The sequence below is a fragment of the Beta vulgaris genome, chromosome 5 (genome assembly GCF_026745355.1).
Source record: "Beta vulgaris subsp. vulgaris cultivar EL10 chromosome 5, EL10.2, whole genome shotgun sequence".
NCBI lineage: Eukaryota > Viridiplantae > Streptophyta > Magnoliopsida > Caryophyllales > Amaranthaceae > Beta > Beta vulgaris.
In genome coordinates, this window is record NC_079206.1 from 30,992,890 (window position 1) to 31,064,978 (window position 72,089).

A 72,089-nucleotide genomic window follows, 5' to 3' on the forward strand; every position below is an offset into this window, starting at 1 on the left:
AAGAAAAACTAGCATGTCCAAGACGCATATGCCATAAAAGAGAATCATCATCAATAACACTAAGGCATGTAAACTTATTTTTGGGAACAAGGTTAAGATCCACAATATATGTGTTCCCCTTTCTTGTTCCTTCTAAAACAACATCCTTTGTGCTTTTGTTGACAATTAGACATTTTTCACTATTAAATTATACAAAGTTCCCTTTATCACAGATTGGGAAATACTCAACAAATTATGCTTCAAACCATCAACTAGAAAAACGTTATTTATGGAATGTGACGATGACTTACCAACTTTGCCCATGGCAACTATGTTATCTTTTATGTTGTCACCAGAAGGCACGCTTCCACCATTATTGGCTGAGAGTGAGAGAAATCTCGATCTATCTCCAGTCATATGCTTAGAACAACCACTGTCTAGGTACCATGTATTGTTCCCCCTCACTCCAACCTGCAAGAAAACTAATTATTAGAGTTAGGAACCCAATCTTTCTTGGGTTCCTTTCTTTCAGGAACAACATATTTCTTTTTCCAAGTTAATTTACTTGTTTTCAAGTTCTCGTTAAAGCGACCAAGTCTAATAGGGCATGAGTTCCTATAGTGACTAGTGTTCCCACAAAACATACAAACTTTATCACTTGGTAAATCAACTCTCTTTTTAAGTTTTTCAAATTTCTTTTTGTGATTAAATTCAAGACATTCGGTTCGTTTTGTTTGAAGCTCTTAATTCAATTTGGGATAGGTAGGATTTTTTTTCTTGTTCCTACTTAAGTGAAGTTCCCCTTCAAGCTCCTTGTTTTCTTTTTCCAAAAACGAAACATGATTTTTCAACTCGTTTATTTCAGATTTGAAACTTTGTAAGGGAACTGACTTAATATCAAAGGAACTCACTTCAGGAACAAACTCTTTTAATTGCGATAACTTAATGCTTAACAAGTAGTTCTCATTTTTAAAATTTTTTAAATCCTCTTTTAAGTTTTGATTTTTGTCAAACAACTCAAAAAATCTTTGTTCAATATCAGTTCGAATACTTTTAAGCCAAGAGGTATGTTCCTTCGCAACTATTAAAGCATATTGACATTGTTTCAGTTTAATGGACTCATCTTTGCAATCATTCACGGCATCAACAATAAACTTAAATATTTTTTCTTTACTCAAGGAATTAAGACGAGTTTAGATAGTGTCTAAACTTGCCTCAAGAGATTCAATCTCTTCATCAGATTCGGAATTGTCAAGAGACATGAGACAAAAGTTTGCCATCTCCTCATTTAGTTGAGGATCATCTTCTTCTTCGGAGTCAGAATCTCCCCATGCAGCAACCATAGGCTTTCTTCATATCAGATCTAGTGTAGGAACTTTTGTATTCCTTGTTCCTATCTTTGCTTCGTTTCCTTCCTTTGCCTTTGTCTTGTTCCCATTGGGGACAATCCTTGATAAAGTGATCGGAACTGCCACACATATGACAAACAAGTTTGTTAGAATATTTCTTATTCTTACCTTTCTAGTCTCCATTCCTCATGTTCCTAAACATCCTTTTGAATTTTCGGACCATGAGAGCGGATTCTTCTTCGTCAGTTTCCGAGTCATCACTTTCATCAGCTTTCAATGCAATCGATTTTTGATTGGACATATCTCCATTCTCATTGTCCATTTGCGGCTCGTGAGTCATAAGGGAACTAGCAAGTTGTTCCACATTGAACTTCGTAAAGTCCTTAGTTTCTTGTAAGGCAGTTACCTTAGCCGTCCATCGATTCCTAGGAAGGCTCCTTAGGACCTTTCGTACCTGTTCCTCAGAAGTAAGCACTTTTCCAAGAGATGTTAGCTCATTAATAATATTAGTAAAACGTGTAAGCAAGTCTTGTATTGATTCTTTTGGTTTCATTTGAAAGAGTTCATATTGATTCATCAAAAGATCTATTTTTGATCTCTTAACTTCACTCGTACCTTCATGAGTGACTTCAAGGAGATCCCAAATTTGTTTTGCGGTTTTGCATCCCATGACACGATTGTGTTCATGAGGTCCAAGACCACAATGAAGCAGTTTTATAGCAAGAGCATTAATTTCCATTTTTTGAAATCTTCTTTATCGAAATCAGACATGGATTTAGGAATTACCTCGTTCTTGTCATTAGTGGTAGTGACTTCAAAATCACCTACCTCTATGACTCTCCATACCTGGTAATTGTCGGCTTTGATGAAGATCTCCATTCTGTTCTTCCAGTAGGTGTAGAACTTACCATTGAACATTGGTGGCCTCTGTGTAGAGTACCCTTCTTCCAGTTTCTCTCTAGTATTCATATTTTCTAAGATCTCGAACTCAACAGGGTTTCCTGAGTTTTAGAGTTCCCCTTGATACCAATTGTTGTATAATATGAGCACTATAAGAGGGGGGTGAATTATAGTGAGAGAATAAGCTATACTTTTTGCGGAATTAAAGTTAACTTGGGAACACAACAATGGGAACACGAGAGATTTTAGTGAGGAAAAACTTCCTAGGCTCAATAGGAAGAAACAACCTCGACCACAAGATTTTAACTCAAACTTTCCACTATAATAGGCCAAAACAACTCTGTTTACAACCTATTACTTTTCTCTCGAGCCACAACTTAAGTTACTAAACTCAAGTTCCCAACGACAGTTCCACAACTGCGTTTCCTCTCAAACTTCACTGAAGTTACTTTTCTCTTTCTCTTGTTCACTCAAAGCTTCTCACACTTACAAGAGTCACTCAAACCCTTACTCAAAAATACAATTTGTAAGACAATGAAGAGTAATAACTCGAATAAAGTAAGTATGAATTCTCTTAGGAAGGCACTGACCTTTAGACAACTAAGAATATTTAGCTAGCCAGACACAATTTGTCTAAGGTTTAGGCGCCTATTTATAGACATTTAGACAAGACATAAACTTATCCACTACTAATCCATTATCCCATGGTGTCCATGATTCTAATTAATTAATTAGTTTATTTTATATATTCCTTGAGAAGTAATTAATCCACTTCCTCCACTACTTAACTTAAAACTAAGAAGCAATATGTATTACGTGGTTTTAGATACTTGGGTAATAATTAAACTATTTAAATTAATTAAGACTTGGGAAATAATTAAACTAAGCCACTACCCTAACTACAAACTACAAACTGTAGCAAGTAGTTTAGGCGTGATAACTTTTTGGGGAGTAAATAAATATTTACTTAAATAGTTTTTAGGAAAATATATTAAAAATAAGTTTGATTAAAAGAAAATTATTTTTATTTAAAAAGAAATCTTTTTAAAACGGAAACTATATTTAATTTGAAAACAAAATCTTTTAGTTTAATTAATATAAAAGATAAGATTAAAAACCGTTTGATATTTATCTTACTAAAATCAGAAAATCAATTTAAATCTTTTCCTAACAAACTAATTAAATAACAAACTCCCTAAAATAGTGGATCTTCAGTTCAGGTCAGTTCAGTTGCAATCAGTTCTATTCAGTTCAGTTCAAGTTAATCATTTAATTCTCTAATAATAAAACAATGATAATTATTATTATTATCATTATTATTATTACTATTATTACAATTATAAATATTAATATCATGATTATAATTATTATTATATTACTATTATTGTTATCATTACTCCTGTTACTATTGCTTTTGATATTATTTTTATTACTAATAATAATAATAATAATAATAATATTATTATTATTTAGATATTGCTAATTATTATTTTGCTAATACTTTCTTTCCTATACGATTTGGCTAATTATATTGAAATGATAATTCAAGCCTAAGAAGTACTCATTTCAATAATATTTGTCATTGTTCAAAATACAAACTTTTTAATAGATGACAACACTAATACTATTAATAATAACAACAATAATACTTGTCATTGTTGAAATGACAAAGAAATACACGTTTTGATAGTTGAATTACTATGCAAAATAATAATACTATCGAACAATAACTAGTTTTCGTAATCGGTTAATTCTTCGTCTTCTTCTTGTCCAATAATTTGCCCCATTACCTCGAGATTATTCTGCATACACTCCCATATTTCTTCGGTTATTTGTTGTTACACTATCCATAGCTGTTTTTCTATTATAATTGTACATATTATGATCAGCTCTTTGTTCTATGACTTCAATTTCGTGTGTGAAAGGAATCCCTAGATCATGTAAACGAATAAAATTGTGTAGGGTAAAACAAGCTACAATAATTTTCGACTGATTAGCCTCGTCCATTTGCGGCATCGATTTTAGAACCTTCCACCTATTTAAAGAACCGCAAAAACCGTACCCTCTTAATCACATTTCGACAAGAAGAATGTCGGTAATCGAATTGCTCATACATTCCCTGTGGTCGAGCCCCTCTTCTGAAGTCAGGCAAATGGTACCTCAACCCAGGTACTAGATATGGACTCAAGTACCCAAGTGTATTAGGATACGCTGAATTGACTACATAGTATTTCCCTGTACAACAATCGTAATGTTAATTTGTTAAAGTGCCAGGAATTTCCCATATTATTCATGGCAATAGAAGTTAGCTAGTACCAGACGGTAGATGAGGTAATCCCATTCTGGCATCTACTAAGCTTCGCCTCCATACAGTTGTATCATGTGCACTCCCTTCGTAGCCCATATTGATGTGAGTAACCAACATATTGAGTGAACATACAACCATCACATTCCATGTTTTGTCCCCGTGATGATCTCTAAATGTCCACATCATCTGCAACAATTGATTGTATAAGGGTACCATCTATGGCACCAACATAATCCTAAAAACAAAAGTATATATCGTCATTATTGGGACTATACATGTTGATATTAAATTATGTTAATTAATAATAAATGTCATCGAATGTAGGATAAGAAAGGCCAGTATTTGATGTTGCTTTGAATTTCAGAAGGTGTCTCATACAAACTTTGATATGGTCGAATTATTTGACTAGACAATGCTTCCAATGCTTGTAATACCTTTTTGAAATATATACTTCGAAATAGTTGATGTTGAGTGTTGAAATCTTTCAGCAGTACCACGAACAAAAGCAGGTTTAGCCAGCATGTATAAACCTAACCCAAGATGCTCTTCAATGCTTATATATCTACCAGCTACTAAGTGTTGTTGTTCTATAAGGATATTAGCAAGACTTATAAATATTTCTCTACTTAGCCGAAGCTTTTCTTTACACAAATGGAGTGTAACGATTAGTTAACAAGTACCTTAACAAAACTCTTCAACTTTTCTCTCTCCGTATCAACAACAGGACAACCATCTTCGCTCCATCCGATACCAGTCCATTTCTTTAGTTCATTCCAAGCCTTGTGTCTTTCTTTCATATTGGTAAACCAATTCTTAATGCAAGTTGATATAATGTACTTTCCTGTTCGATTGTGTTAATGTAGTTGTAACACGGTCCTAATTAGTTCTCCCACCCGCGAGAGAGATATATTCGGGCAGGATCCTCAGAAGTATAGTAACAACATCCATAGTTAAATTTGCCCTTGAATTACTCATTGCAAACTAGATACTTCTAGAGGAGGTTAAACTATCAAAAGTTCAACTCAATTCTGTTACAATTAGTTCAATTCAATTTAATTCCGTTCCGTTGTTTTATTACGAAGAAAACATGCCTCAAATGACAAAACACAAAGAATCAATACAAACGACTCATTAATCCAAATGGCACATGAGCAATCGTTAATTGCCAAAAAATCAAGAAATCCACATTAAAAGTTGAGATTTCTTGTAAAGTGATTACGTTAAGTGTTCTCTCACACCCCATCAGGCCATTACCTACACTAGTGATCCAAACACAAATTTGGTACAAAAATATCCAAAAGAATCTACTTCATTAATGATTACGTTGAGCTTTCTTGTAAAGTGATGAACGCTGATAAGTAATTTATGGTGTAAAATGACAATTATAGACATGGGTCTATATTTAGTCACCCACCGAAATCTCACTCCTCCACTTACTTTCATCCATCACCCACGTTAACATTTCAACCCTCTCTCTCCCCTTCATCATCTCCCCCCCCCCCCCCCCCCAATCCCATCATCTTCCTCCACTACCACCATCATCCATTCCTATGACCTACCCACCACCACTTTCTCTCTCCTCACTAATACCCCCATGCATCCATCGAAATCAAACACCACCATTCGGGATTATGTACAACCAGGGTCGGGCAATAGCCTATGCAAACAGACCATCAGCACAGGGCCCCGAAATTTTGAGGGCCCAAATATTGAAGCCCAACCTTTTACCAAAAAAAAAACGTCTTCCTCTCATTTCTCAACTGGTACAGCGCACCAGTTCAGCAATTCAACATCAATTCTGTAACTTCCCGTAATTTCTTGGTTCATTTTCCAAAATTTGTTGTGTTTTGAAAATCTTCCATATTTTTAGTTTCTCAATTTAACTTCCCAAAATTCTTCATTCATTCCTTATCAGTTATCAACATTTACTCATAATATGAAAAAATCAATACTGATTTCTCCATTCAATCTTCAACCTTCAACTTTTTGTTATATTTTGATTTCTGGGAATTTGGGGAAGAAGAAACCAGAAGACTAAAGAGCGAAGAGTGAAGATACTGTTTCTCCGTAGTCAATCTCGGCGACTCGACGTGCATATTTTTGAGTGACGAAGGTTGAAGATCGAAGAAAGCAGAGAGTAAGAGATGAAGGTAAATTCTAAATATCTACACTAATACATTATCATTCACCGATTATTCAACTGGGTTTATCAATTAACCAATTTTTTTCTTTAATTTTTGGTTTGAAATTGTTGGAATGTTGGCACTTTGGCAGTAGTCTAATTGCTTCATATGGTATATGAGGAAGAAGATGATTAGATTGCAGCAGGTACTCACTAACTCACTTGCAATATGTTAATGTAATGTATGTTGTTATGTAGAAGTAATATTTTAAGGCTTAGTGACATTTGTATATTTTAATGAGATTTTTTTCTTTATTTTTTTAGGTTGAAATCATTAGTTAATTAGCAATATTGACTAATTGGGGCTCCATTTAATGTATAATACATACTTTTTTATCATGAAATTTTCATTTTTCTTAATATTAAGGGCCCAATTTTTAAGATTAGAACAGGGCCTCTAAAATTTTTAAGACGGCCCTGTGTACAACCAAATACATCAACCACCATCCACTAAACAAACAATAGTTACTTGAATTTGGATGTTTCGAAACATGAATTTTTTGTTCGAATTGGTCAAATCTCTAGCAATTTTTGGTAATTTTGATGGTGGGTTGGTGTTGCTTTCTAGTTACTGTTTTTCTGGGATTCTTGGTGGTTTTTTGGGTGGTTGTTCAATCTTTAGTAGTTTTTTGAAGTGGTGGGGTGTGCCAGTCGGCATTTAGTGGTTTCATGGCAGTTGTGGTTTTTGAGGTGGGTCTCGACGGTGCATTTCAGTAGAAGTGTTGGTGGTTGAAGTTAATTGGAATAATAATGATAATTAATAATGAGTAATATGGTCATAAAAATTTATTGTTTGTGAAACTCTATTGAAAACACTCTATTATGCAACGTTTTTGTTTTTACAATTTTTGTTTCAACTCCATCAAATTCTCAACTCCTTCATATTCATCTAAGTCACTATATGGTAAAACAATTTTCTTTTCTTTTACGAAAAAATGGATTTTTTTTTTCTGCTCAATTTACCCCTGAATTTCGTTGTTTGAGTCTTAAAGATGAATTTTTTTTGTGGGTTTTATTTTTTTCCTCAAATTGTCTGCTTCATTCCATCAAAAGAATTTGTGCCAAGAAGAACTTTGTTCAATTAAACAAAAAATAACTTACAGAAAGTCATAAACAAGAGAAAGTGAAAAAAAAGAAAAGAGCAACTTTAGCACTTACTTGGATGAGTTCGTTGTGAACAAAAGTCGATTTCGTGATTGCTGATGGTGAAAAAAATAAGAACCTGCTGATGCAGCGAGCCAAACCCTATAATAGCGGGTGATGATCAATAATTATTAAGTATATGTGTAGACAAGATGAGATATCTTTGCTGGCAAAAATATCCTATACTAGTTCATAACTTTAGGAAACAAATCTTAGCAAGTGACTAACTGACTATCACCTAATTTATTATTATTTAATAATTAGTAAAATAATTTTTTAATATTTCAATAAATTTTTATATTTAATAACTTATTATTATTATTAAATCATTATAATGAATTTATTATTAATTAAATAATATAATATTATATTATTATCACTACTATTAGTTATAATTTAATTAAGTTTAGTTGCAATCAGTTCAGTTCAGTTCAATTCAATTCAGTTATTTTATGACGAAGAGAACATGCTCTTAGTGTTTCAATTCAGTTATTTTATGACGTCATAAAATAACTGAATTGAATAACTGAATTGAATTTTACCCAGACCTGACGTCATCTAACAAGATCATACTCTGACTTGTCTACACATAACTGACCACAATGTTTTTCACAAATTATTGGGTATAATTGTTATACCATAACTTATGGTTTAACAATCCATTAACCATCACTTATTTTTTAAAAGAAACTCAAAATGACATGAATATATGATGTGACATGAGATTCATGTCGTTATTTGTATATTCCATGTCATTCTTGTTGAAATTTATGTCATATACATTAGAGGTGTCCATTCAGTTAAATGGTTTAGTTATGGTTCAAACCAAACAATTTGGTTGACTTCAGTTCAGTTAATTTCAGTTTTTTTTTTCATCTAAATTGATTCAGTTTAAATTTTTTTCACTTTCAGTTTCAATCCAATTCAGTTCATTCAATTTCCAGTTTAGTTACCTTTTGGTTTGACCTGTACAGTTTCAGTTTGAAACAATTGGGATTGACTTATTACTAACAGTTGAACGGTTATTTTCAGTTTGGTTTTAGTTCATTTCAGTTTTGTATATAAAACCACACCAGTTCGGGTAACCGCGATATCGGTTATTACCATATACATCCTTTTTGCCTTCATGCGGTGTTTTGGACCAAGTAATTTGTCGTACCGGGTGCTTTGGCCTCAGTTGGGCTTGTTATTATTTTGGTTTTTCTTGTCGGAACCAGCGATATACCATCAAGAGAAAGTGTCTACAAAAGCAATGTTGAAAATTGCCCCATTTACATTGAAATTATTGTCTTAAAGATTTAATATTTGATTGATATTAAAATTTTAAATTTAACCTTTCCTTTTTCGCATGTACAATCTTACTTCTTTAGATGTTGATTATAGAATTGTATATTGATCCATGTATTGCCTTTCGAGTAAATATTAATGCAAACACAAGCAAATACGAAGTATTAGTGTATAGATTAGGCAATGTAAGTAGGTAATCATTGCTAATCATCCTTGAGTGTAATGCATTCAATTCGAAACTTGAACAATCTACTTGTATTATTCAAAGTACTTGTTGGACTAAATGAATGTGTTCCTGGTAGTCGATAAGCTAATTCAATATAACAATACAACACTTGAGTTAATCATATTTATATGAAATGCAATTATCGAAACAAAAACATCTAATTGAACTTAAACATGCATGCTGTTATTGAAATAGATTAATGTGTCAATGTAGGTCGACAAGCTAATTCACGATAAATATACTCTAGTTAAGTTAACCATATTTAAGTTAAATTTCTTTTGAAACTAAAAGCATTTAATTGAATTGAAATAAGTTGTTATCGGATGAAATCAATGAGTATTAATATAAATTGATAAGCTAATTGAAGAAAGACTCTTAGTCAACTCTTATTTCGAATAATCAACTGCGTAAAACCACACTAATGAGTAAAGGAGTAGAACGACTCTTCATATGTTTTAATATTATGTATTCTAACCAATGACAATAATAACGAGTAAACAATCAATTTCAAACTTTATATAAATGATTTATTATTATAAGCATTATGATTGATATATAAGTTTGTAAATAGCTATGATGGTAATGAGAATAATTATACTAATAGACATAAAACGACAATTATAATAGGTAAAAATACAAATAATAACAGTAATAGTAACAAGGCTAACAATAGCAATAGTGATACAAATAAGAACAGGAATACTAACAATAATAATATAAATATTAATATGTTGAATCATTTTAATATAAGATCGATATCAAAAAAATTGTAAAACCAATCTAATACTTTATTCATTATAAATTAGTATAACTCTTAATATGTTATAATACTATAACAAATGACAATCATACATTCGTATGTTTACAACGACGGTTCATATGAGGCCTGAGTGATTATAATGAGGGTTCATATGTTGCACAATAATAATAATAAAAAATTATACCTCCAAATCATTATCCCCTATAAAAGCTAACCATAACTTATTAGAATAAGTTCACTGTTATCAAATAACAACCATAAGTTAAGTAAGATAGTTAACTAGTACTTACTAGTTACTAAATCGTAACTTGTTAACAACCATATAGTTAGTATAAGATTAACAACCATAATGCTCCCTTTTCCTTATAAGTTATAAGATTATTTAAGTTATACTATAGTTTAATACTAGTATAGAATTTATGGCCGTCTCTTAACTTTGTATATATGTGTGACTATAAAGAAAATATTTTATCACTAGTAGGCTTATATATATGTGACTATACAGAAACTATAATCAAAATCAATGTAACATTACGTATAAGTTCACTTTAATAAATATAATTATACTATTACTTAATTGAGTAAGAGACTGATGACAGTTGTATAAGTAACACCATAAGTATGGAGTCTAACTATAATTTAGAAACTCAATTCACAACTCTAATTAATTATTAATAATAATAGTAATAATAATAATATGCTAATTAGTAAATGATAGTCATGGCTTAAATACTAATCATAATAATTTTAATAAAAATAACCAAAATTTCAAATTAAGGTTAGTAAGTTACTAAACCAAGACAATAATTAGTAAGTTTATAACTGATAATTAAATAGTAATACTTAAACTCTAATCATAATAATTTCAATAAAAAAACTTAAACTCTCATCATAGTAATTTCAATAAAATTAACCAAAATTTCAGAATAATAAAATAATTAACTAATTATTAAAGTTTGAAGTTACTAAACCAAGACAAGAATTAGTAAGATTATAAAAAATATAAGATTGTCAATCATGTGCTAAGTCATCAATCCATGTGCTAGATCATTCTCTTTTCCTATTGGCCAAAGATTAATATCATGGATCATGAATTAGAACCCTTGATTTGAAAAGAATCAAAATCTAACCATCAATCTCTCAAAGACTCAAACCCATCTCCCATTTCTGATTTTCCTTCTCTCTTCCATCTCTCCTTTCTAAAACCCTAATCCACATCCCTCTCTCATCCAACTACCTCCTATTCCTTTTGTCATTCTCTCTCCTCAGCCCACCAACCCCTCAACCACCCATTCCTCTCTCTCCACACTCTCAACCACCCCATAACACTACCCCATTCCACCCCATCCCTCGCCGATCTTCGCTCGTCGTCTTCGCCGTCTTCGCTCCTCGTCTTCGCCGTTCGCTTGTTATCTTCGCCGTCTTCGCTCTTCGCTGCTCGTCTTCGCCGTCTTCGATCCTCGTCTTCGCTCATCGTCATCGGTCGTCGGTCGTTGTCGTTGTCGTCGATCGTCATTCGTGGTCGTTGGTCGTCGATCTTCGCTCGTCAATCGTGTTCGTCGAAGACTCAACCACACACCTTGTTCTTCACCTCTTCACCACCGCCAACATCCGTCGTCCCTCGCCGGCCAGATCTAGTTTTCGTTCAAGATATTATTTTCATTTTTTAGTTTAATTTGTTAATTTTTGTGTTGATTAATTTTCTAGTGATTTTTATGCAATTTGACATTTATTCTTTTTTGTGTGATTTTTATGTAATTTCACTAAATCTTGATTTTTTGTATAATATTATAATTGCAGATTTTTTATGAGCTCATATGTTGTTGTTTAGTATAGTGTTATGAGAATTTGAGATATTATTTGATAGAATATTAAAATGAGATAATTTGGTAGAAAAAATGAGGATAATTTAGTACAATATTAAAATGGGATAATAAATTTGGAGTATTAATGTTTAATAAGATGTTTTTTAATATTATTTGAAAATGGGGACATTAGGGTAATTATAGAAAATATAAACAAGTACATGATATTTAAAGTTTAACTGTTAAATTAAATATAATTTAGTTTTTTATTTAAATAATTATTAAATGTAAGAAAATTTATAAATTTATAAATATAAATGATTTTATAGATATAAAAAAATTGAATTTTAGTAATATCTAGTCGAATTTTAGTAATTTTAGTAAAAAAAAAGATGGTATTGGTAGTGTTTTGTGGAGGTCGCACGGGGTTGATATGAAATATGGACTACTTTATCTATGATGTAATGTATAAAAATGATGGTATGAGTAAAATGGTGATGTTTTGGTTTTTCTTTTGAAGTGAATAAAATGTCTTGTTCAGTTTGCTTCAATGCGAAATTGCGATTTGGATATAATTACGAATACTCGTGTTAAATGATTTAACTGTCAAAAATATTGTTCTCCTCTAGCAACCACTTCTTAAGGTTATATGCTATGTATAGAATTTCAATCATATAATATCTCACTCAATTATTCAGCTAAATTCTTTACTTGTATAATATAAAATTATCTTTTACCTATTTCATATTTTCTACTTATATTTAACAAAGACAATTTATAAATTAAGAAGGATATTCCTATTGATTATTTTAAAAGCTCAACAACTGAATTTAAAGGGATAATTTATTTATAATTAATAAAGTAACTGCTACTTAAAATCTTAGATCACTCGTATTGGATTACTCACCTTGCCACCTACAAGACGGGGTTACCTAAACATTATTCATATTTATTTATTAAGCCTCGAAAAGTGAGGGAATAAGAAGGAAATAATATTAATGGTTAAATTAAAATATGGTATTATAACATTTGGTTTAAGCATTCACATAGTAAGATTTATCAAATTAACGCGACACATAAGTTTAGCAATCATAATATTTGTCGAAAAGATTAACGCAATCATAATATCATCACAATTTATTCAAGATTCATTCAAGTTGTGTTCCTTGTAATATACAAATATTGTATATTCGGGCGTTATAATATTATTTCAGTTATGATTTAGTAATATAACCAAGAGACATTATTAATTGTTACAATTAAAAACAATCTAGAGCAGTTATCGATTTACTTTTTTTGGAATTCAGTTCAGTTTAAATCAGTTTACAACGGTTTTCAGTTAATTTCAGTTCAGTTTAAATTCAGTTTGGTTCAGTTTAAAACAGTTTTTGAAGCAGTTAGTTTCAGTTCAGTTTGTGTTTGGTTCGTGTTTCAGTTCAGTTTCAGTTAAGTTATGTTACAGTTAACTTTATACAGTTAACTTTTTATTATTGCACTTTTCAGTTATGGGTCACTTCAGTTCAGTTTATTCAGTTCAGTTGACTATCAGTTTGCAGTTCACCCAACAATTTTTAACCAAACTGACAACTCTAATATACATGTTACACAATAAGTTATGGTGTAACATGTTACACCCAAGACACACTCCGATTTTTATTTTATTTTATAATTGTCTAGTTATTTTACTTGTTGTAGTAGTAGGTGGATGTGATATAATTAGCATCTTCTTGTGGTAGAATCTATATAGTATCTATACAAATATATTAAAAGGCGTGCGAAAGAAAGCCTATATGCCACGTCGCACTCTCCTCAAATTTTTAATGCAAATGTTTTATGTTTATGTGTACTCACTTTTAAAAAATGTGTAATGAGGTATCGAACACGTGACCTTTGAAATCATGAAAAGTAAGAGCTTAACCATCAATATACTATGACTTTGTTGTCTATTGTTTCAAATAAAATATGATGAAGTCTTGTAATAATTATAATTGACTAAAAAAAACTTAAACAAGTATATCTCTAAAACTCTTATTGCGTAACTTACAAGAGAATATTGATGTCATATTCTCTTACCACAATTTCTTTTAAGGTATTGTTTCAAACTCAAACCTTTTTAATTTTTTTTACTTATCACGTTGTGACGTGAATTTTTCATTTTATAAATGGACAAAAAATAAGAAAAGTAGCAAAATAAATTATGAAATTAAAAATAATAACATATTTGTTTATTGTAATTGACCCGTGACATCACCCGGGCAAAAAAAACTAAACTAGTATCTATTTTAAAAGGCGTTTCCAACAAAGAAACGGTGCCATGTGGCACTATTCTCAAGCATCTGTTACACATACATTTAAAATCTCATTAAAAAATGACAATGTATAGTTACTAGGATTCGAACACAATACCTTTGAAACAAAATGTGACTAATAAACCACTAATCCACTACAATTCTAATACTTAATATTTCAAAGTAAAACATAATAAAGTGTTAATAATTATATGTAATTATAAAGACATAAATTGACTTTTTGATTTCTAACACTTTTATCAAGTAATAACATTCTTTTACCCTAATTCTATTGAAATTGTTATTTTAATCCGCAACTCCTTGGAAGTTTTTTTAAACAACTTATCATGCCATAATGTGCATTTTTCATTTTCACACTAGCCAAAATATTACAAAAAACTAATAAAATAAATTATGAAATTTATGTGTAATGCTATATTTAATAATTGTAAATTTATAACAGATCCGTAATATCGTCCGAACCAAAATACTAGTTATATACAAAAAGAGGGATTATCATCATTTAATTACCACCATAAATACACAAAATCAAAATTTAAACTTTTTAGAACCCTTCCCTCTCTCTACAAAAAACACCAACCTAAACCTAGAACTCGCCGGAGATCTGGCGCCGCATAGGTTTCCGGCGGGTCTCCGGCGAGTCTCATCGTTTTTTATTTGCCTTTTCCGTCGCTTTCCATCGTTTTACATACTATTTGCACTTTTGCTTCGTCACCTAGAATTTCTTCGATCTCGTCGAGTAGCTCCTCGGTCGTCTTTCTGGCGTTCGTCGGTCTCCCTTCCGGTCGCATAGTCTCCATCACGCCACCAGTAGTTTAGTTTAGTTTAGGTTTTGGTTTCCCCTCCCCCTCCCCCCTGTTTCGTGGTTAGGAGTTCGTCGTTTCCCTTACTCTGCCGCTTTGTCGTCAAGTTTACCCGCTGTGTCGAGTAGTTTCCCCTTCTCTGCGTCGAGTTGCCCACCAAGGTGTCTATAGGCCGTGAGTCCTCCGCGTTGTCATAGTTTTAGGGTCAGTTCCCTCTCCCCTTTCCCCCTAGTTCTCAGTGACTTGCAGTTAGCATTAGGTTCCCCTTCCCCGATCCCCCGTTCGGTTTTCAAAAGTGGTTAGTTCTAGGCTCCCTTCCCTGTTCCCCTGCTCTATTTTGAGCATTAGTGTTAGTTTTCCCTTCCCCGTCCCCCTCTAGTGTTCGTTGGTTCGATCAGGACTCCATCGGTGGCCCGTGAAGATATCAAGCAGTTTCTGCCATTTCTATGGTGCTGGTTTTGGTGTGGCATTATGTATTGGTTGTTGTTTTGGTTTGTGTTTCTTGTTTTTGTTCAGTCTTTCCGTTTTAATTTAGGATTCTACAGGTTTAGTTATGCACCTATAGGGGTTGAAGTATTGGGTCAGTTGAGACTTGAGAGGTAATGATCTTTTAATTCCTGTTGTGGTTAGATCTTCTAAGGTTGAGGTTGCAAACACGAATCTTCAGATTTGTCGATTGGGTGATTTTCTTCAAAATCAGTCACCCAAATTTCCAGTGATGACCTTTGGAGTCATCACACCTCAAAAATGCATCTTGTGGGAGGCCCTCCAATTTAATTTGGAGCAAGTTATGTCCTCCACGCATTTCGAGTTTCAGTCTTGCGAGACTAAACTCTGGTTACCCTTGTACAAGGGTCAGAAGTCACCAAAGGAGGTGATTTCTTGGTTAGTTTCATCAATAGAATCTCAGGAAGGTTTTTACATTCAAGAACCTTGGGATTTTATGGCTAGTAGACGTTGGGAGCTACTAGTTGAGTTGCGGCAATCTACTTTTGAAAATCGTTTTGGTGTTGTCCTTCAACAGGTTCCCTCTCATTCCAGGTCTGTTGTATCAAGACCTTTGTCCCACGATCCCTTTCCATCGCTCGAGATTAGTCCAAGTTGGTTTGAATATGTAATATGTTGTTTTTATTTCATCAAGTCTGTACGCGCCAATGACGCTCTTCTAGTTTCCTTGGCTTTGTCTTCTTTTTAGTTATACTAGTATTAGGTTGTACTTTCCATTTTACTTAATGCACAATTTCTCGATGTAAAAAAAAAAAAAACATAAATACACAAAATCAAGGAATCAGATTAGTAATGGTGATCAAGTCATCACATTTATTGCTGAAATTTCAGGCTCAAGCATTAAGAAGGTCGACTATTTAGCAAATTGGAGCTTTCATGCAAATCAATTAGGCCACTCTTATGTAGGGACAGCCACGCTTTAATTTTTACACTTAAATTTTGCTGGTCCCTCTCTCAGCACATGCATGCAGCCGTACGTAGTTAACGTTTATAGGGTCCATTACCATTAACTCAGTTGTTATCGATGTAACTTATAGATCATATGTTTATTCTTCAACTAAAACGAAATATCACAGCATTTTTACAACTTGCAAGAGATGCACTCCTATAATTGGAAGAACAATAAGAGGTACTCTAAACCCAATTGAAAGAAATCCTCATTAAGAGGATAGAAAAGAAAAACCTACTCTAATAGATAATGCTGTAACGTAACCTACATGTACATAACATGCTTATTGTTAAGCAATAGAGCTCACTTAGAACTTTCGACAGGGCCAGAGATCCCGATTTGATCTCTTAAAAAAGAACCGGTCGGTTCACTTAATAATGGGTTTGCAGTAATTAATTAGTTAATAATGATAGGTAATCACTAATCATATCTTACTTCAGAACATGGATGGTAGTCGCAAAATCTCCTCTGTTACTTGACGAGAAGTAGTAGATTCATCCAAAAGCCATTTCTCTAGAAAAGTTAATGGAGGGTTATTTTCATCATCTTCCTCCATACTATCAATATTCTCATTTACCTTATTTCCACCTTCGTTAATAATGTCCTCCTCAACGGAGTCACATGTTGTAGTAACCATGGATTCCTTGTGATCGTTAAGGTTGTCAAACGACATTAGTGTCTCAAAATGATCATCTTGTTCACCAACGCATCCACCATGATAACTAGTATTATTGTTGTTATTGTCGTCATTGTCGTGGTGCTTAGGGTTTGAAATTGGAGAGCACTTCATCCAACTTTCCAAAAGCCTTGAGATGTTCTCAGTGCTTGAGGCGTAACATGTTGAAGTTAGTTGCGGTTGTGTTGCTACGTTATCATCATTCCCAAATTTGTAATGTGGAGATGAGGATGTTGATGTTGTCCCTGGAAGTTGTGGCTCTTGCGTCTGGAAAGCTGATTGGAACCTCTTAAGTTTCTTCTTCAAGTGGGTATTCCAATAGTTCTTGATGTCATTATCTGTTCTTTGTGGAAGATACGAAGCTATTGCTGCCCATCTATGAAGACATCAAAGTAGGAAAAATAATTATTGGTTTCGTTAACAAATAAAAAAAGGTTGGATATATCTAGAGTTAAATATTTCAAAAAATATTGGTTGTGTCGTAGAATACTGTTGCATATCATATGTTATTTGATAAATTGTATCAATTTCATATACGGATTTCCAGCATAATCTTAAAAAGAGATTGTCTCATCACAAAATTAGAAGAACTTTATTTATATTCGAATAATAATAGTCAAACAACTTTTTTTTAGATTGTAGAGTTTTCATATAACTTTCATTGGAGCAATCAAAATCTTATGGTTTTTCAATATAGGAGAAAAAAGGAAAATAGTATCAGGGAAAGGGAAGTACTTGTTACCCAATAATGCTTGCAAATGGATGATCATCCCTTCTTCATGAGGAGTGAAATTGCCACGTTTGATTCCAGGCCTAAGATAATTTGTCCATCGTAACCTACAACTCTTACTGCATCTCTGCAACCCTACTTCATAAAAAATATACATTTACATAAGTATATCAAAATTTAAAGTCTTTTGCTTGCTATAATGATATACATATCTAATGAAAGACTAAAATTTATTCTACGTACATAAATCCCTCAAGCATCAAGATTTGTAGTTTTTAGGGACTATTATTATATGATAGGTCTAAATCATAAAAAGTAGTTATTTCTTCTATTTTTAATTTAATTTAGTGACATTCTCATTTATATGCATGTTAAGATAAAAATTTGATCATCAATATACTTATTTATTTGGTAGTATATATTTTTATAATAATTTATGAATTTTGTTTAAAATATCCAACAACATTTTAATTGAAGTTATAAATTTTGCTTTATTAAAGAGTATTAGAAAAAAAAAAAAAAAAGTCTAATCAAAGATAATATATGAATTATACAAGGTAAAAGTGTGGCATGTAAGCAAATATTGACCATCTATACATAAAAAATATCTCAGAAAAAGCATAAAAAAGAAAATGTTTGAAACAAATACCGGTATTAGTAGGTACGGATCTCCAATTACCCGGACCATGTTCTTGGATGTAAGAGACAAGGATGATATCTTCTTCAGGGGTCCAAGGACCTTTCTTGATGCCATCTTTGTCACAACAAGGTGGTCTTCCCATGCTTGATCTCTTTCTCTGAATTTCTCTCTCTCCTATTTGTTTTGGTCTAATGTTAGCTAGCTAAATCTATGGCCTTCATGTAAAGAGTGACATCAACTACCAGCTAATTATATACTGAAGTGGCCATCAAAGAAAGGGGAACTTTAATTTAATTCTCATTTATCTACCCCTGCTGACTCACTTGGCCTCTAGTAAACTTTATTATAAATATAGGGAGTCAATCAATGAATGCCAAAGTCAAAAGGGAAGTTGTTTAATCACTTTGCCGATACGGCAACCCCCCTCCCCCTTTATATTTCTTACTTGGAGAGATGACATACATACACAAAATTTATGTGGTCCAACATACACCACCATTAAAGTACTGCCATTTTAGCATAGAAAAAAAAAAAAATGGGAGGAAAAATGAAGTACTCAATGCGGAGGAAAATTTTCACTGTTTGGAGCCAAATACTCCCCTTTGACGACAAATTTGGAACCAACAATTCACTAGTAATCTAGATTCTTTTATGTTTCTGAGAATTTAGAAAATTTACTGAACTTTACGGTAACTTTGCACAAAGTGAACTTCCCGAGAACCATGTGCAGCTATTAAAATTGTTCGCTTTTCCGTCAAAAATAAAGTCTCCAACGAGCATTGGAATTACTTAAAATCGCCCAAAAAATATTTTTATAGACCATTTCACCCTTTCTTCTTTTCAACACCACCTACCACCCCCACCACCACCAACCTACTGCCATTTCACCTTCTCCTTGTAGGAACCTAGATGCATAATACGTAAAACCAAGTATCATATACTTTAACATCTATCCCAAGATCATTGCATAAACTAACATGAATCAAATATATATATATATATATATATATATATATATATATATATATATATATATATAATATATATATATATATATATAATAATATATATATATATATATATATATATATATAACATTATATACCTTTATTTGATGCGTGAGTCCTCAAATGTACTAACTTTCAAGTGAGATCTTATGAGAACGTCAAGCGCCGTTCCTCTAGTATTGGTCCACAAACAACACTTGGATCACCACGTATGCTAGTATGAAAGAGAGAAAAACACTCTATTACTTTTAGAGGTGAAAGCCGAAAATGGGTGTGAAGAAAACTAAGAGAAAAATCTGATTTTTCCACTAGAAGATAATATAAAAGATACTCACTATATGTAACTCCTAATACTCGTATATAGGAGAGGTTACAAGTGAGACTTCATGAGGTTTTATTGGCTTCATAATGTCATACATCATGAGCCTAATAAACTCATAAGTTACATGTCTTTCACCCATCATAAAACCGTCCAACCCATTTCACAAATGGATTTGGGTAATATCCAAGTGTCATTACTTGTGTGACCTCATAGCACTCAATAATACTAGTAGTTGGCCCAATCATATTAGTCCAACAAATCACAATTAGCTTCTAGCAAAACGTTGTGATCACTAATATTATTGAATATATTATCTCCATAATTAATCCTAATATTATTTAGTTTATTACACTTGATCGAGGACAAAATCCTTCAATCTCCCACTTGTCTAAGAACAAGTGTGTAACCTTCAAACTCCTTAAGTCGCTTAATGTCTAACTTGATGATATGATAACATCATATGTTCATCATACCAATATTCAAGTCGTTCCTTGAAATCTGAGTTTGAACTGTCGAAACAAAAGATTAACTCCTTAATCCATTTGAACCCGACCATGCATTTTTAGTTCTCACTCTTCAAGAGGCCAAGACACCAATCCTAACTCTTAGGAGGACTTTATCCCATCTTGTATGACCAAAGCTCCCACTCAATTCATAGCAGTTCCGATCGCTGCTTTTATAACCTCCTTTTACGGCACGCGTTTTGCAGCGTCAAAACATACTAATCCTTAAGTAAGAACAGTGTCATACTCATGTCAAAGGAATCCACTAACATATTAATAAGAGTCTCATAAACCTTTTAGAGAACTCCCACTAGGTCTGCCCAGCGTGTATCAACTATACAAGCCTATGCAAATGACTAGACATCTCCATGTCCCTATAGCCCATGAAACTGCGCTATCAATCAACTTGCAATCTAGTCCATGAAACTGAATCATTTACGTTCAACTTAATGATTCGAACTAGGGACTAAGGTATATTATAACTCCTGTTCACTGATAGAGTTCCATTTGTCAAATCACGTATTTGACAATTATCAAACGTTATAAAATACTTTGAACGTTTTATTTAATACTAAACCAAGTTAAATAAGAACAAAACTTTATTGATAAACATAAACATAACATATCAAACGAGTAATTATAACTGTGAACTAATTAAAAGTAAATAGTACACAATTAAACCCACTCTCATATGCTTAAGCCCTATAGCCCTAGTATGACTCTCATGCTTGGGCTGTGGCAAAGGTTTAGTCAAAGGATCAGCGACATTGCTATCCGTATGAACCTTGCAAACTATTACATCCTTTCTCTCAACGATTTCTCGAATAAGATGAAACTTTCTAAGTACGTGTTTACACCTTTGATGTGATCTTGGTTCCTTAGACTGAGCTATGACACCATTGTTATCACAATGTAAAAAATACCATCTCCAACACTAGGCACTACTCCTAGCTCCAGAATGAACTTCTTCATCCAAACGGCTTCCTTTGCTGCATCTGCCGCAGCAATGTACTCAGCTTCTGCTGTAGAATCAGCAACAGTGCTTTGCTTTGAACTTTTCCAGCTCACTGCCCCTCCATTTAGACAAAAGATGAAACCAGATTGGGATCGGAAATCATCTTTGTCAGTTTGGAAGCTCGCATCTGTGTAACCCTCAACAATTAACTTACTTTCACCTCCATACACTAAGAAATTATCCTTAGTCCTTCTCAAGTACTTTAGGATATTCTTAGCTGCACTCCAGTGTGCGTCACCTGGATTTGATTGGAATCTGCTACACATGCTCAAGGCATATGAAACATCTGGGCGAGTACAAATCATGGAGTACATAATGGACCCTATAGCTGACGCATAAGGAACATTACTCATTCGCTTAATCTCATCAGGCCAGAAGGACACTGAGTCTTGCTAAGCGACACCCATGTTGCATGGGTAGGAAGCCTCTCTTAGAGTTTTCCATGTTGAACTTAGTGACGATCTTATCTATATAAGTTCGTTGGCTAAGTCCGATCATCCTCTTAGACCTATCCCTATAGATCTTGATCCCCAAAATGTACTAAGTTTCCAAGGTCTTTCATAGAAAAAAACTTTTAACCATTCCTTGACTGACTCAAGCATGGGAATGTCATTTCCTATGAGAAGTTGTCATCTACATACAATACCAAGAAGACTATGTTACTCCCACTTTCCTTCTTGTAAACACAAGATTCTTCTCCGTTTTTGAGAAAACCAAAGTGTTTGATTGCCTCATCAAAACGAAGATTCCATCTCGGGATGCTTGCTTCAATCCATAAATGGATTTTTGAAGCTTACATACGCTCCTAGGATTTTCTGGATCCACAAAACCTCCGGCTGTGTCATATACACATCCTCTTTCAAGAACCCATTCAAGAAAGCGGTTTTGACATCCATTTGCCAAATCTCGTAATCATAAAAGGCGGCGATCGCTAGGAGTATCCGAACGGATTTAAGCATGGCTACCGGTGAAAAGGTTTCGTCATAGTCTATACCATGAACTTGCTTGAACCCTTTTGCAACCAACCTTGCTTTGTAAACCTGAATATTACCATCCTTGTCTGTTTTCACTTTGAAAACCCATTTGCAACCAATAGGTGTAACCCCATGGGTAAATCTACCAAGTCCCATACTTGATTTTCAGACATGGATGCCATTTCGGACCTCATGGCTTCAAGCCATTTTTCGGAGTCTTCACTCATCAAAGCTTGCTTGTAAGTAGTAGGTTCCTCAAATTCTAAAATCATTATCTCAGAATTTTCGGTTAACAAGAAATCAACAAACCTCTTGGTTGGTATTCTTGTTCTACTAGACTTACGAGGGGCTGCAACAGGAGAAATTTTCTTCTCAACAATTTGAGAATTTTCGCACGAATTAGATTCGAGTGGGACAGTAGGAGGTTCGTGTACGGGATGCACGTCCTCCAACACTTGGTCAGTTATGGGAGAAGATTCCTCCAAAGGAGGAACTACTTCAAGCCCAACATCTGGCTCTTGTGTCGTTGTCTCTAACATAGGATGAACTATGTCCATTTGTTGCTCTTCTCGAACTTCTTCGAGAAATACATTACTCCCACTTGCCTTTTTGGAAATAAAATCTTTTTCCAAAAAGACACCACGACGAGCAACAAACACTTTGCCCTCAGTCGATTGTAGAAGTAATAGCCCTTGGTTTCCTTGGGATAACCCACAAAGAAACACTTATCTGATTTAGGGGCGAGTTTATCTGAAAGTAAACGCTTTACATAAACCTCACATCCCCAAATACGTAGAAAAGACAAGTTTGGAACTTTTCCACTCCATATCTCATATGGTGTCTTTCTACTGCCTTTGATGGAGTTCTATTAAGTGTGAAAGTAGCAGTTTCGAGAGCATATCCCAGAAGGATATTGGAAGATCAGCAAAACTCATCATAGACCGAACCATATCAAGTAGAGTTCAGTTCCTCCTTTCGAACACCATTCAACTGAGGTGTTCCAGGCGGAGTGATTGTGAAAGAATTCCACAACTCTTCAAGTGATCACTAAACTCTTGGCTCAAATATTCACCACCACGATCGGATCGCAGTGCTTTATTGTTTTGCCAAGCTGGTTTTGGACTTCATTCTGGAATTCTTTGAACTTTTCAAATGATTCCGACTTATGCTTCATTAAATAGACATATCCATATCTACTTAAATCGTCCGTAAAAGTAATGAAGTATCCAAACCCTCCCCTAGCTTTTGTGCTCATTGGTCCACATACATCAGTATGTATTAGGCCCAATAGATCACTGGCCCTTTCACCCTTTCCAGTAAAAGGTGACTTTGTCATTTTACCCATTAAACATGATTCACACACATCAAATGGCTCAAAGTCAAAGATGTTAGAAGTCCATCTTTATGAACTTCTGAATGCGTTTCGCGTTTATGTGTCCTAAACGACAATGCCATAAGTAAGTAGGATTAGTATCGCTTGATCTATGTTTTTTGTCTATGTAATCTAAGAAAAAACCATTAGACCTTTAGCAGTGGCATAAAACATTGAATTCAAATAAACAGAGAAACAACCTTTCTCAATTGTAAATGAAAACCCTTCATTATCCAAAACAGGAATAGAAATAATGTTTTTGGTAATAGCAGGAACATAATAACAATTATTAAGCTCTAATATTAATCCAGAAGGCAAAGGTAGACTATAAGTCCCAACTGCAACGGCGCAACTCTTGCACCATTTCCAACTCGCAGTTCCACCTCTCCTTTAGCCAAGGTTCTACTCCTTCTTAGTCCCTGCACATTCGAAGTAATGTGAGAAACACAACCGGTATCAAATACCCAAGAAGTAGAGGTTGCTAAATTAATGTCAATGACATAGATACCTGAAGAAGAAGCCCCAGACTTCTTATCCTTCAAGTACTTTGGGCAGTTACGCTTCCAATGACCTATTTGATCACAATAGAAGCACTTGGCATTTGCGGCCACCTTTGGCTTTGCCTTTGCCTGTGGCTTAACAGAGTCTTAGTGGCAACTTGCTTGCCCTTATCTTGCTTTTTCTTGCCAGCCCATTCCTTCTTAAAACCCTTTCCTTTTAACCATAAGAACTTCCTTCTTAGGTAAAGTGATGTTTTCTCGGCAGTCATGAGCATCCCATGTAACTCAGCAAGGGTTTTCGACACCCCATTCATATTGAAATTCAATCGAAACGTATTGAACCCCTCATGAAGTGAGTGCAGAATGATGTCAGTAGCCAACTCTTGGCTATAAGGAAAACCCCAACCTCTCCATGGCCGAAATAACCAATCATTTCGAAGACATGAGTGGCGACCGGCTTGCCTTCAACTAACGACACTCAAGAATAGCCTTGTGAGTTTCATACCTCTCTATCCGAGCTTGTTGTTGAAACATGGTTTTCAACTGTCGGATAATGCTATAGGCATCCAAGCTTGCAAACCTCTTTTGAAGGCTTGGTTCCATAGCCGCTAGCATAAGGCAAGTAACAATTACTGACCTTTCTGCAACGGCCTTATGGGCCTCTTTTCAGCATCAGTAGAGGTAGTAGTTAAAACTGGATCGGGGTTTCAAGAACATCCTCTCGACCTTCGGACCTAAGAACAATTCTTAGATTCCTTTCCCAATCAAGGAAGTTGTTCCCGTTCAATTTATCCTTCTCAAGATGAACGTAAGTTAAAAGGTGAATTATTGTTGTTACCAGACATGATATCTACATAGAAGATGCAAAAGTAATAAGTATGTTTATCATAATAGCTTTTAACAAATTTTAAACACTTTAAAATAAAAGCTATGCACTTGACCAATTTTAGTCCCTTTTGAATCAAGTGGTTCTAAGATCCTATCAAACATGATTTATAAGTGGACTTTGGCCTCAACTTAAAACCAAGTTTAAAAGGTAAGTAAACTCCTTTACTAATTACAACAATTGTAACTCTTAGTTAATGGGTGATTGCTAAGGTGATTACGCTCCCAGGTAAGGAAGTTACCCACAACGTTGGAGAGAGGCTTCCCTAGACAGAGCATGTCACCCAAACACAAAACCCATAAACTTTGCTACAAAATCCAAAACCGTTTTGATAATTTTGTTGGGCCAAACCAAACTAAACTTGCAAATTTCGAAAATTTACTTACTTAGCCCAAGATTGAAAGTAACACTCTGCTTTGGCAGAACCTATTACTAACGATCAAGTTTTAGTAGGTGTTTATTTGGAATAGCAAAAACCCAATATTTTATTTAAGGGACCTAAGTAAATTATTATGTTGATTTAATTACTAGTGAACATTTAAATAATTAAATCACAAGCATAATAAACTTAGAAAGCATTTAAAAGCAATATTTAAATGCATAAAATAAAATGTAACCTAGTATGGCCCCTAAACCTAAAGACTACTCTTTAAGGCTCCCTTGTTGAATCACCATGGATCTCCATCCTTGTGCTTCATAGGATAAGATTGAATCACCATTCTTCTTATTACTACTTGAATAAATATTTTTGAAATTATAAACTAAAATATTACAAAAATACCAACGATGCGTAGATCGTATTTAGATTACAAAAATACATTAACGATACGCAGATCGTATTTTCTATCCAAGTTTTGGGCCATACTAGTCACCGCATGCATTCATAATATCATATATATAAAACATGCATTTTAATCAACTATTAAAAATAAATTATCATGTTTTAACAACTTTAAAACATAATAATACCATGAAGATTTAATCACACATTAAATCCTATGGTTGGTACCTTAAGACAAAATTTAATCATATTAGAATTTCGTCTCACAAAGGCTTTAAAATATTAATCTAACAAATTTAATCATATTAAACTTAAAGAAAAATTAAAGCAATTGTAGGCACCACATATAATTTAATCATATTAAAAAAAAACTTAACATGATGACTAACCACATAAATAGGCATGGAAGAATTAATCAACTATTAATACTAACAACCTAACATGTAATTAACATCATAAAAAAAAAAGTTACTATCTCCTTAGTAACCCCCTTCAAAATTAACTAGTCAATTATCACACATAATTAACTAATAAAATTAAAGTTTATTATTTTAATTCAATTATGACTTAAATATGAACTTAATCACCATTAATTAATTAATTTGCAATATTGGAATATATACTAAAAAAAAAAGAGAAACAGAGCTGCCAAGGCAGCAGTATGCACTGCCACCCCAGCGCCGGCCCACCACCGTGACCACCAACAACGACCGCGCGCAACAGGTCCGGTCACCACCGGCGGTGCTGGCGGCCACGACACTGCGCGGGCAACAGCAATGCCCAGTCGCAAGAAGCAACCCGCGCGCCACCGCCACGCCGGCCACAGTCCGGCGGCGCCTCAGCCACCACGCCGGGGGACTTCCGACGGTCGGTGGTCCTCCCATTTTCCACTCAATGATCAACAACCCTTATGCATAATTGAATGGAACTTCACAACAATTGTTTTGGGGAAAAAGTTAGGGTTCATATCAATGTTGTTTAACAAAAGCAAAAAAAAAAAAAAAAAAAAAAACTAATACACAAAATCTGATATTTTGTGATGTGAGTTTTGAATTTGAGTATAATATATATAATTAGATATACATAAAATCCATTTTTTATGTTTCCAATCAATTAATATCATAATATTAATAATGCAAATAAACTCATATATAAAGCCCTCTTTTAATTGAATTAAAAAATAAAATAAAACATGCATCAACATGGTCATATTAATTTATGCAATAGGCTAACTTATACCACTGTAAGAACTTAGATGCATAATGCGGAAAACCAAGTATCATATACTTGAACATCTATCCCGAGATCATTTAACATGAATCAAATAATATATATAACATTATATACCTTTGATGCGTGAATCCTCAAATGTACTAATTAACTTCTAAGTGAGATCTTATGAGAACGTCAAGTATCGTTCCTCTAGTATTGGTCCACGAACAACACTTGGATCACCACTTATGCTAGTACGGAAGAGAGAAAAACACTCTATTACTTTTAGAGGTGAAAGCCGAAAATGGGTGTGAAGAAAACTAAGAGAAAAATCAGATTTTTCTCACTAGAAGATGATGTAAAAGATACTCACTATATGTATCTCCTAATACTAGTATGTAGGAGAGGTTACAAGTGAGACTTCATGAGGTTTTATTGGCTTGATAGTGTCATACATTATGAGCCTAATAAACTCATAAGTTACATGTCTTTCCACCCATCATAAAACCGTCCAACCCATTTCACAAATTGATTTGGGTAATATCCAAGTGTCATTACTTGTGTGACCTCATAGGACTCAATAATACTAGTAGTTGGCCCAATCATATTAGTCCAACAAATCACAAATAGCTTCTAGCACAACGTTGTGATCACCTAATATTATTGAATATATTATCTCCATAATTTATCCTAATATTATTTAGTTTATTACACTTGATCGAGGACAAAATCCTTCACTGCCACCACCCCACCACCACCTACCTTCCCACTACCACCTAACCTCCCACTACCACCGTCGACCTCCACACCATCGCTTAACGTCCTCCAACACAGCCACCACTGCGTCGATTTTTTTTTTATATTGGCGAACGTCCGGCCAGGACGTTCGCGCCATGGGGCGAACGTCCTGGTCGGACGATCGCCCCATGGGCATAACATCCTAGCCAGATGTTCGCGAGTATAAAAAAAATTTGACGCGGTGGTTGTGTGCAACGTAATGCGAAGGTGGTGGTGGTGTGCGACGTTACGCGAAGTGGAGGTGAGGGCGATGGTGGTGGTGGTACGTAAATAGTGAAGGAGAGAGAGGGGTAATTTCAATGGAGGTGAGAGTGGTGGAGTGAGATGCGTGGGTGGTGGTGGAAGCCAGGAGGTGAGGGAGATGGTGGTGGTGGTGGACTGGTGGTGGCGGCAGCCAGGCAGGCAGGAGGTGAGGGGGATGGTGTTGATTTGAGAAAAAAATGAGGAAGGTTATAAATGGAATTTCAATGTTTTTTTGGGCGATTTTAAGTAATTGTTGGGCGATGTATAGAAGTTGAGAGGTTTTTTCGGCCAAAGGAAAGATAAAGGAAGCCATATAAACTGAACCCTTTTCCGACCAAAGTTATCATCCATCTTCTTATTTGGCAAGATTGTTGGTGGTGAAAATTATAGTTCAGAGGCAAAACATTAACCTCCCTTTTCGTCACCGGCCAGATTTCTGAGGCAAAAAAATAACATCCCTCTTATTCTCAGGAGAGATTGTTGGTGGTCAAGTTCAGAGCCAAAAATATCATTTCATCCATAAATCATGATAATTTTATTTTTTTAGTTATTGAAATTGAGTAAAGTTGCATGACGTTAAAATTAAATTCTCGATTGAACTATATACTAGATAATGATTAGTACTCCAATGGTTTCGTTAAAAGCGTGAATGACCAATTTTTATATATTGATGAGGAATGATTATTTTCGTATTTCGATGGTATTTGTGATCCTGACAATTGAGAATGAGATTTCTTAGCTGATGTTTTTAGAAATGAAAGTTTATGTTCTAAGGATAATTGTGGACAATTATTTTACAATTTCTTTTAGAAAAATAGAACTCATATTCAAGCCTCGCGTCCACGTCAGTGCAAGATATTTAAGATATTTAAGTTGGACTAATTTAATGTGTTTAATGTATATATAACCATAAAAATTTTATTTATAACTTTTTGTTACTAATTAAACAATTAACTTCTATACATAACTTATTTCTATATACGTCCTTTGTTTTTTATCCTTCTCACTTTTCTGTGCGCGTTTCTCAAATCACATCTTGAACTTAAATATCTTTCATTATATATTACTAAAAATTATAACAATTGTATATTAATAAAGTACTGAATGAGATGAATTAAACACGATCGCATACATGACTATATTTTTACTTATAAATTGAGAAGATTCTATATAAGTATGATTAGTATCAATATTTCAAGTGAGAAAGCTAAAAAAAAGAGAGTATGTCTTTATTATAGATTATTAATTTTATTTTCAAAAAATGTACGTCACCAATTATACATACAATTTAGGTGAATCGTTTGAAATTGATCAACGTCATTATTATGAAGTTTTGTTACAGGGTTGAGACTCATTGAATTCATAAATATAGTATTATTATTTTCATTCATATTTATATACAATTAGTTAAATCCAAATAATTTGATCAAATAGTTTTCGTTCGTTTTTGATAAATTGTTTTTTCACATTGGACAATGAGTGATCATCAAATCTAAATAATATTTTTAAGAGGGTGAGACTAATTATATTGAATAAGTTCAATCTTATAGTTCTTGTCCATATTCATATACAGTTATTCGAGACATAACACTATTGATTTCACATCGAACAAGAGTGATCAATCTCGGATCTAATGATTTTTTTTTTTTTGGAGGGTGAAACTCATTGAACTCAATAAATGTAGTGCTATGATTATAAGAATCTTTTTTCTATTATATATCCGTAAAATATTTTAAAAATATATATTGAGAGTAACCTACCAACAATTAAGATGATGATATTTATGTTTACAAAATCCTCCCTCCGTTCATATATAGTGTTTACTTCTTTTTTCAAAGGAATTATGGAGAACAAAGGGAGTAGTACGATTCTCCAAAAAAACAAACTTTTAATGAAATATTTTTTTGATGCTTTTTTCTTGGAAGTGCTTCTTTAGTTTCGTTTTCCTTACAAAAATCAAAAAGCAAAAAATGTTTCTAGGAATGGTGCAAAGTAATTGTAGGGGTATTTTGGATAGTTTCTGTAGAAAATGAGGATAATTTAGTCTAAAAAATTGAAAGAAAAGTAAATAGACGCAATATTTTGGGACACTCAAAAAGAAATGTAAGTACTATATTATGAGACGGAGGAAGTAGTAATTAGATACGATCAAAGTTGGTATCCAAAAAGTGTAAAAAGTTAATATGATGTATCTTTTTAAAATCGGAGGAAACTCGAGGTGATTAAAAATCATGTGACCTATGTAATCCCCCGTAAATTTATAAATTTAAAAAATATATTTTAGTTTTAAAAAAATTATTTACTTAAAAGGTTGACTATTTTAATAGTTAAAGGTATTATTTTAAGAATTTAAGAAAGTTAAAATATTTTGTTAAAGCATGCTTTGAAAAATATTTAAAATACTATATGAATCTGAAAAAGAATTTAAATGAGCTTAAGGAACCCAAATACTAATTGGACTAGGAAAAGGGGCTTCTAGTGATGTTAGAAGTTTTATTCATCAATCCTATTTATCTTTTAACTCTACTTAAAACCCAATTGCCTTTTTCGTAAGTCGAAAAGGAAAACATACCTATAAATACCTTGAACCCAAATATTTTACCCACACAAATTTTCTCTCTTCTCCCTCTCTCACTCAAAGAACCAACCACGCTTTTCCTTCTCCAACAATATCACAATCAACCATTAATCCATACATAATACACCAATCATATATCAAAATGTAAATAGGACAATTCCAATTCAAATAAAAAGTTGACTGGGTTAGTACCTCATGTAATAAAGGATGAGAAGAAGCAGAACACAACAACACCACCACCACTAGCGGCACACAGGCTACAGCACGGTGGCAACCCCACCACCCACGAACAAAAGTAGAACAACAACAACAGGGGAAGGAAAACCACGACAACATAACCAAAGGAGAAGAGAAAGAAGACAACCACGATAGCAACGACGATATATATCGGCAAGGTAGCACCGACAGATCAGCGGTACATCACTGTGAGTGAACAGCAAGAACACACTAGTAGAATAAATGCTTATTGATGCGGTCATAAAGTGGCCTATTGCGGCGGTTTTGGCCGCGCAACAATTAAGGGGGCAGCAATAGGTCATAAATATATTGTTGCGGTTTTAAACCGCAACAATATTTGAACATATTGCTGCGGTTTCTATGTAAAACAACAGCAATAATTTCTTTTTTTAATATTAAATATATAAGTTTATTGTTGCGGTTTCTTCCCAAAACCGCAGCAATAAATGCCTAGCAGGTAAATTTTTTTTTTTTTTTATTACTCAAAATGTAAATTTTTTATAGTTATGGTACATTATAATATAAACATAGCTACATCAATCTACTGCATGCTAAACAAATTCATATCAAAATCAAAATTACAAATTCATGAACTCTAACATAAAATTCATTCCAAAAAATAAAAAACATCTGCCATAATGGTTGGCCCAGTAGATAGCCTCGTTTAATTACAAAAAATATATTAAAAAAGTAAGAAATTAAAAATCAAAGAAATCCTAAACAAACAGATATAAGAAAAGGAAAAAAACGAAAAAAAAAACAGAAAACGAACAAAGAGGATCGAACCTCATCATTGATAACAAAATAAAAAACGACGAGAAAAAAAAAAACGAAAAGAAATTCAGCTTTTTATATGGTACTCCCTCTGGTTTTTTTTTATTGTTCTCACTTAGGATCTTGACACTATTCATACTTAGAGAGAATCTTCTCAATTTTTTTCAATTTATAAGAAAAAATACAGTCATGTGGGATCTTGTTTGATTCGTCTCAATTAGTACATTATTAATATTCAATCGTTATAATTTTTACTAATATATGATGAAAGATATTTAAGTTCAAAAATGTGCATTGGAAGATGTGTAAATGGAAAGTGAGAAAGATAAAAAAAAACAGAGGGAGTACAGTGAACGACGAGAAAAACAAAAGAAATTGAGATCTGGATCGAACGGCGGAGTAGAGGAGGCACGAACACTCTGGTCGAGGCCGGTGGACTTGACGGCTTCGTTGCGTCGCTGCATTCGTAGGCTGACGGGAGCAGTCGACGCTGGTGGACGACAAAGATCGCGTCGCTTCGTTCGAGGTTGACGGGAGCAGTGGAGTTCGGTGGAAACGCCGGTGAAGGTTGAGGGAGAACGTGTCGTTCCACTCGAAGGGAGCAGTGGAGTCCAGTGGGGAGTCCGGTGGAAACGCCGGTGAAGGTTGAGAGAGATGAGAGATGAGAGATGAGAGAAAAGAGAAGTTGAGAGAGAGAAGAGAGGTTGAGAGAAATGAGAGAAAACAGAAAAGAGACGTTGAGAGAGAGAAGAGCGAGAGGTTGAGAGAGAGGGGGTTGAGAGAATGGAAGGGAAATGGCTGTTGTGAGAATTGACAGAATGAGAAGGGAAAAACCGTAACACACGTTTTTATATTTTTTTTCTATAATATTGCTGCGGTTTTTACCAAGAACCGTAGCAATATATAAATATATATTATTTTTTAATATTATTTTAATATATTGCTGCAGTTCTTGACAGGTAGAAGTGAACATTTTGGCCCGGCCCGCGAGCCCGGCCCACTTTTTGGCCGGGTTTTGGGCAGAATTTTTTTTGTCTTTGGGCGGGCTTTGGGCAAGCCAAAAACGACTTTTTAGTCTATTTTTGGCCCAGTCCGTTTTGGCCCGCAAAAGCCCGCTAATTTAGGCCCGAAATAGCGGGCTTTGGACACAAAAATTCGGCCAAATTTTCTGGCCAACTTAGCAGCGAATGATTATAATTCTTCACAAGTAGCACAGTTGAGCATGAAGATGGACTCACTGAAATCTTCGCAGTCTAGTACTCCTCCCATGAGTATTAATGCGATGTCTTCCATGGCTACTATTACCTCCTCCTTTTGTGAAGTGTGTGGTGTTCAAGGCCACTTTGGTCATGATTGTTGCTAGAGTCAACCTAATCCGAATCAGATGGAGCATGCAAATGCTTTTCATCAGAGACCACACAACCCCTACTCTAACACTTACAACCCAGGTAGGAGAGATCACCCCAATTTTTCCTACAAGAACAAAAATGTTCAGAATCCTCAACCTCCACCACATCAAAACACGCTACAACATGCTGCTAGACAACCGTATTATCAAGGGCTCCTCAGAACCCCCTCCTAGTTTCAATAGGCCTTCACACCAAGGCTATCAGCAGCAAGCTCCTCATAATACCAGCTCTCAAGAGCCTACTATGTCTGATCTAATGAAAATGATGGTTTTCATGCAGAAAAATCATGAGGAGAGCATCAAGGAGCTGAAGAACACCACCAAACATTTGGAGACTCAACTTGCTCAGGGGGCTGGAAATAATGCACAGAGGCAACCAGGTCATCTGATGGGGCAACCAATTCCTAAAGAGACTGCTAATGATGTCACTCTTCGAAGAGGTACATAATATGATACCCCACCTATGGCTACTGATGATTCCGTACCTGCAGTTCAGAATGATGTTGTGGATGACAATGAAGGTGAAGATAGCTCCAGAACTGAAGTTGAGCGCGTGAAAGTGGATGATGCAGAGAAACACAAGGGGAAGGTTACTAATTCTCCTACTCCACCACTACCTTTCCCCCATAGGATGCAAAAATCAAAGGTCGATCAACAACTTGGTAAATTTATGTATATGGTCAAAAATCTTGAGGTAACGGTTCCTTTAACTAATTTAATTTCTCAAGTACTTGTGTATGCCAAGTTTATGAAAGATATGATCACTAAAAAGAGGGATTATAGGGTTGCTTTAACTGAAGAATGCAGTGTTGTTCTGCAAAATAAAATTCCACCAAAACTAAAAGATCCTGGTAGTTTTTCCATCCCTTGTCATGTGGGTGCTTTGTTCATAGATAAGGTTTTGTGTGATCTAGGTTCTAGTGTATCTGTTATGCCTTTATCTATCTGTGATAAACTGAACTTGGGTGCTTTAAAGTGCACACAGATTACTTTGCAGATGGTTGATCGATCTGTGAAGTATCCTTTGGGTGTTTTAGAGGATGTCCCTGTTAGAGTTGGAAAATTCTATATTCCTGTGGATTTTGTAGTACTTGATAGAAGAAGATAGTCAAATTCCCATTATTTTGGGTAGACCTTTTCTATGTACTGCTGGTGCTGTTATTGATGTAAAATCTGGCTCTCTGACTTTGAGTGTTGGTGATGATACTATTAATTTTAAGTTAACCAATACTATTAAGTCTCATATGCTTGAGCACACATGTTGCATGATTGACATACTCGATGAGATCTCTAGAGTTAGTTTTTCACAATTTCTGTCAGATGAATTATTGGAAACAAATCTTGATGTGAATGATGACCATGACATTGATACGGTAGCAGATTGTAAGGTAATGGAGACTATTTGCTCTACTTCCGAACCACAGGTAAAGAAGTTAGAACTTAAACCTTTACCTTTTCACCTCAAATATGCATTTCTTGATGATGTTGAGGAATGTCCTGTGATTGTCAGTACTAAACTCACAGATAGCCAGCTTTCACAACTTCTTACAGTGCTTCGCATGCACAAGAAGGCTATTGGGTATAGTATTGATGATCTAAAGGCCATTAGTCTTGATTTTTGCATACATAGGATTAACTTGGAGGAAAATCACCGCCCTTGCATACAACCTCAAAGACGTTTGAATCCTAATATGCAAGAGGTTGTGAAAAAGGAAATTATGAAACTACTTGATGCGAGCATCATCTATCCCATCTCAGATTCTAAGTGGGTGAACTAATTCCTACTCGTACTGTTACAGGTTGGCGGATGTGTATTGATTATCGCAGATTAAACACCGCCACTCTGAAATATCATTTTCCTCTCCCTCTTATTGATCAGATGTTAGAAATTTAGCAAAACATAACTTTTACTGTTATTTGGATGGATATTCAGGTTTCTTTCAGATTCCCATTCACCAAGCCGATCAGGAGAAGACGACGTTCACTTGTCCCTATGACACTTGTGGATATTGCAGAATGCCATTTGGTTTGTGCAACGCCCCTGCCACATTTCAGAGATGTATGATGGCCATTTTTTCTGATTTCATCGAGAATATCAGGGAGGTATTTATGGATGATTTTAGTGTTTATGGTTCTGACTTTGATGTGTGTTTGCATAATCTCTCTAAAATTCTGAAACGTTGTTATGAGGTTAATATGGTTCTTAATTGGGAAAAGTGTCATTTCATGGTGAATGACGGAGTGGTACTTGGACACCTCATATCTGAGCGTGGCATCCAGGTGGACAGAGCAAAAATTGAGGTGATTGAGAAACTCCCTCCTCCTGTGAATGTCAAGGGAGTGAGGAGTTTTCTGGATCATGCGGATTTTTATCGCAGATTTATAAAAGACTTTTCAAAAATTGCGAAACCCCTTACTCAATTATTGCTCAAGGATGCCACTTTTGATTTTACTGATGCGTGTGTGGAGTCTTTTGACAGGATTAAGGAAGCATTGATCACTGCCCCTATCATACAACCCCCTAGACTGGAGTCTCCCTTTCGAGATCATGTGTGATGCTAGTGATTATGCAGTTGGTCCTGTGCTTGGTCAATGGAAAAACAAAGTCCTCCATGCCATCTACTATGCCAGCAAGACCTTAGATGAAGCCCAGGTCAACTATGCTACTACAGAGAAAGAGTTGTTGGCCATTATTTATGCTCTTAACAAGTTTCGGACCTACCTCATAGGTTCGAAAGTGATTATCCATACTGACCATGCTGCGCTTAAGTATCTCTTGGCCAAGAAAGAGGCCAAACCACGACTTATGCGATGGATACTCTTACTACAAAAGATTGATTTGGAGATCCGTGACAAGTGGGGTGCTGAGAATGTAGTTGCAGATCATCTCTCCCGGTTGAGGTTTGAGTCAAGTGCTGATGGTCCCATAGATGATGCTTTTCCAGATGACCATCTTTTTGCTGTGTCTACTCAATCTCCATGGTATGCTGACTTTACTAACTATTGTGTTAGTGGTTCTCATCCTCCTGATTTGACTTACCAACAACGCAAGAAGTTTTATCATGATGCCAAGCATTATTTTTGGGACGACCCACTCTTATACAAGAAGTGTTCAGATGGCTTGTTCCGACGATGTATAGCTGATTGGGAGATAGTTGGCATTCTCCAACATTGTCATAGTATGCCTTGTAGTGGACATCTTGGCTTACAAGCTACAGCTTATAGAGTTCTCTAGAGTGGTGTTTATTGGCCTACCATTTTCAAAGTTGCTCGTGTTTTTTGTCTTTCTTGTAATGAATGTCAACGAACATGTAATATTTCAAAGAGAGACAGGAGATGCCAATAGAGGAATTTTGGAGATTGAACCATTTGATGTATGGGGCATTGATTTCATGGGACCTTTTCCTTCTTCTTGGGGAAACAGGTATATATTGGTTGCTGTGGATTATGTGACTAAGTGGGTTGAAGCTGTGGCTTCCATTACCAATGATTCTAAGGTAGTCATGAAGCTCTTCAAGAAGGTTATTTTTCCTCGATTCGGAGTCCCTAGAGTCTTGATCAGTGATGGGGTCTCACTTTCATCAGAGAACCTTCAAAGCTTTACTGAAGAACTATGGAGTCATTCATAAAGTTGGTTTAGCTTATCATCCCCATACTAGTGGTCAAGTTGAAGTCTCCAATCGTCAAATTAAGCGCATCTTGGGGAAGGTAGTCAACAGGTCAAGGAAGGATTGGTCACAAAAATTGGATGACACTCTGTGGGCTCTGCGAACTGCTTTTAAGACACCTCTAGGAACCACCCCATATCGATTAGTCTATGGCAAAGCTTGTCATTTACCAGTTGAAATGGAGTATCTCTCAGCTTGGCAGTAAAGAAATTAACTGGATTTGAGGTCGGGGAAGCAAGACTTCTTCAATGAATGAGTTAGATGAGCTTCGACTGGAAGCATATGAAAACCACACAACTTTACAAGGAGCAAACAAGAGATTTCATACAGAGATTGTGAAGCGGAGTTTCATGTTTGACAAAGTTCTATTATACAACTCTAGACTGCGGCTTTTCCTGGAAAGCTTAAGTCAAAATGGTCTGGACCTTTGTTTGTCACTGACGTGAAAGACATGGAGCTATTGAAGTGGCCAATGCAGCTGGACGAAGTTTAAAGTGAATGGGCAGCGTCTGAACTGTACCATGAGGGAGCCTTCATCGGCCAAGTAGAGGTTATGTACCTAGACACTCCCGGATTTTGAGAAGAGGTACTACGGTCGTGCGAGACCATCTAAACCAGCGCTTTGCGGGAGGCAACCCGTCTTTTCTTTTCTTCTTTGTTAGTTTAGATTATTTCATTATGATTTTTATTTTTTTAGAGTGGTGAGGGACAGTGTACTAATATTTGGACGAGTTTAGTGTGTGCAGGAGGCAAATCTCATGGCATGGAAAAATTTTCAAGGCAAAATAACGTAAAATGAAACCGCCCGGTCGACCAGGAGAGTTCGCCCGACCGAGAGCGCAAGCGCTCCTAAGCAGAATGGAAAAAAAGAGAAACAAAAAAGTAACGCATTTTTCGCCCGGTCAACCAGGAGAAGCCGCCCGACCGGGCGCGCAAGCGTATTTGGGGGTTTTGGTGCCCGGTCAACCTGGTGAAACAAGCTGAGAGAATTTGGAAATCGCCCGACCGGGCGAATTTCCTTCCCATGCGAACCAACGTTGAGAAAGAAACAGCAACAAATAATTTTCGCCTAGTCGACTGGGCGGGTCGGCCCGACCGGGCGGATACCCCGACGGAAATTTTTGAGCCTTCAATTTCTCTCCTCCTTCTTTCTTTTCATATTCTCTCATACCTTCATCTTCTCCAAACTCTTGTTTTATCTCTCCACTACCTCCATACCCACTCTTTCTCTTACCTTTCTTCCCTCACCAATTTCATCTCCTCCTTCATATTTTCTTCACCCTTCTTCTTTTTCTTCATCTTTCTCACAAAAAAATAAAAAAAAATTCATCTTTTCTCCCTCTCACTTCAATTCACCTTCTCACCCAAGTTCACCAAGTTAAGACCAAGCAAAAGGAGGCAAAGCTCACGAGGGGAATCAAGCCATCACATTCCGTCGGATTCAACCTTCCCTGAGGTAATTTTTAAATCTCTAGAGAAAAAAGAAAAATTTCAAAAGTTGAAATTCCGCAATATAATTCCCACTCGTTTTGTTGATTCACAATCTTTGCATACCTTGGGTATATTTGCTGATACTAAGACTTTATTTGGGAAATTGGGTTTAGGAACTATGTTTGGCATGTTCTTTTGGACCTTTAGGCACCTCACCCTTGAATTTCTGAGTTCTCTAGAAGTAGGGAACAAAAATCAGGTTCTTCGTTTTCGCCTCATTGAGGATCGACAACTTACACTAGGCCAATTAGCTGCTATTTTTGGCCTATCCCTCACTGGGGAACATCGCCAACCTCCCGACCTTCGCATAAACACATTGTGGGCAGCCTTTACGGGTGGAGATGAAGTCAACACCCAACACATGTCTGCTGACCATTTGCACTTTCCCAGTCTTCGCTACTTGCAGCGATTTTTGGGATGCAAACTTTTTGGGTGTGCTGAGTCCCACTCCTATCAAAAACAGAAGATTTTTCTGATGGGGAGTTATTTGTTTCCCGCGTTCGACTATGCTTTGTGCCTGCCTTACTTATTGGTCTCCTAGCTCAAACGGACTGCAACTAGTTTGCTTGTCACATTTGAAGATGGTAGTGTTCGGAGACAACCTATTGTTTTAGGTGGCCTTATTACTGCTATAATTGTTCATTTTGGTTATGTGCCTAACATCAACAATGCAGTAGCTGGCCCTGCAGAGATTGGCATCGATTTTATGATCAATGCCAAGTGGATAACTGCCCAATCAGCCAATAAGTTTAGGTGGTACATTGCCAAGAAGGAGTCCATCCTTCTTCCTGACCGTGCCCAGACCCGCCTTGAGCCTGGTGTAGGTTCATAACTACTTCCTTTGCGGGGTCAGGATCCCATTGCTAAACGACCTTTGAGGACCTACCATAGGCAGTCCGCGGGGGAAGCCTCTTCCTCCGCTCCTATAGACCCTATGATGGCCGCCGTTACCCGCATTAAGCAGGGACAACAATCCCTTACCTCACAGGTGGGCCGTCTTGAGCTCGGTCAGGCCACGCACTCTACCCCATCTACCATGACTTCTATCACCAGGGGCTTATTGCCCATGATGCTACCCATCCGTCTTGGTATACGCCACACGTGACCCCACTGACCATGTGGCGGAGGGTACTTTTGGCAATGCTGTTTTTGGTGCTGCAGGTACTTCTGGTAGCGGTTTTACTAATGAGATGTCAGATGACGAGACGTGAGTCCTCTCTTTCTTTGTCGAGTTCAGCTTCGGGGGAGATTTGCTGTAAGTACACCCCCTCCCTTTACTGCTTTTTAGTGTAGTTAGTTTAGTTAGTCTGATTTTTATAGTTTAGTTTCATTGCTTACTTTAAAAAAAAACAAAACAAAAACAAGAAAAAAATCATATATTGCTGAAAAAACACCAAAAATACGATTTGACTGGATCGGTGTGATTGCTTCCCTGTGCCCCATGATATTCTTTGAAAGTGTATTTGTGCTCTTTATCTGGATAGTGGCCTTATTACTACTATAACTATTCAATTTGGTTATGTGCCTAACATCAACAATGCAGTAGCTGGCCCTGCAGAGATTGGCATCGATTTTATGATCAATGCCAAGTGGATAACTGCGCAATCGGCCAATAAGTTTAGGTGGTACATTGCCAAGAAGGAGTCCATCCTTCTTCCTGACTCTGCCTAGACCCGCCTTGAGCCTGGTGTAGTTCATAACTACTTCCTTTGTGGGGTCAGGATCCCATTGCCAGACGACCTTTGAGGACTTACCATAGGCAGTCCGCGGGGGAAGCCTCTTCCTCCGCTCCTATAGACCCTATGATGGCCGCCCTTACCCGCATTGAGCAGGGACAACAATCCCTTACCTCACAGGTGGGCCGTCTTAAGCTCGGTCAGGCCACGCACTCTACCCCATCTACCATGACTACTATCACCAGGGGCTTATTGCCCATGATGCTACCCATCCGTCTTGGTATACGCCACACGTACTTGACCTCACTGACCATGTGGCGGAGGGTACTTTTGGCAATGCTGTTTTTGGTGCTGCAGGTACTTCTGGTAGCGGTTTTACTGCTGAGATGTCTGATGACGAGATGTGAGTCCTCTCTTTCTTTGCCGAGTTCAGCTTCGGGGGAGATTTGATGTAAGTACACCCCCTTACTTTACTGCTTTTTAGTGTAGTCAGTTTAGTTAGTCTGTTTTTTATAGTTTAGTTTCATTGCTTACTTAAAAAAAAAAAAAAAAAGAAAAAAATATATTGCTGAAAAAACACCAAAAATACGATTTGACTGGACTGGTGTGATTGCTTCCCTGTGCCCCATGATATTCTTTGAAAGTGTATTTGTGCTCTTTATCTGGATAGTTGGGGACTTGAGCCTCAAAGTGATCTTTGTGATATACTATTATCCTCCTTAGCCCCGCTGAGCCTAATGACTATTTCATGTTACTAAACCTCATTACATGCCCATGGCCCTTGTTTTGATATTAATCCCAAGCCTAGCTTGGGGGAGCATATGTCTGAGTTAGTATCTGAGATAGTTTTTATGAGTTACTTTGGATGGAGATGATTGTATTAAGGTACAAAAGTTGAGAAAAAGAAAATAATGAGCAAAGTGAAATACATGTGATTATGGGATTGGAAAAATGCAAAGAGTGAGAAAAAGAAAGATTGAAAAAATGAAGAAAAAGTTAAAAAATTCTTTCATTCAGAAAAAAATTCATCACACTGTTTCAAGGATGAGTTTATTGAAAATTTTGTGATTTATAGAATTGGGACATTGTTATTGGCTATATTCAGTTTGATACTTCTAGTGACTTATGCTCCCCTATTCTTGGTTTTTCCATCACATTTCCCATACATAATCCCTACCCGTACCTAAGCCCCATTACAACCCTGAAAAAGTCCTCTCGAGCTTGTGCTTTCATTGTTTATTGGATTGATGTGGAGTCAGTTTGTCAAGGTTAAAGAGTACGTTCGCTACTTGACTCGACATGATTAGGTTGAGTGGCATTATTACCTTTCTAAACACATGAGAGTGTGAGTGGGAAGGGTTATTATGGTTGGGATAGTGAGTGATCCGGCACATCTTTTACGTGCCACAAAAATGTCGAGAGGAGTGACACCCTAGTGAGAGCCTTCTCGAGATTTGTATGTCATATAAGGCAGCTGCATTTGATTGCTTATTTGGGTGATGGGTAAATAGAGTAATCTGAACAGTTGAACTTGATTGAAATGTGCCTGTTTGAATGATTTATGAGCCTTATAAAAGATTTTGGTCTTAGTTTTCGTATATAAAGGGATGAGGCAATCATATTCTTGTTCATGTCATGATTTTGCTTAGGGATAAGCAAAAGGTTAGCTTGGGGGATTTTGATATGTTTATTATTCATAGATTATTTATTATAATCCTCTTAGTTTTGATAGTCGATTTGAGCTCTATTGAGTTCGTTTCTTGTGGATTAATTGTGTTTGGAGTTCTTTTACTGTGTTGCAAGTTTTGATGCAGATTAGGCACTTTTTGCCTTTATCAAAGTTGCGACCCGGAAGTCCAACAATCACACAAGGTCCAAGGAGTATCCGGAAGATTGCAGGCGCGATTCGGTCGGATTGCACAAAGAAAAGGCAAGAAAACATATTCCCCTGGTTGACTGGGCGGTGTGGCCCGACCGGGCGAACCATCAGACTTAGCTGCTGCAAAAGCCAATGGAAGGAACGCTCACACGCCCGACCGGGTAAATCAAGAAACTTCATTTTTCCACCATTCACTTCGCATGGACAACCGGGCGACCAAACGAAGAAATTAACTTACGCGCCCGACCGGGCGGAATTGCTTATTCGTCATAAATTCTTAATCACCGTCGCCCGACCGGTCTGTTTCTCGGGACGCGCTTTTTTCGTTTTTTTAGCCGGTTTTGTAAAAAGTATAAATAGGTTTTTAGTATTTTCGATTAGACTATCTTATTTTCTACGTTTTTAGGGTTGAATACTTAGTTTTTCTCTCTCTAGTTTTGTTTGAACTTTTACATTGGAAGATTATATAGATCATTGATTTCCTTTTCATTGTTCGTCAATCATTCGGTATTCTTCTTTACTTTCTTTAGTTTAATGAATTCTTTTACTTTGATCTTGTTTATTGAGTTTAATATCATCATGAGTGAGTAGTCTATTTCTAGGCCTTAGAGAGAGGGAAGCCATGTTTATACCATTTTGATTGTGGTTTGGTGTTCTTCAATAATTGGATTGAATTAGAATGATTCCTGTTGATTTGTTATACTTGTTTAATTTATGTAATTGCGCAATATCATGAGTTATGTTTAGCTATTAAGAATTAGAATCGAAAGATCGTATTCATTAGAGGCTTGTCACAATAGGTAGATTTGATTATGTTGAGCGACCGTACTGCATATGTTAATCTAAGAGTTGTTAATGCCTGACCAAGGATTAACGAAATATTTATTTATTCTAACATCAATCCAAGTGTTGTTGAACTATGTTATATTGATTAAACTGGTATAAGCATGGTGGACCGATCGATTACCCTAGGGTTATAATTATTTGATAAATTTCCATTTTTCTGCGTCCTAGTTTATTCTACTTTAGTTATTAATTCCTCAATTATTTTCCTCTCTTGAAGTAGTTAGATAATTGAGCATAAATCTGTAAAACTCCTCTCCATGTGGATCGACCCGTATTTGCCAGTTTCTGCTAAACAGACACCGTGCACTTGCGGTATATTTTAAAACACATCAATTGCCTGTATGTATGTCATAACAAGTGATAATTGGTATTTAACGTAAAGTGTAACGAGAATAGTTATAGACTTTAGACTGGTGCACGTCTAGAGTTGGACATTAAGGGTTGGAGTACATGGTGGTAGCCCATGGCTTTTCTAGGAGATGGATTGATCACCATTCCTCTTTTATTTTCAAAAGTTCCTCGATATCGCAGGTCATTCTGGAATACGAAGTCGCGCCCGTATTTCATCTTCTTAGTGAAAGTCAACTTTGTTCCAATAACTATTCCATTTGAATAATAAAAAGATGTTTAGAATTTAGTTCAGTAAAAGTTGTCTGCAGAATGGTATATTATTATATTATTATTTATCCCTGCATGTTATTTATTAGTAACATGTTAGGAATGCTTATGTTTTAGTATGTAGTACTCAGCTTTGCTGATTACGTGCTTTGTTTGTGTATGTGATCATGGCTTTGCCTTATTGATCCTGTGATAGTCCATTTTGGTGAGCAGATTCCGTATAGCATTGACATTATATTACAGGTTCGCAGATGTGCATCATTGGGAATCTGGAGCGGAGAGAACGTGTAACTAGTATATTTAGTTTATGCAGTTATAAGAACATATATTATTAAGTTTGTTTGAGTAGACTCATTTAGATTGTTTGAGTTCTAAGTACTTATTCACTTGGTTCTTTATTTATTTATAATAAAGTTTAAAGATTAGTTAATTATTTTCCGTCGCAAAATTCTGAATAAGCCGATACGTTATCACACGGGCGATAATACTTGGGTAATTCTCTACTTGTATATTATAAAAGTATTTTCTAAAAAGAGAGAATTATCGCGGTGTTACAGTGAAGGGCTGTGGTTTTTCTCCTTAATTCGCATCCCTTCAATTAGTGAAGGGCAGTGGTCAAAAATTGTTGCCCTTCATTTTGGCTAAAGGGCTGCTACAACAAGGGCTACTGGCCAAAAACACAAACCCTTAGGGTTGTTTTAACCGCAACCCTTGCATATTTTTCCACTAGTACTTATATTATCATTTTCACTACTCTATGAGGACCGTGGGCCTTATTTGGTAAGTTGATATATATCTTTGAAAGCTAAGTTTGTTGGTTGCTAGGTTCAACAAATATGAAGGATTGGATTAAAGAAGGAGTTAATCTTGGGTTGTAAGTTATATGATCACTTATTTAATCCTAAGATAAAATAAATAAAGTTGTGGAGGTTTGATTATATATTACTAGTCTTACATGCACGCAATGCGTGCGAACGCGTGATAACAAATAAAGTAGAAAAATTAAAATTAATTGGATAGAAAAACTTTACATTTTATTTTCTCAAAAAACTGATGTTGAGTTCAAATGTCCTACTTCCCCTCCCCCCTTTTTCGTTCAAATGAAACAGTTAGGTATCCTCTTTTTTTCTTTTTTCTTTTTTTCCTCTTTCTATTTTTTGGTGTCCCCCATGTGTTGCCTTATATAATAGAGATCTGTGTTGCTTATGTCGTGACAAGTGATGATTGGTAAATCATGTAAAGTGAAACTTGAATAGTAAGAGACTGGTACATGTCTGATGTTGGACAATCAGGAGTTGGGGTACGTGGTGAGCGTGCCATGGCTTTTTCAGGGAATAAGATTGATCATCATTCCTATTTCTATTTAATTAAAAGATTCCTCGATATCGTAGGTCATTTGGAATACGGAGTCGCGCCCGTATTTCGTCTTCCTAGGTGAAGGATGGTTTTTAGTTAGACCACTCGGTCCAATGACTATTCCATCAAAGTAATTAAAAAGTTGTATATGTTTAGTTTAGTGAAAGTTATCTACAGATTATTATGTTGTTATTCATTTCTGCTTAATATTTTTAATTAATAGCATGTTAGGAATGTTTATTTATTATTATGTAGTACTCAACTTTGCTGATTACGTGTTTTGTTTGTATGTGTTGATTGGCTTTGACTTATTGATCATGTGATGGTCCATTCATGGTGAGCAATTTCTCTAGTGCATTGATATCTACAGGTGTGCAGATGATGCATCATGTGTTTCGCTAATGGAGAACTTGTGTAGGATGTTGATTATTCATTATTTTATAGTAGATACATTATATTTAAGTTTGGTTTGGAGTTAACATTAAAATTATTGGTTGGTTTTCAAGTTACTTTGTTATTTATTATATTTCAATTCTAAAATTAATTATATGTTTTCCACAACAAAATTCTTAATGAGCCGATACATTATCACACGGGCGATAATACTTTGATGATTATCTAAGTTTTATATTTGAAAAGTATTTTTGGAAAAGAGAGAAGTATCGGGGTGGTACAAAGTGATATCATAGCTGTAGGTTATTTTACAATTTTTGGGCGCCTAACTAGCTAGTTATTAAATAAATTTCTTAAAATTAAGCTCCTACTTATTTGTTGTGTTTAAAATAATTCCGAAACATGTTATTATCTAAAACTAGCATTCGGAAAATTTTATTAAAAAAAAAAATTAAGGTCCGAAATTTTTTTATAGTTCGAAATTTTTTATTTGTCAATTTTTTACGAATTATTTTTGTGTTATGTTCGGCGTGTTTTTTTTATGTACTCAGTAATTCGGAAAATTATAAATATTATTATTCATTATTTTAATACTTTTAATTAGTTTTTTTTATTGTGTGGTGAGAATGTGTAGTATAAGAAGGGCATATAGGATAGAAATATTATATGCCTGCATTAAATAGTTAGTTCAGCATGATTATATTTTTCTTCCCTGTTAACTATTTATATTCTTGTGCCTGTGTTTTTGGTGCGTGGTAGCTAATTATTATTTATCGTTGGGAATTGCGTTGAGGGAGAGTACTAACTATATCTCTTGGAATATATTTGTTTGTTGTAGATTCCTAACCATGTCTGCCAGTCGATATAATAGAGTAGGAAACTACAATAATCCCATTATCATAAGTGATGATGAATGTGATGGGAATAACTACACTAGCCTAGAATGTATTATCCGTAATGTATTAAGAGCAAGTATGGAAAGTGATGATGAGCTCGTTGTGGAGTTTGACCGTGCTAGAGTCCAGACCAGATCTGATATTTAATATGTTGCCTTCAGGTTTGAGAGTGATCCAGAATCAGAGGAGGACGAGTCTCAACCTAGAAGAAGATCCACTAGACCTAAGAAGCATGTCTGCTATAACACCAAGGACATAGATGAGTTTGAAGATGAGATATTCACGCCTGGACAGTACAAGTAATCTAAGGACAAGAATGATAATGTTGCACCTTAAATCACTATTTATGTATTTATGTTAAAAGAAAGAAAACAAAAATATATAATAATGTTGGATAGTTGGCCAACAATGAATAAATTAATTTTATAGTACTTTTTTTTTATCTTAGGAAAATATAATGTTATAGTTATAACAATTATTTAATAATACCCATGTGGAGGAATAAAGGTTAAATATTTATTTATTCGAGTGAGCAAGAATTTATTTTGGGCACGTGTTGGGAATATTTTTCTTATTTAGTTTTTATTGTGTGATTGAATTTGTTATTTCCCTAGGAACACTACAAGAGGGGGGGTGAATTGTAGGTGTAGAAATAAACGTAACTTTTTGCGGAAATTAAAACTTAAACGAATAAACAAGCTAAAGGAACACAAGGGATTTTTGAGGAAAAACTTCTTGGGCCCAACAAGAAGAAACAACCTCGACCACTAGGGATTTTAAACTCAACACTTTCACTAATTAGGCCAAACAACTCTGTTACAACCTAATTCTAACTCGAGCCCTACCTTGAGTTCCTAAACTCAAGTTCCTGAACCACTGTTCCCTTAACAACAGTTCCTCTCAACTTCACTCGAAGTTTTCTCACACATACAAGCTTCACTCAAAGCCTTTCTCTTACAGAACTTCACTCAAAGTTCCCTTACCCCAAAAACCAAAATACAATTGATCGAAATAAGCTTAGTGGAATTAGAGTAAGAAAGGAAAAGAACAAATGGCTATTATGAGAGAATGAAGGCACTGACACTTAATAAGTTAAACTCACTTAATTACTTAGTCAGACACAATTTGGAACTTATCTAGACTTCTATATTTATAGTGTTAATCATGAAGAACGGGATTAATGTTAGAGTACACGTTTTAATCCATTTACCCATGATGTTCCTTCCCCTAAGGAACACGTTTTACATCATGTCCCATGATCCCATGAACTATAAATGAACGTGGATAAAATGCAGCCATTACTCCTAAATAATAGGAGTTCCTTGAGCATTATCCGAAAATCAGTTTTTATAAACTCTTTTTATCTTTAAATCTGAATTTCTAATCTTTAAGAAAATAATATCTTTGAAATAAAATCTTTCTAACAACCGGATATTTATTTTCTTATTTTCCGAAAAATAAAATCTTTTCCAAAACAGATTTTCTTTTTAAAACTGATTTTATCATTTGAAATTAGAAATAACTAATTTCCTATAATCTAGGCATGACTTACTCCATTATCTTTTAATCGTTATACTAAGTACACGCCTAAGTCTAGTTCCTTATATTAGTTCAGTTCCTTTAACATATTTGCTAAGTGCCACTGAGTTTGTTCCTTACAGAGGAACAAACGCTTCATTCTCAAATATTCTGCCACAGTTCCTTACCATTCTTTCTTTGTTCCTTTACATTGGAACTAGAAAATAAAACGCCTAGCTTCTATTCTTGATCCAATGCTTGCTCCAGTATCAACATAGAAACTTCTTTACTTAGCCTTTGAAATCCTCTCTTGACTTCTTCATTGACTTCGTATTCTCCCAGTTCCTTGCATTGATACCTTAGACACCATACACTTAAATAATTCATTAGTTCACTACTTAGTTTGTTCCTTTGTTTCTTTGTCATTATAAAACTAGGGTTCAACAATTTCCCCCTTTTTGATGATGACAACAAAGGTACAAACTAAGGAAAATAAAAATAATATAAGTGAATGAAAATAAAAACATAAAGAAGAAAATGAAAAATAAAACACAATTATGTGAGTAACTGAAGTTTGATTTTTCATTTACCTTAACCTATTTTTGATTTTTCATTTACCTTATCCAATTTTTAATTTTTTTCATTTTCATTTTTTTTTAAGTTTATGTACAGTTTGTTCCTTAAATCCTTTTCCCCCTTTGTCATCCTCAAAAAGAATAGACTATGCATGAATTGATGAATTGATTTAACACCTTAAGACCAATATGCAAGCACCATTAGTGGTTAAGTTAGAAAATCAAAGAGTAAACTTGCTCAAACATCAATCACATAATACTAGCCATTCCAAGGAAGAAATTATGCAAAGCATTTAGAAACATAGACAATATAGCAAAAGTCATTGATTATATAGCACTTGTTCCATAACAAAACAAAGAAAGAAAAGAAAAAGGAAGAAACAAAAGTTGTGTTCCTTAAAGAAAGAAACAGGAACAACAACAATAAAGAAACTAAGAAAGGGAAGGGGAATGGTGTTCCTCTACAACTTCTTCTTCAACCACATCCTCCAATTTTTCATCACCACCCCATGATGTAGTCAACCTGTTCCTTCAGTCCTCCAAAGTACGAGCCATAGTGTCCATCTTCTTTTGCTGCGCAACCACGGTATCACTCAATTTCTTCATAAGACTTAGCATAGTATCAGTTTTGGCATCCAAAGTCCAATGAAGATGATTGTAAAATTTTATCATATGTTGTGCAGGAAGGCAGACTTCATTAACCCAGTTAGTATCATCCGAAGTGTCCTGTTCCTTACCCTTGAACTGAAGGCAGAGGGGATTTGTGAAGGAACTGGAGGGGTTTGAGTTGAAGGCTCATCTGTTCCAGGAATGGAAACAGAAGGCGAAGGGTGATAAATGGGAGGAAGAAATGGTGGTGTGGGTGGAAGATTTGTGGAGGTGGAAGAAATGGCTCATCTGTTCAAACGTGGAAGGAACAGAGAAGGAGGAGGGTGAAATGGAGGGTAATTTTGTGTGTGGAACAGAGAGTTTGGGAGATGGTGGTGGAGTAAGTTCCTTGAGAGTGGAGGGTACCTGTTCCTCATTATCCGAAAGGACTAATGGAGAGTCCTCGTTGGAAGGAACAGGAACTGAAGCAATTTTTCTTCGAGTGCTCTTTCTCACTCTCAGAGGAACAGAAGGTTTAGGCTTAATAGCAACATGTTTGCGCCTCTTAGGTTTTGTTCCTCTGGTTAGGAACAGGAACAGGTTATCCAAAATTACATCATTGTCCTCTTCTAAATCTAGTTGGGCAGTTTTCTTTTTCCTGAGGAACGGAAACCATTTTTCCTTGAATGAGAACACCTTCTTGGACAGACAAGCCGAGTCCATTTAGGGTCTTCTCATTCAAATGTTCCCTTGTTTGACCCCTATGGTGGTCCAACCAGTAAGTCTTACTTCAAAATGATGAAGTAAAGAAGTTATTAGGGCACCGTACCCAATCACACAATGGTTCTCAATACAGTGAGTTAAATGTTGAATGAAGAGGGAAGGGAAATTGATTTGTATGTGGTGGTCTAAGCAAAACATGTAACACATATCCAAGAGACCCACTTCATTCCTCTTTTCAGTTCGAGGAATGAGTGCTCTCCAAACCAAGTTAAACAGTACTTTGTGAAGGGGAGAGAGTAGGTTATGGTTAATTTTGTTTTGGCCAGCTGTTCCTCCAAAATATTCTAAGATTTTGTCTTGAGGAAAATTCGGAAAGGAAACAGTTCCTTTCCTTTTAAAATACAAATCAGTTCCTTTGCAAGGAACTTCCCATACTTTGCTTAAAGTTGCTTGATTAAACCTTATTTTCTTGCCTCTAACTTCAGTTGTGCAAGTTCCATTAGTATTAACAAAATTTGCACAAAACTCGTCCATAGCTAGAGGAACAAGAGCATTATTAAAGGCGAATTCAAACAAGAATTCCATGCCTTGTTCCTTTAGAATGGAGGTTAATTCTAGAAATTCAATTTTATTTGCCCATTCTAAATCGACGCAAAAGCCCAAGACATACCTAGATTCACTTCGTTCGACCCTTTTCTTGGAAGACGAAGAAACAGTTCCTTTGGAAGGAACAGGTGCAGTTTCTTCTTCTTCCCCCTGAGATTGTTCCGGGTTTCTTCTTCATCGTCTTCCCCAATCAATTTTCTTCTTCATGCTCCTTCTAGGAGATTCTAATTGCTGTTCCTTATGGGGTTTTCTTGAATTATGTCGGTTTCAAGGGTTTTAGTTGGGATGAAGAAATTTCCATTTTTGAAGTGTCGGTTGTTTTTGGTGTTGGAAAAGGTGAGTTTCTTGAAGTTTTTGCCATGATTTATGAAGGTTTGGAGGTTTTTATGGAGTATCAAAGGGTGTGATGAGGTTTCGGATTTGGTGAAGATGAAGCGTTTGAGAGGAACACGGTTTCTTTAGATGAATTGAAGAATGAGGTTTTTGCATGTAATAGTAATTATTACACGCGGGAAAAAATAAAAATAAAAATGAAAAAGGAAGAAAACGAAAAGATAAAAAGAACCAAGATTTAATTAAACTGGTTCCCCTTAATTTTTGGAATTTTATCGGATTTTTATGAATTTTAATTTTTGAAAGAAAATAAATGCTAAGGAACTTGTGCTATAGGAACAACTAATGCTACATATCAATATCCTTCATACTATGCATGTTTCTTGACCTTAGGAACAGTAAGGGGAGTATTATGTGACATTTGTGAGTTGTTTAGTTTCTTTGACTTCATGGTTATGTTTTGCAACATTCCAATTTGCAATGGTCTTAGGCAATTAAACAAATTTTTTTAGCACACAAAGTCACTCAAATTGATTCAAACATGGGGGAATTGACATAGGAACAATCACTTAATTTTTATTAAGCCTAACTCAAGCCTTAATTTTTCATATCTATCTCTTTGCAAAGGCTTAGTTAGGATATCAGCAATCTGATAATCAGTTTGACAAAACTCAAGTTTAATCAAACCTTTTTCAACATTTTCTCTTAAAAAGTGATGTCTAATATGTATATGCTTTACTCTAGAATGATGCACTGGATCTTTAGATATACTTATAGCACTTGTATTGTCACAATAAATAGGAACACATTCAAAGTTTATTCCATAGTCACTAAGTTGTTGTTTTATCCAAAGCATTTGAGAGCAACATGCAGCAGCAGCTACATATTCTGCTTCAGCAGTGGATAAAGCAACTGTGTTTTGTTTCTTGGTACTCCAAGAAACTAAACTATGACCAAGGAATTGTGCCATACCTGAGGTGCTTTTCCTATTAACAAGATCTCCAGCATAATCTGCATCTGCATATCCTTTTAGTTCGAATGTATCACTTCTTGGATAGTAGAGTCCAAGATCATCTGTTCCTTTAAGGTATCTAAGAATTCTCTTCACAGCAGTGAGGTGAGACTCCTTTGGATTTGCTTGAAATCTTGTTTCTTTCAAACTCATTTAATTCAGCTTGCATTGCAATAATCCAATCAGAATCAGTTAAGGCTTCTTCATGATTTCTTGGTTCCATCATTGATAGGAACGCATGAAATGCACAAAAGTTCCTTAACTGAGATCTAGTTTGCGTACCTTTGGATATGTCGCTGATTATGAGTTCCACAGGATGTGACTTTTGTAATCTCCAAGGTTTTGGTTGAAACTCTCTTATAGGAACATGTTGTTCCTCATGAGTTCCTTGAGTGGATGAGGAGCTCTGCTCTGTTGTTCCTCTGTTAGCCTCGGTGGACTCAGTTCCTTCATTTAGAGGAACAGGAGCATCTTCTCCTCCTTGAGGAACAGGAATATCATTGTTTTCGAATTCCTCGTTCCTTTCCTCTTTCACTTCTTCTTCTTCTTGTGAATCTGTGTTCCTTGGACTAGGTTGCGCTAACCCTATCTCATAGTCATCAACCTGTATGCTTGGATTATGTTTGTCAGATTCATCAAAGATTACATGAATGCTTTCTTCAACACACATAGTTCTCTTGTTATATACTCTATATGCTTTACTATGTGAGGAGTATCCTAAAAATGTTGCTTCATCACTCCTTGCATCAAATTTTCCAAGATTGTCTTTACCATTATTATGCACATAACATTTGCAGCCAAATGTCCTAAAATAGGTGATGTTTGGTTTCTTTCCATAGTAAAGTTCATAAGGAGTTTTATTAATGATAGGTCTCATCATGGCACGATTAATTATGTGACAAGCAGTGTTAACAGCTTCAGCCCAAAAGTTCCTTGGAAGTTCACTAGCAATTAACATTGTTCTAGACATTTCCTCCAAAGTTCTATTTTTCCTTTCTACAACACCATTTTGTTGTGGTGTTCTAGGTGCAGAAAAATTATGATCTAGGCCATTGTCTCTGCTTAGGTCATCAAATTTATAATTTTCGAATTCTTTGCCATGATCTGATCTTATGTGCATTATTTTATGTCCACTTAGGTTTTGAACTCTTTTAGCAAAGACAAGGAACTCATCATAAGTTTCATCTTTACTAGTGAGAAAAATAACCCAAGTGTACCTAGAATAATCATCTACAATCACAAGTACATACCTCTTTCCACTTCTGCTTTGAACTCTCATGGGTCCACATAAGTCCATATGAATTAACTCTAATGGTTTAGTGGTACTTACAATCGTTTTAGATTTGAAAGAGGATCTTACTTGCTTACCTCGTGCACATGCATCACAAACTTGGTCAATATGAAATTTTATGGATGGTAATCTTAAAACAAGGTCTTTTGATCTAAGTTTCTCAAGTAATGAAAAGCTAGCATGTCCTAGACGCTTGTGCCATAGTAGTGAATCATCTTCAATAACACTAAGACAAGTTAAATTGATTTGAGGAACAAGGTCTAGATCCACAATGTATGTGTTCCCTTTCCTTGTTCCTTCCAAGATAACCTTCTTAGTTTTAATGTTGATGATCAAGCATTTTTCTTTTAAATTTTACAGTATTTCCTTTGTCACAGAATTGAGAAATGCTTAATAGATTATGTTTTAGACCTTCAACTAAAAATACATTTTCAATGGAGTGTAATGGTGACTTACCGACCTTACCCATAGCAACAATGTTACCTTTCTTATTATCACCAAATGTTACACTGCCACCTTCATAGGTTGTGAGTGAGAGAAACTTTGTTTTGTCTCCTGTCATGTGCTTGGAACAACCACTATCGAGATACCATGTGTTGTTCCCCCTCACTCCAACCTGCAAAAATCAACTAGTTGTTAGTTGAAGGAACCCCATCTTTCGTGGGTTCCTGTTCTTGACTAGGATTTGTTTTGACAACCCATTTTTTCTTATTATTTCACATTTTTCCCAATCATTCAGATTTTAATTGACATTGATTTATGTAATGACCTACCTTGCCACAATACATACAAACTTTCACTAGGTAGATCAACATATTTTTTGTCTTGTTCCTTTTCTTGTAGTTTTCAAAACCAAGACCTTCCTTCCTTTGGTCTGTGGTTTCTCAATCCACTTAGGAACTTTCATGATTTTGCCTCTGTTCCTTGCGACAACCAGTTCCTTTTTAAGATTACAGATCTGTTCCTTTAAAATATTTTTCTCTTTATTCATTTTTTCAATCTCAGATCTGTATCCTTTCAAAGGGGTTGATCTTATATCAAAGGAACTCAGAACAGGGACAAATTCCTTCAAGTGTGAAATCTCTAAATTAATTAGATAATTTTCATTTTTCAAACTCTCATAACATTCTTTGATTTTTAAGTTTTTATCAAACAAATCAAAAAATCTAGTTTCGACATCAGTTCTCATTTTCTTAAGCCATTCTATGTGTTCCTTGCAAACCTTTAAGGCTTGTTCCGTTTGTTCACGTTTTTCACGTTCATCTCTACATTCAAGAATTGCATCATAAAGAAGATCATATATTTCAGTCCTAGTTTTACCATCTAATTCTGACTCAAGTCCATGTTGACTTACCTCAATTTTTCTTCATCTTCTTTTTCGTCAGTGTTTGCCATGAGGCAAAGGTTTGCTGTTTCTTCAGTTGGTTGTTCCTCTTCTTCTTCCGTCTCTGAATCTCCCCAAGCAGCTATCATAGCTTTGCGCACATTTGCCTTAGAGAAAGGTGCTTTTGATTCTTTTTCCTTTCAGCAAAGCGTTCCTTGTTCCTTTCTTTGGTTTTGTCATTTTCCCAAAGAGGACATTCCTTGATGAAGTGATCTGTACTTCCACATTTATGACAAGCAGCTTTGTTAGAAAATTTCTTAGTTTTACCTTTGAAGTTTCCATTCTTCATGTTCCTGTACATCTTTCGAAATTTTCGAACCATGAGGGCTGCTTCTTCTTCTTCAGAGTCCGAATCATCTTCATCATCTGCTTTGAGAGCAATTGATTTTGATTTGGAGCTTTCACCATATTCAGTATCAAGGTGAAGCTCATGAGTCATAAGTGACCCTGCCAGCTGTTCTAAGTTGAACTTAGTGAAGTCTTTTGTTTCTTGAAGAGCGTGACTTTAGCCATCCATCTGTCCTTAGGAAGACTCCTAAGAACCTTTCGAACCTGTTCCTCAGATGAAATAAACTTTCCAAGAGAAGCCAACTCATTTATAATGTTAGTAAAACGAGTAAACATGTCTCGGATGCTTTCTTTGGATTTCATGCAGAACAGTTCATATTGATTCATAAGTAAATCAATTTTCGATCTTTTAACTTCATTAGTTCCTTCGTGGGTTACTTCTAGTAAATCCCATATTTGCTTTGCGGATTTGCATCCCATGATCCTATTATGTTCATGGGGTCCAAGTCCACAATGCAATAATTTAATAGCCATGGCATTTACTTCCATTTTTTCAAAATCAGATTTGTCATAATCAGAGAGGGGTTTAAGAGTTACCTCATTTTTGTCATTTGTAGTTGTGACTTCGAAATCACCAACTTCAATGACTCTCCATACCTGATAGTTTTCAGCCTTGATGAATATCTCCATGCGGTTCTTCCAATAGTTGTAGTACTTCCCATTGAACATAGGAGGCCTTTGAGTGGAATAACCTTCTTCAAGTTTCTCGGTGGTATTCATTGTTCCTTGGATCTTTTCCTCAATAGGGTTTCCTATCTTACGTGAGTTCTGCTCTGATACCAATTGTTATTTCCCTAGGAACACTACAAGAGGGGGGGTGAATTGTAGGTGTAGAAATAAACGTAACTTTTTGCGGAAATTAAAACTTAAACGAATAAACAAGCTAAAGGAACACAAGGGATTTTTACGAGGAAAAACTTCTTGGGCCCAACAAGAAGAAACAACCTCGACCACTAGGGATTTTAAACTCAACACTTTCACTAATTAGGCCAAACAACTCTGTTACAACCTAATTCTAACTCGAGCCCTACCTTGAGTTCCTAAACTCAAGTTCCTGAACCACTGTTCCCTTAACAGCAGTTCCTCTCAACTTCACTCGAAGTTTTCTCACACATACAAGCTTACTCAAAGCCTTTCTCTTACAGAACTTCACTCAAAGTTCCCTTACCCCAAAAACCAAAATACAATTGATCGAAATAAGCTTAGTGGAATTAGAGTAAGAAGGCAAAGAACAAATGGCTATTATGAGAGAATGAAGGCACTGACACTTAATAAGTTAAACTCACTTAATTACTTAGTCAGACACAATTTGGAACTTATCTAGACTTCTATATTTATAGTGTTAATCATGAAGAACGTGGGATTAATGTAGAGTACACGTTTTAATCCATTTACCCATGATGTTCCTTCCCCTAAGGAACACGTTTTACATCATGTCCCATGATCCCATGAACTATAAATGAACGTGGATAAAAGCAGCCATTACTCCTAAATAATAGGAGTTCCTTGAGCATTATCCGAAAATCAGTTTTATAAACTCTTTTTATCTTTAAATCTGAATTTCTAATCTTTAAGAAAATAATATCTTTGAAATAAATTCTTTCTAACAACCGGATATTTATTTTCTTATTTTCCGAAAAATAAAATCTTTTCCAAAACAGATTTTCTTTTTAAAACTGATTTTATCATTTGAAATTAGAAATAACTAATTTCCTATAATCAGGGCATGACTTACTCCATTATCTTTTAATCGTTATACTAAGTACACCCTAAGTCTAGTTCCTTATATGTTAGTTCCTTTAACATATTTGCTAAGTGCCACTGAGTTTGTTCCTTACAGAGGAACAAACGCTTGATTCTCAAATATTCTGCCACAGTTCCTTACCATTCTTTCTTTGTTCCTTTACATTGGAACTAGAAAATAAAACGCCTAGCTTCTATTCTTGATCCAATGCTTGCTCCAGTATCAACATAGAAACTTCTTTACATGATATTATACGCAGAGGGACAATCTACCACATTGAATCTAGTTTGCAAGTTGATTCCTTTTGCATAGGTAGGCAGCACGATCTCTCCGAGCGTTGTAGCTGGCTCACCATTGAATCCGAACAAGATAGTTGCTTTCCTGAGGATGTCAGCTTCCTGCAGCCCAATGCTCTCAAGGGCACTTTTGAAAATAATATTAGCTGAGCTGCCGTTATCTATTAAGACTCGCTTCATGAGGCAGTTGCTGACGGTGAGTGACACGACGAGGCCATCACGATTGTCAACTTCTTCATCTTCATCTTCCTCGTCGAAACTGATGGTCATGCTTCTCAACTTTTTCTCTTCTGCGCTATAGTATGGCTTTGGCGCAGCTTTGGAGCCTTTTCGGGCCAATCTTTTAGCTGCAGAGTATGTTACTCCACATATTTCTGAGCCACCAAAGATGGAATTAATTACCTTATCGTGCAGAGGTTCAGGTGGTGGACGAGGTTGCTGCTGCCTGCGACCAGCTTTTTCCTCTCGTTGCCCCTTCTTACCTATCAGATGCTCGAGATAACCTTTTTTAAGCAGCCAGGCTACTTCTTTTTTGAGGGCGTTGCAGTCTTCTGTCCGATGGCCATGGTCCCCATGGTAGCTGCACCATTTAGTGGTGTCTTTCTCGCTGTCCGGTCTGTCGCTCTTGCGCGGCCATCTGGCTGTTGTCCCTAGCTTTTCGAGCGCATTTACTACGCCTCCTGCATCCACATTAAAGAAGTAGGAAGCAATAGATGGGTAGTCATTGTTAGTAGATTTACTTGTGGCCTTGCTGGCTACGTTATTGGTTTCGCGCTTTTGATATAGCTGGTGACGCCAGTCACTTTTCTTCTGATTCTGGGCCGATCGATCATAGCTGGGCTCGCTTCCATACCTGGACACCTCGTGTTCTTCGACGCGGATTTCAGCCATAGCTCTGGCTCTGACTTCCTCGAACGTGCTACAGGGGTACCCAGTCAATTCATAATATAACCTGGATTTATATGTTAGGTCCCTCTTGAACGCTTCGATAGGAGTAGGAACATCTAAGCTCTTGGCTGAGATCATCTCCTTGTTGAACCGGTCCAGGTACTGCCTCACAGCTTCATTTGCCTTCTGAGTAATGCGATACAGGTCGCCTGTGTGCTTCTCCAAAATCCTGCTACTCGCAAATTGCATGTAGAATTTGTTAATCAGAGCAGCGAAGTTTTGGATACTACCTGGTTTTAGGCTAATCATCCACTGCCAGGATGGTCCGGATAAGGTGGCTCCAAAGGATTTGCACATGGTAGCTTCCAGGAGGTGCTAAGGAATGGATAGAGTCCACATCTTTTGCTTGTATTGCGCCACATGGTCATAGGGATCCACAGCTCCATCGTACAGCTTGTGAGGCTGGGTCACATTGATCTTCTTAGGAATCCTAGCCCTTGCAATTTCTTCCACGAAGGGGGACAACGCATAGCCATTGGGAGATTCTTCAGCCACGGGAGTTGGTGCTCCAGGTAACTTTGCTAGCATGCGAAGTATCTTTCTGTTCTGAAACTCCAGGAGCGCCATTTTCTTAGCGGCAGGATCTGCTTCCTCTTATTCTTCGTTAGACCTGACTTCTTCGTCCTCACCTTCGCTAGCGCCAGAATCCTCGAGATTGAGATTACGGGGAGTAATACCGTGGCCACGGGGCTTGGGTGTTTTGCTGCTTTTGACAGACTCTAGCTCCTTCCTGAGACTCTCAATGGTTTGCTGAGTTTCAGATTGATTGCGGCGATGGTCTTCTTGAGCCTTCAGCAAAACAACTTTCATCATTTCGGCGGTATCGTCAGCCATCTTTTTCTAGAGGGAAATGAAGGTATTTTCTTTTTGAGATTTTTATGAGAGTTTAGTTGTAAAGCCCCACGGTGGGCGCCAAACTGTTTATGCCAAATTCTGTTCAGGCAGAACTTAGCTGAGGATCTACAACTAATGAAGATGCAACTATAATCAATAATGAATGCTAGCTACGAAAATGAACAAATGAAGAAAAGAAACAAGGCACCAAGAAATGGTGACGCGGAAAACCCCAAGAAGAAGGGTAAAAACCGCGGGAGGAATTGAGTCCACCAATCCACTATGTATGAGAATTACAGCTTACAGCCCACAGCTTATAGCTTGCAGCTTATACTAAGTACAATTTTTGTATTGTGAAAGCAAAGGAGAATATTAGAATGCCAATGATGTAAAGAACTTATGCTACCTGCACTTTCCAGCTTAGGCAAAAAGTAGGACATAACATAATGATGCTTCAAAAAATTGTTTGGGATGTGTGTTACAACAAAATGGTAGGTAATTGTGTATGCATTGCGTCAGTTGAAACCTTATGAAGCTAATTACCTTATTCACGATCTAGAGTTAAGATTTGGAGACATTACCTCTATGGGACAACCTATAAAATATTTACCGACCATAAGAGCTTGAAGTACATTTTGAACCAGAAAGACATGAATATGAGGTAGATGAGATGGTTGGAGTTAATTAAAGACTATGACCTAGACATCCAGTATCATGAGGGGAAAGCAAATGTAGTTGCCGATGCTTTGGGTAGATAGTCGAGCCATAGCGTGAGTGCCTTGATAGTCCCTGAGGAGTTGTGTCGAGATATGCAAAGGCTAAGCCTAGAAATTCTAAATCATAGGGAAAGTGAGGCAAGACTAAGCGCTTTATCTTTAGGGTTGTCAGTTTTCGACGAGATCAAACAGGGTCAAGTTGGGGATGAGCACCTAGATAAGATTAAGGAGAAAATTAATCAAGGTAAGGAAGCTGACTTTAAGATTAATGATGAAGGAAGTTTGAGGTTTAAGGGAAGGTGGTGTGTAACACAAAAATGTAATGAACTTAAAGACGTCTTATGGATGAGGGGCATAACAGTCCATATTCTGTGCACCCTCAGAGTGACAAATGTTTACAAAGACCTTAAGGATATCTATTGGTGGCCAAACATGAAGTGTGAGGTAGCCGAATATGTGTGTTAGTGCCTAACCTGTCAGAAAGTGAAGGCAGATCATAAGAGACCCATGTGGAAGGTTCAATCCTTAGAGATACATGGATGGAAGTGGGATTCTATTTCTATGGACACTAGTACAGAAATTACAATTTGCGTCAAACCTGGGACCACCATTTGCGTTTGACATCAGTCCGACGACACAGGTCTCGAGGCAAATGATAAAACACAACGTGCGTCGGATTAGGATACGACGAATATTATAGTCTATTTGCGTCGGACACTAAGTAATGTCCGATGCACATGATCTGCAAGCACCGCCCATCAGCAACCATCTGCGTTGGAATCTGGGCAAGGTGCGACGTAGATGAAGAGCATTTGCGTGGCAGATGGCCAAAGATGCGACCGCAAATATTGATTTGTGAAAACAAAAAAAATAGTACCAAAGCATGAATGCTTTAGTACTGCATTCGAGGAAAAACAAAATAAGCCCTCAAAAAGCAACAAAAGACGATTCTCAAATCAGTAGAAGAAGCGAACACAAAAGAATAAACCAACAAAATTCCATAATTCCATACTTAACAACTCGAACACATAATAATAAACCAACATAATTCCTAAAATTGAAAACAACAACGAAATGGGGAATAAAAATCAACACAAAAAAGCGAAACTGATTATGGAAGAAGCAAAACGAGGATGATCTATAGGAGAGAGACATGTGCGAATTCGACACAAAAAGCACCAAACTTCAATTTTCTTCAATTTCAGTGGAAGAAGACTTCCAGAAAAACCAAAAACAAATCTGCAAATGAAAATAATAAAAAAAGTAAAAAAAAATCAGATATAAAAAGTAAAAAAACAGAAGGACATAATTTTCAGATGCATAAAACGCGAAGACATAAAATTAAAACAGTAAATTAGATCTAAAAAATGAAAAAATGAAAAAACAAAATTGTAATCTGAAAACAGAAAATTGAAGACTACGAAATTATAAAATCAGACTGAAAAATTGAAAAAGAAACCGAACCTATCAAAGTGAGAGAGAAAAAGTTTTCGTTCATATCAAACTCGAAGAATTCATCCATGGCGGTGGCATATCAAACAGAGAGTTTGAGGGTGAGAGAGAAAGATACGATAGTTAGAAGGCGCTAGGGTTTAAAAAAGTGAGTTGGGCTTTTGAGCTGATTTGCGTCGGATGGGCCAAGGGGTTCAACCTAAATTAGCCTTTTGCAACGCACAATAGGTAAATGCGAGCAGATAGGCCTCAAATTTTGTCACCTGGATGCAGGGATGTGCGTTAGATGAACCTAAGGGTCCAGTGCACACGAGTTATATGCGTCGCACATATAATCGATGTTTTTTGCGTTGCACTTTTTATAGCATGCGACGCAGTTAAAGTTTTTGCGTTGTTTTTCCTTTCATGCGACGCGAATGGGGCGACGCAAATCGTCCTTTTTCTACTAGTGGGATTTTGTGATTCCTTTGCCTAGGACGAGGAGTGGCAATGATACTATTTAGATTATTTTGGACCGATTGAGGAAGTTCGCTGTTTTCATACCGATTAAGGAGACATGGCAGAAGAAGCAACTTGCAAAGACGTACGTACATTATGCATGTAGTGAGATTAAATGGGGTTCCAAGGGATGTTATTTCTGATTGTGATTCGAGGTTCCACTCGAAATTTTGGAAAAAGGTCCAATTAAATCTTTGGATAACATTAAAGATGAGTACAACCTTTCACCCTACGACTGATGGTCAGACTGAGAGGACTAACGACACCATGGAGGATATGTTGAGAGCGTGCAGTATTGATTTCCAAGGTAGTTGGGAGGACCAATTAGACCTGATCGACTTTTATTGATGATTTGACATGCCACAGTGTTTTTTATGATGATCCTCTGTTATGACATATGCCTCTTAGACATGCTAGTTTTTCTTTAATTGACAAACTTCGATCAAATTAAAAGATATAGTCTTAGGTCTACCTTCAATTAAGTTTCATATTGATCGTGTTTGTGATGCTTGTGCAAAAGGGAAGCATGTTAGTTACTCTTTTAAATCAAAGAATGTGGTAAGTACCACAAAACCATTAGAATTGATTCATATGGACTTGTGTGGACTTATGACGATTTAAAGTAGAAGTGGTAAGAAGTATGTGCTAGTTATTGTTGACGATTACTCTAGATTTACATGGGTATTTTTCTGTCTAACAAGGACGAGACTTATGATGAGTTCATTTTCTTTGCAAAAAAAGTTCAAAATTTGAGTAGTAAAAAACTTTTGCACCTTAGATCTGATCATGGAAAGGAATTTGAAAATTGTAAGTTTGATGACTTTAGTAGGAATCATAGCTTGGACCATAATTTTTCCGCCCCCTGGACACCTCAACAAAATGGTATTGTTGAAAGGAAAAATAGAACCTTTGAAGAAATGGCTAGAACACTCTTGATAGTTAATGGTCTTCATATGAACTTTTGGGCCGAAGCCGTGAACACTGCTTGCTATATTATAAATCGTGCCATGTTGAGACCTTTGTTAAGTAAACTCCTTATGATCTATATTTTGGTAAAAAAAGCCCAATATTACATATTTCAGAACATTTGGATGTAAATGTTTTGTTCATAATAATGGGAAACATAATCTTGGAAAATTTGTTACTAGGAGTGATGAAGCTGTATTTCTAGGATACACTTGAAGTACCAAAGCTTATAGAATTTATAATAAAAAGAATATGTGTGTAGAAGAAAGTGTGCATATCAATTTTAATGAAACGGAGAAATTCAATACAAGCACACATGTTGATGATGACTTCGAGATAGGTTTGGTAAAAGACCAAACACTTAATGACCAGACTTTGGAAGAAGAAGAAGTCATGGGAACAAAGAATGAGGAACAACCTCCTGTTCCTGTTCCCAACGAAAAATAAGAACTAGGTGAGGATACACAAGTGAACGATTCCACTATTGTTGAACCTGGTTCCCAAGGACAAGGAAGTGAAAATAATCAAGAAAATCAAGTTCCTATCCAGGAATTCAACCCAAATGGTTGGAAACATCATTGTTCCCATCCAGAAATTCCAACTAAATTCTTGGAAAATCATCGATCTCATCCTATGGAACTAATAATTAGTGACATTAACAAGGAAACTCAAACGAGATCTCAATTTAAAAACTTTGGTGCTTTTCATGCTTTTCTAATTATGTTAGAACCCAGGAACCATGCTCTCGCTAATGCTGATTGGATTGCGGCTATACAAGATGAACTATATAAATTTGAAAGGAACAAGGTTTGACATCTTGAGCCTAAACCTAAGCATAATAAGGTAATTGGTTTGAAATGGGTGTTTAGGAATAAATTGGATGAGTTAGGAACCATAGTAAGGAACAAGGCTCGTTTTGTAAAGGATACAATCAACATGAAGGTATTGATTACGAAGAAACTTTTGCTCCCGTTGCTAGATTGGAAGCTATTAGAATATTTATTGCATCTGCTGCTTTCATGGGTTTTAAATTATATCAAGTAGATGTGAAATGTGCGTTTTTAAATGGTTATCTTAAAGAAGAGGTTTATGTTTAACAACCTCCTAGTTTTGAAAATAAAGATTTTCCCAATCATGTTTTTAAGCTTGACAAAGCTCTTTATGGGTAAAAGCAAGCTCCTAGAGCACGGTATGAATGACTTTCAAAGTTCCTTCTTGAAAATGAGTTTAAAAGAGGAAAACTTGATAGAACCTTGTTTTTAAAATCAAACGGGAAACATTCGTTAGTAGTTCAATTATATGTTGATGATATTATATTTGGTGCACCAATGAATCTTTGTGCAAGGATTTATTTTGTTTTTTGGTAAAATGTAAGAAATATATTACAAAAACAGTAGAGAGCCAACAAGCTAATTACAACCTAAGCCATACTAGTACAACACACTAGTAGGCAATAACAACCAACACTACATCAACAGACAAACCCAACAACAAACACACATACAACAAAAAAACAATAGTACAAGGATTAACCAGCTAACGCCATCACCCAAGACTTCACAACATCAGCCCAAATGTCTTTCATCTTCATTCTAATTCTGCTAATAACATTAGATTTTATACATTTCACCACTTTGTCAGGATGTAACACAACATTCTCCCACAGAGAGTGGTTCCTTGCTCTCCAAATGTGATATGTTTAAGCTGATAGGGCAATGTAGGATAGCTGCTGTTGTTTTTTGCTACTATATCTCCTACCCCACTTCTTTCAGACAGTGTACATGTATTCATCACTACCTACTCTAATCTGCAACTATAGCATGATTCTGGTACATAGAGTCCTACTAAAATGACATCTAAAAAATAGATGCATACAACTATGAGTGCCACTATCACAAAGCAAACATGAAACATCATTACAGACTCCAGGAGCCATCAACGTATCTCTTGTTCTGATCCTACCCAAAGCTACAAGCCAGCTGATAAAACTTGTTTTGGAATGTTTAAGCTGTTCCAAGCCCAATGATGCCAAGTCATTTTATCATATTGCCCTTTTAGCCACTAGTACCCCTTCATAGCAGTGTATTTCCTAGTGTCATTCCTCCACAAATTGTAGCTGTATCCTGACTTGAAGATATTCTTAGCCTTGCAGATCCATTTCCATATACAGCTAGCATTTGTAGGAGCAGTGTACGCCCACCAGTTTTGATCCCTTATATAGATACGATAAATTCATTTGATCCATAAAACATGATACATTTGTGCTACTTGCCATACTAACTTCCCCATAACAGTCATATTCCATGATACACAATCCCTAATGCCTAATCCTCCATTCTTTTTAGGTATACGAACCCAAGTCCATGCGACAGGAGGACTCTGGGATAAATATACCTTACCTTCCCACAAGTAGGCTCTACAGATTTGAGTTATCATGTGTAACACACTCTTGGCAGCAAGAAGATTTGCACCAATAAGTGTGCAAACTTAGTAATACTGAATTAACAAGAGTCACTCTACCAGCATATGATAAGTGTATAGAGCTCTAACCAGTAATTCTTTTCATCATTCTATCTACAAGAAGATCACAATCATTTTTATTTAATCTTTTAGATGTAATGGGTATGCTAAGATACTTGAATGGGAACTCTCTCCTCTAGAATCCTGGTACTTGAAGAATTCTGTTATGCACTTCTTTGTACAATGATTTTGCTAATCTTATGAGTAAAGAATTCGAAATGAGTATGATGAGCGAGCTCCATTTCTTCTCGGGGCTACAAATCAAACAAACAGAAAGAAGGAATCTACATCCATTAACAAAAGTATATTAAGGAAACGCTAAAAAAGTATGGTTTGGAGGCTTCGAAAGTAAACTATACACCTATGGGAACTTCAACTAGATCGGATGAAGATAGTATTGGAACAAGTGTGGATCAAACCATATCGAGGTATGATTGACTCTTTATTATATCTAATTGCATGTAGTCCAGATATTGCTTTTAGTGTAGGTTTATATGCAAGGTTTCAAGCCAATCCGAAGGAATCTCATCTCACAGCAGTGAAGAGAATCCTAAGGTACCTCAAAGGAACAAATGATTATAGCTTGTTCGACTCAAGAAGTGATACCTTCAAACTAAAAGGATATGCAGATTCAAAATATGCTGGAGATTTGGTCAATAGAAAGAGTACATCAGGTATGGTTCACTTCCATTGTCATAGTTTGCTTTCTTGGAGTACCAAGAAGCAAAACACAATTGCTTTATCTACAACTGAGGCTGAATATGTTGCAGCAGCAACAAGCTGTTTCCAAATGCTTTGGATAAAACAACTTTGTGACTATGGAATTTACTTTGATTGTGTTCTTATCTATTGTGATAATACTAGTGCTATTAGTATTTGTAAAGATCCAATGCATCATTCTATAGTTAAGCACATTCATATTAGGTATCACTTTCTTAAATATAACGTTGAAAAGGGTCTATTAAAATGAAATTATGTGAAACTGAAAGTCAGATTGTTGATATTTTAATTAAGCCCTTAAGTAGAGATTGATTTGAGAAACTGAGACTGGAACTTGGCTTGATTAAATTGAAAGAGATACTATACTCTTTCTCCCTATTGGTTTGACTCTTTGGAATTATTTCTTTGTGAGTAAACTTGAGTGGTTTCATTTATTTAAATTCATCACAATTCTTATATGTTTATCACATATATATGAGTGAAAATATCTGAAAACTACTCACTAATGTCCAAAAATATTCCCCTTATTGTTCGTTAGACAATTCTATGAGGATTAAAAGATTAATTGGGTTCCTAAGTAGAACCACTTGGTGTTCCCAATGGTTGTTTCCATCGTATAAATCTAGGAATTTTATTTTGACTTTATTCGAAATTCAAAAATAAAATCTAAAAAGATTTTGTTCGTATTTTTTCCTACAAATCTGATTTATTTCCACTAATATATCCTAATAACTCGCAAGTTAGTTTGGGAGTTATTATCTTCTTTTTTTTTCATCTCTTTTTTTCTTTTTTTTACACGTTTATTTTTTCCTTTAACGTCATTGTTCCTCTTTCAATGAAGCCTGAAAACGTCACTTTTCCAAAAACACACCCTTTCATCCCTCATAAAAATGGCCCAATTTTTCAAAATGGTGAAAACAAAATATCTTCAGCTCAACACGCAATAACAAGGCGAAAAACCCTTTCCTACTTCAACCTCCATAGAATATCCAACTCCCATGGATGTTTCTCCAACTTCTTCCAAAAGAATCTTGAGAAAACGAAACGAAATTGAGGAAATGTTCGAGATGGAGATCAAAGAGGAACATGCAACAATTGAGGGGGAATCTGCTAATCCCGTGAAAGGAAAAACCAAGAAAGCAAAGGTTTCTCCAAGCGCTTCGAGGAAATTAGATAAAAACCAATATGTTCTTGGTTTATGCATCAATTTTAGTTGGTGTACGCGTGTTAATTTCAAACAATTGCTTGACATTGTGAAATTTAAAGGCTGGACAAATCATTTTGAAAAGTGCTATGGGAATCCCTCTTTCATATAAAGGAATGAATGAATTTTGTGCTAGTTTTAAGGTGGATTATGTTGAAAACTGTACGGCTAAGGTTAGGGGAACTAACATTGAGTTTAGTGTTGAGTTTTTGGGGAAACTGTTTGGAGTTCCTGTGAGGGAAACATATGTTTATTTTTAAGAAATAAAATGGGTCGTATACATTTTCGGATATTTCGTTTGATAAATTGATTGAAAAATATGGTGGAAAACGTGGAGCAACCTTCATAGACCATAAACTCCTATCTCCCTTTCACAAATTTCTTTTTCATCTCCTTAAGAAAGCTATTTTACCCTGTCTATCCAAATGTTCTCAAGTTGGCATGCTAGACCTCATCTACATACATTGTCTTGCTTCTCAAAAGCCAATTAACTTTCCTTCCTTAATAATTCAACACTTGAGTCATTGTATAGAAAATCGTTTTGTGGTTGGTTCTGGTACTTTGGTTACGGAAATCTTGATTAAGTTTAAGGTTGATCTTAAAGGATTAACCTCCATTGGTATTTCAACGGGAAATATGCTTAATTCTAAGGCTTTTAACAATTTGAAAGTTTGTGTGGTGGATGGAATTGTGACTCGAGGCCGAGCCAATGTGGTCGATGATGATGATGAGGAAGAAGAATCTGTTGTTCTCATCTCTAGGGAACACAATGATGATAATGGTGAAGGTGGTAAAATAGTTCAAGAAATAAAAATGAATAAATTGCAAAAGAACAACTTGAAAAAGAAAAAATAGAAAAAGAAAAGACAAAGGAAAAAGAAAGATGGCGGTTTCATCGGAAAAAATGGAGAAAAAGAAACAACCGACTCTTGAGGCTCCTCGCACGAGTAAAAGGGTTTGAAATATCAAGGTATTAAGTTCTCCTATCTTTTGTTGGTGATAATGAGAATGATGATGATGATGAGACTGTTTTGATTGCGGAGGAAGATTTCAAGTCTTACGTTTCTCCTTCGAGACAACACTCTCTTGTTCCCATGGAGACTACCCCACAAACAGTCTCCCCTACTCTTCCCTATCCATAAAAATCACAATCTCCTCCTACCTCCAAAAAAATCTCCTCCCTTGTTCTCAAGGTAAAGGAACCAGTTGTTGTTTGTATCACAGTGGAACAACCTGCTGTTCCGAATCCTAAGGAACCCTCTGTTGTTGCTAACCCATATTTTCCTTTGGACTCTTCCTCACAAAATCCCTCCATCGGATCTACCTATACACTTGAACATAATATGCTAAGAGGTTGGACCATTTGTTCACTCAAATTACGGCGCAAACTAAGCCTATGATGGAGTTTGCGGGTGAAGCTAAGGATGTAAATGGTATGGTTAAAGGGTTATCGAACAAAGTGGATGTTGCTTCGAAGGGTCCTGAAGCTATATTCGTCCAACTACATGCTAAGGCTATCACAAAGCTTAACACGAATGTTACGCAATTGGACAATATCGTGTTAAAACTTCTCGACAAAGTAGAGAGGAACCACTCGGTGCTGATGATGAAATTGGAAGATGTTGTGGAACAAGTTGTTGAAACCCCCTCCTCTCCTAAGCCTTAAACACTACTCTTTCTTATTTTATTTTTTTGTTAATCTTTAGGAACATTACTCTTTTAGTTTGTCATTTCTTCTCTTTCTTTCCCTTCGGTGCTATTAAGGAACAATGTTAATTTTATAATGTTAATTCGAAACCTTATGTGCATGTGTGCGTCTTTTGAATGGCTAATATTCTTGGATTGCGGTTTTGAGAGTTGAATGCGTTATTTACTTATACCAACCAATTGTTCCTAACATATTTGGTGGTGTGATGAGTTTGTATAGATGAATTCTTGTTTTCGAAATCACGACATATTGTTTTTGAAGATGCCAAAGGGGGAAAGAGAAAGGTAAAAAGAGTAAATTAAATTTTGACTTGTTTCATGTTTCCACAATTTTTAATTAATAAAGGCAGTAAACTTTTGCCTAATTTTAAAATAAAATAAAGGTATTTAATTTAACTTGGTTAAGTTTCTTTTATGTGACTAATTAATTATATATATCTTATATATTTTTTGAAGTATGCCTTATGTTGCCATCTTCAAAAAGGGGGAAATTGTTGAACCTATGTTTTGAAGATGACTTAACCACAAATGACATACTTGTATTATTTCATGTATGATGGTGCGAGGTTATTGATTAAAGAATAAAGAGAATACTTGATCGAACATTAAAGACGGAGAATTAGTCAAGATCCAAGTGATGATTTTCTTAAGATGAAGAATCAAGCTTGGAATGAAGATTAGAATACAGTAGGGTGTATTGCATTCTTCATGTAAAGGTCGAGTAAAGGTGAAAGATGTTTGGTGTTGAATTCTCAAAGGAACTTAGCTCTGTTCCTATGACAGGAACAGACAACTTAGGTACTTTAGTTGGAAACTTAATTAGAAACAAAATTAGGAACTCCTAAAAAGAATAAATGTTAAGCGCCTGATTAATGTTAAGCGTATAACGGTAAATTAGGAATCCTAATTTAATTTGGCCTAGATCCACTATTTTAGGGAATTAGTTAGGAAAATATTTTAATTAGTTTCTTTAAATGCAAAAATATATTTATTTATTTTTAAAATCTTATCTTTTCTATTTTAAATAAAATGATTTTATTCTTTGAATAAAATCTGATTTTTCTTAAACTGAATTATTTTTATTTGGTTTAATTATTCCCCCAAGTAACCAAGTATCACGTAATTTTCACTGCTACACAGTTTAAGTGGCTTAGTGGGTTAGGTTCTTAGTTTCCAAGTAAATTTAATAAGTAGATATCATGAGATTTGTGGGTTAATTAGTGGAAAATTAATTCATGGCTACTTACTCTATAAATTGGCGCATAATCCCAAGATTAATTTGTGTCTGACATAGCTTAAAATTCTAAGTTATATATCTAAACTGCCAGTCCCTCTTTCCCAAGAGAATTCATACTTATTACTTTCTATCTTTGGTTTTTACTCTTCCATTATTATCAGAAATCGTATTTATTTAGTTAAATTGTTTGAGTGAACTCATGTAAGTGTGAGAAAGCTTTGAGTGAAGCAATATAAAGTGAAAGACAAAGGAACTTCGAGTGAAGGTTGAGAGGAACACAATTACTGGGAACTATTGTTGGGAAGTTGAGTTTAGGAACTTAGGTTGTAGCTCGAGAGAATTAATAGGTTTGTAACAGAGTTATTGGCCTATTATAGTGGAAAGTTTGAGTTAAAATCCCTTGTGGTCGAAGATGTTTCTTCCTATTGGACCTAGGAAGTTTTTCCTCGCTAAAATCTCTTGTGTTCCCATTGTATGTTCACGAATAGTTACACTTATTCTCTCCTTGTAATTCACCCCCTCTTTTATAGAGCTCATATTACACAACAAAATGTTTACTCGAGAGACATGCAAGGAAAATAAGGATACGAATGATGATGTTACTACATAGAGTATTTCCTAATGCTCTAAGATTAATTAGTTATTTGAATAAGTAGCTACGCTAGAACAAATTAAATTTCTCTTTTAGCATCTTTATTTTGTTGAGAAATAAGTTTGGTTTTTTGGATTGAGTTTTTTTTTTATTATGACTGCTTTAAGGAATAAAAGTAATTAATTAGTTATTTGAGTTGAGCAAGAATTTATTTTAGAACAAAAATGGGAATTATTTTAATTAATTATTCTAATTGATTTCATTTTATCCTTATGTGATTATTGATGTGAATAATTATATATAAGTGAATATATGATTATTTATGGTTTATAGTGATGAACTTAGCGCTATTATGATTCCATAAAAGATTATTTTCATGCGATTATGTATGATCAAATCGATTTTATGTATTCGTAGTAAATGACAAAAAGTTGTGAATCAAAACCTACATCGTAACTTTTCCTTATTACTCCTTATATCTGAATACAAAAAGTTGTGTAACGATTTTATGCATTCTCTCTCCCCTCCGAAGCTTAATTCAGATATAAGGAGTAATAAGGAAAAGTTGAGATGGAGAGAGAAAGTGAGATAGAGTTTTCACAGAGTAATAGTACACACGGCCCAAAAAAGGTACCTTTCTCCTAATTTGAAGGACTATTTATAGTGTTTGGGGTCTGATGATTGTACTTTGAGGTAAGTCTAATTTAAGGGCACCTGATTGGCTAGGTGATCAGAGCTCGACATGTGGCGAGCGATGATTGGGAAGTACACATCAACCAATCATATGCAACCGTTTTTTGAGATTTGGGCCCAAATATTATGTTACGCCGAAAAGGTGGGCTGGTACTTTCCCTTAGTGAAAATGAGTACATCAGCCATCCGTTTTACTCTGTATTTCTTCTTAGATAGGAGACACGTGAACGCCCCAGATGGATCCACATGTTTCTAAGAGGGTCTTTACTGTTGGCGCCAAGACGGTTAAAAACCCTAATAATCAAGGGAGTTACCTGGTTTTTCAAAAAATGGCGAAACGCACCACTTTGCCGATTTAACCGGACAATTTTTGGTATGTTTTGAACCCAACGTTCATTTTTACCTGGATAGCAGGTTTTTTCACCCCTTTATAAATAAGAACTTTTTGTCCTATCTATAGCCATTTCACACCTTGAGAGAATTTTCTCAGAGAGGGAGGGAGAGAGAGAGAGAGAGAGAGAGAGAGACTTTGCCTTTTGAATTTATAGAGAGAGAGAGAGTTTGTCCAACTTTCACTATCTTCACCGATCGTCTGAATCAGTCGCCAAGTATCCGCTTTTTCTTCTTTGTTCTATTTTATTCTTTATTTTTTCGTTAGAAAATCAATAAAAATGAACTTCTATTCTTCGTCGAATAATCCCGAGCATCCAAGAGTTGGTCTTGATGCTTGAATGGAAAGGCTTCCTTCTTTGGCAAATAGAGTTCGGCCTATTCTGGCCGCTAATGGATTTCTTGTTTATGAATTTAGATGACAAAATGAGACGGTCCAGTCTTTACCTATGTAGGATAATTAGGCGCGCGTCAAGCAAACTGCCCATCTTAGACGTGGAATAGTTCTCCCAGCCTCCAGTTCTGAGATGGAGGCGTTAACAGGGGGGATAATGGTTGGCTAGGGAAAGTAGGCACTGACCCTATTCACCTTTTTGTCATTCCTATGCCGGGATACTCCTTCGTCCTGCCAGTTAAGGACCACTACAAAAAAAACTACATATAGAGGCAATCCAAAATTGCATCTAAATATATATTTGTAGCCTCTAATGGTGTTTAGAAACAATTTTTTGGTTGCCTCTAATTAGTCCGTCGCTAATTATAGGTTGCCCCTAATGCCACATTTTAGAGGCAGACAAGTTATGGTGCTGCTAAAGACTCTTATGTTTAGAGACAACCATATGTCTGTCGCTAATAATAGGTTGCCCCTAATGCCACCTTTTTGGGGCACACAAGTTCTGGTGTTACTAAAAGCATTTACGTTTAGAGGCAACCATAAGCTTGTCGCTAATAATAGGTTGCCCCTAATGCCTCCTTTTGAGGCACACAAGTTACAGTGCTGCTAAAGCCTCTTACGTTTAGAGGCACTCATAAGTATGTCGCTAATTATAGGTTGCCCCTAATGCCACCTTTTTGGGGCACACAAGTTATATTGCTGATAAGACCACTTATATTTAGAGGCACCATAAATCCATCTCTAATTTTATGTTGCCTCTAATGCAACCATAAGTTAGTCGCTAAAGGATGTTTTTAGGTGCAACTTTTGACAT

The 72,089-nt window shown here is 35.8% G+C and overlaps 2 protein-coding genes across 3 annotated transcripts; both read right to left on the bottom strand.

Moving 5' to 3' along the window:
* Window positions 1–16,583: 16,583 nt before the first annotated feature.
* Window positions 16,584–19,057, bottom strand: LOC104893457 (transcription factor MYB60). 2 transcript variants are annotated; one of them, XM_010679562.4, is made up of 3 exons: window positions 18,563–19,057; window positions 17,919–18,051; window positions 16,584–17,559 (listed from the first exon to the last, which is right to left on the bottom strand). In XM_010679562.4, exons 1-3 carry the CDS (start codon window positions 18,693–18,695, stop codon window positions 16,944–16,946), a joined length of 882 nt encoding a protein of 293 aa, XP_010677864.1. In that variant the 5' UTR covers window positions 18,696–19,057; the 3' UTR covers window positions 16,584–16,943. The 2 variants fall into 2 exon arrangements, with proteins under 2 accessions (XP_010677864.1, XP_010677865.1); XM_010679563.4 differs by having other exon boundaries at window positions 17,919–18,048; window positions 18,563–19,043.
* Window positions 19,058–56,347: 37,290 nt separating this feature from the next.
* LOC104893463 (uncharacterized) lies at window positions 56,348–57,649 on the bottom strand. Its single transcript, XM_010679567.1, has one exon. It carries the CDS (start codon window positions 57,647–57,649, stop codon window positions 56,348–56,350), a length of 1,302 nt encoding a protein of 433 aa, XP_010677869.1.
* Between the last annotated feature and the right edge of the window lie 14,440 nt (window positions 57,650–72,089).

Excerpts from the sequence above, each read along its gene's own strand:
- LOC104893457 (XM_010679562.4), bottom strand. The coding sequence starts at position 18,695 with ATGGGAAGACCACCTTGTTGTGACAAAGATGGCATCAAGAAAGGTCCT. Across the intron at positions 18,052-18,562 it reads ATCCGTACCTACTAATACCG|TAGGGTTGCAGAGATGCAGT; the intron begins GTATTTGTTTCA and ends TTTTTTATGAAG. Across the intron at positions 17,560-17,918 it reads CAAGCATTATTGGGTAACAA|ATGGGCAGCAATAGCTTCGT; the intron begins GTACTTCCCTTT and ends ATGTCTTCATAG.
- LOC104893463 (XM_010679567.1), bottom strand. The coding sequence starts at position 57,649 with ATGTGCAAATCCTTTGGAGCCACCTTATCCGGACCATCCTGGCAGTGG.